At 46.2% G+C, this 72,089-nt stretch overlaps 1 protein-coding gene across 3 annotated transcripts; it reads right to left on the bottom strand.

The window, feature by feature from the left end:
- Nucleotides 1-19,744: 19,744 nt before the first annotated feature.
- On the bottom strand, nt 19,745-38,884 carry LOC127578182 (histone H2B 1/2-like). Of its 3 annotated transcripts, none has more exons than XM_052029836.1 (2): nt 38,814-38,884; nt 19,745-20,150 (listed from the first exon to the last, which is right to left on the bottom strand). In XM_052029836.1, the coding sequence occupies exon 2, from the start codon at nt 20,105-20,107 to the stop codon at nt 19,745-19,747; it is 363 nt and encodes a 120-aa protein (XP_051885796.1). In that variant the 5' UTR covers nt 20,108-20,150; nt 38,814-38,884. The 3 variants fall into 3 exon arrangements, with proteins under 3 accessions (XP_051885796.1, XP_051885795.1, XP_051885797.1); XM_052029835.1 differs by lacking the exon at nt 38,814-38,884 and adding an exon at nt 36,755-36,821 and having other exon boundaries at nt 19,745-20,154; XM_052029837.1 differs by lacking the exon at nt 38,814-38,884 and adding an exon at nt 27,927-28,004 and having other exon boundaries at nt 19,745-20,154.
- Between the last annotated feature and the right edge of the window lie 33,205 nt (nt 38,885-72,089).

The following is a 72,089-nucleotide window of genomic DNA, read 5'->3' as shown; positions in this document are numbered from 1 at the left end:
CTGTGTGATTTAGACTCATTAATATTATTAAGCAAGTAATAAATCACCATTTTTTAAAATTTCTTGACAGGCTTGATGAAAACTGCAAATATTTACTTAGGGAAGATATGTATAGTATTAGTCGTTCTTCTGCAGACATCTTGGACAAAGAGTGTGTATTTTAAAGAGACCTAATCACATTAGGGCAGAGCATTGGCAGATGGAACTTAATCCCAACAAGTGTGAGGTGAAGCGCTTTGGAAAGTCATACAGGGGTAGGACATGTACAGTAAATATTTGGGCACTAAGGAATGTTGATGAACAAAGAGACCTAGGGTTCCAAGTCCATAGTATCCTGAAAGTGGCAGAGTGGACAGAATATTTTTGGGTAAAGTCTGAGCTAGTCTCCAATTGAGATTTTGATTTAGTAAGATAAGATATTTATTTATTAGTCACATGTACATCAAAACACACAGTAAAATGCATCTTTTTGTGGTACCGAGAATGTGCTGGGGGCAGCCCGCAAGTGTCGCCACTCTTCTGGCGCCAACATAGCATGCCCACAACTTCCTAACCCGTACGTCTTTGGAATGTGGGAGGAAACCAGAGCACCCGGAGGAAACCCACGCAGACACAGGGAGAACGTACAAACTCCTTACAGACAGTGGCGGGAATTGAACCCTGGTCACTGTCGCTGTAATTGCATTACACTAACCGCTACACTACCATGCCTCCCCTTTGTGCTTTATAGAGATAGACAACTGATGTTATTTTTTAAATAACTGAAATAAGTGATTTTGTTGAATGCTTCCATAAATCCACAACGCTCCGTCCCCTCCACTGACTTGAACCGAAAAAGCCGTGAAGGTTCAAGCCTCATTTGTGTGGGGCAGTGTTGACCACATTTAGCAATTGATCTTGCATTCCCATTCAACTACTGGTCAAACGCCTAAAACAGAGGCTCCCAACCTGCAGTGCACAACACCGGGATGGAGCTGTTGGTGACAGGGGGAGCAAGAGGCTTCAATAATATTGAGGTAATTTAATTAGAAAGTTAAGAAAATAAGTAAAAATAAATGTACACTGTGGGTGAGCAGCTTTGGGCAATGGGATTCCAATAGGATCCAGGAATCCCTGAGGCAGTTCCAGCTCCTCAAAAGGAACTCTGTGATGTTATCAGGTGTTTTATGTTGGTGAGGGGTTATTTTACTGAGTATTATTAAGGGGCTTTCATTCAAGAAGGTAGGAACCAGCCTAGACTTTCTTAGTTTTACCTCTGGAGGTCGCCAGAGCTCACTACAGCCCCTGAACCCACAAGAGCTCCAGACCCTTGGAATGTCACAACCTTGGGTGTTTGTCCGATACAGCACCTCGTGATAATGTGAATGGCGTTAAAAAGTAGATTGCAACCAATATCAGATCCTCCCAGTGAAGAGGTTTCTATCTTAACCCAGTAAGAACAGTTCACCCCGAGGACGTGCTCTCTCTTCCCCCCTCCCTCTGTCTTCTCTCTCCCTCCCGTTTTCACCCCTCTCTCACTTCCCTCCCTCTCTGTCTCTGACTCCCTCACTCTGATTCTCCCTCTCCCATCCCCATTCTCTCTCTCCCCCTCTCGCTCCCTCCCTCCCACCCCCAGTCTCCTTTCCTCTCTCTCCCTCCCTCACTCTGATTCCATAGAACCATAGAACACGACAGCACAGAAAACAGGCCACTCAGCCCTTCTAGTCTGTGCCAAAACTTTATTCCGCTAGTCCCATTGACCTGCACCCAGTCCACAACCTTCCAGACCTCTCCCGTCCATGTATCCATCCAATTTATTCTTAAAACTTAAGAGTGAGCCCGCATTTACCACATCAGATGGCAGCTCGTTCCACCACTCTCTGTGAAGTTCCCCCTAATGTTCCCCCTAAACCTTTCCCCTTTCACCCCCATTCTCCCTCCCTCTCTCCCTCCCTCACCCCAATTCTCCCCCCTTCTCTCTCTCTCCACCTTCTCTGTCTGTATATCTCCCTCTCACTCTCTATTTGCATTCATCTGCCCTCTATATTTCTCACCCAGAACAGGAAACAAATTGTAAGTGAAACGTGGAAAGCTTTTCCATCAGGATCATTTTAACCACTCTGGTTCCCCCACTCCAGACACCTCAAGTGCAAGATCTCGGGTGATTCTCCAGTACAACACCGGAGAATACTACAGTGGAAACGTTGGAAAGGGTTCAGAGGAGATTTACCAGGATGCTGCCTGGTTTGGAGAGTATGCATTATGAGGAGAGACTAAGGGAGCTCGGGCTTTACTCTTTGGAGAGAAGGAGGATGAGAGGAGACATGATAGAGGTGTACAAAATATTAAGAGGAATAGATAGAGTGGACAGCCAGCGCCTCTTTCCCAGGGCACCAATGCTCAATACAAGAGGGCATGGCTTTAAAGTAATGGGTGGGAAGTTCGAGGGAGATATCAGAGGAAGGTTTTTTACCCAGAGAGTGGTTGGGGCATGGAATGCGCTGCCTGGGGCGGTGGTGGAGGCAGGTACATTGGTCAAAGTCGAGAGATTGCTAGGTAAGCATATGGAGGAATTTAAAATAGAGGGATATGTGGGAGGAAGGGGTTAGATAGTCTTAGACGAGGTTTAAAAGTCGGCACAACATTGTGGGCTGAAGGGCCTGTATTATGCTGTACTGTTCTATGATTAACACTGAGGGAGCACTGACAGAGTCACAGGGCCACAGAGTAATATTCTATGTTCTACTTGTAAATGGGATTAGTGCAGTTAGGTACAGTGTGGAGATAGGGCCTGTTTCTGTGCTAGAGAAATAAAGGACTGCAGATGCTGGAATCTAGATGAAAAACACGATGATGCTGGAGGTAAACAGCAGGCCAGGCAGCATCTGTGGAGAAATCAGGCAGTAAACGTTTCGGGTCAGGACCCTTTTTCAGGAAGGGTCCTGAAGAAGGGTCCTGACCCGAAACGTTGACCACTTGTTTTTCTCCACGGATGCTGCCTGGCCTGCTGAGTTCCTCCAGCATCGTCGTGTTTTTCATCCTGTTACTGTGCTGTATGACTCCAGGGCCGTGACGTTTTCAAAGAGTGGCAGGAGTGTTCTGCCGGGTGTTCGGTGGTTATTGCTTAACCAGCATTGCCAAATATGAGTCTTTCTTTTTGCGATCAGTTGCACACACTTGTCGGTGTTTAGGAACAAATTGGGTAAGCTGTCCCTCAGTAAAACATCTGCAAACCTTGCAGAGCAGTGGAGTGGAGGGCCACTCTTACTGCACCCACCTCACCTCACAGAGACCAGCAAAGTTGCTTGGGTGACACAGTGGCGCAGCGGGTGGAGCTGCTGCCTTGCAGAGCCAGAGACCCGGGTTCAATCCTGACCTGCGGTGCTGTCTGTGTGGAGTCTGCACGTTCCCCCGGCTGCTCTGCTTTCCTCCTACATCCCAAAGACGTGGGTTGGTAGGGTAACTGGCTGCTGTAAATTGCCCCTAGCGTGTGGGTGAGGGGTAGAACCTGGGGTGAGTTGATGGAAGTGTGGGGAGAATAAAACAAAATGGGATTAAGGAAAGATTGGTGTAAATGTGGGGTTGATGGTCATCACAGACTCAATGGGCCGAAGGGCCTGTTTCCGTGCTGTACCTCTCCATGACTCTATAACACCTCTCATTTATAAAAGAGATCTGCTTGTCCAAGAGGTGACAACAGCAAGAAAAGCTCAATTATATACTGTCGCTCCTTTAAAGAGATCATAAAATTTGTCGCCGAACCACATAGAGCATAGAACATAGAACATTACAGCACAGTACAGGCCCTTTGGCCCACAATGTTGTGCCGACATTTTACCTTGCTCTAAGATCTATCTAACCCTTCCCTCCCACATAGCCCCCAATTTTTCTATCATTCATGTGTCTATCTAAGAGTCTCATAAATGTCCCTAATGTATCTGCCCCCACAACCTCTGCCAGCAGTGCGTTCCACACACCCACCACTCTCTGTGTAAAAAACTTACCCCTGACATCCCCCTTATATCTTCCTCCAATCACCTTAAAATTATGTCCCCTCGTGTTAGTCATTGTCGCCCTGGGAAAAAGTCTCTGACTGTCCACTCGATCTATGCCTCTTATCATCTTGTACACCTCTATCAAGTCACCTCTCATCCCCCTTCTCTCCAAAGAGAGAAGCCGTAGCTCACTCAACCTATCCTCATCAGACAAGCCTCATAAGAAGATATTACAATTGTTGAAGAGCAGTTTGGTGAAAGAGAAAGATTTTAAGGCAGCATCTTAAAAAGAAGAAAGAGAGGCAGAGAGGTTTGGAAAGGGAAATTCAGACTGCAAGACCTTGGCAATGAGGGATGATTAAATTCAGGGATGAGAAAGAGGCTGGAATTGAAGGAATGCAGTGCTGGAGGAGGTTACAGTGATGGGGAGTGGAGAGACCTTGGAAAGAAACGAGGATAATCATTTCAAAATCGAGGCTTTGGGTAACTGGAAGATGGTGTAAATCAGCAAGTACAGGATTTGGTGGGTGTTACCACACAGGCAGCAGGGATTTGTTTGACAGACTTGCAGAGAGTACAATGAGTAGGGTGGAGACCCAAGAGGTTTTGCAGATGCTGGAACCTGGAGCAAAATGTTGGAGGAACTCAGCAGGTCGGGCAGCATCTATGGACGGAAATAAACAGTCGACGTTTCGGGTCGAGACCCTTCATCAGGACCGGTGAGTCGGCTGACCAGGTGTGTGGTAGAATCATGAAGAGAAGAGCTAACAGTGACGTGAGTGAAGGTCTCAGCTACAGATGATCTGAGGTGGGACTGTACTTGGGTGATAATTCAGATAGCTGAGACATCGGAACTTACAGAGGTGTGTAAAATCATGAGAGGCATAGATAGGGTGAATGCACACAGTCTTTTTCCCAGGGAAAGGGAACCAAAACTAGAGAGCATAGGTTTATGGTGAGAGGGAAAGATTTAAAAGGGACCTGAGGGGGAACTTCTTCATGTCCGTGTATGGAACGAGCTGCCGGCGGAAGTGGTTGAGGCAAGTACAATAACAATATTTAAAAGACATTTGGACAGGTACACGGATAGGAAAGGATTAGAGGGATATGGGCCAAATGCAGGCAAATGGGACTAGCTTAAATGGGCACCTCGGTCAGCATGGATGAGTTGGGCTGAAGGGCCTGCTTCCGTGCTGTATGACTCTGTGTGATGAAAAATTCAACCCTGAGTCAATATGACAGTGTGCATGTGAGCAGTCCAATGTTGTTACAGGAAGTTAAAAGGAGAGGGATGGAGAGATGATTGGGGAACAGAGTTTCGGAATGCCCTATTCTGAGGCAAAATCCTACCCAGTGTCCTGGCCAATACTGATCTTATTAAGATCTCTTGACCACAGATGACGGGGTCAGCCTTATTGACTTCGAGATCTAGTTACCAGCAGCAAGATAACAGCAGTTTAGAAAATGACTCTAATGACCCCCACCTCCGTAAGTCAACACTGGCTTCTCCAGGTCATAAAAGTGTTAATAAGAACTGTGTTGGATGTTGCTCTGCAACTAATTACTGGTGAGTGACTCATTTAATCCATTGGAAAGAGCTACAAAACAGTGCCATTCAGTGTTTCCACAGGCATCAGGTGTGATCGGTGAAGTGAACTCTCGTGGAGTCACAGGTTCTGGGTTTATGTACTGCTCCAGAAATGACGGCGCAATCAAGGCTGACAAAGGTGCTGAGGTCGAGAGGGTTGAGAGCTTCAAGTTCCTTGGAGTGAACATCACCAATAGCCTGGCCTGGTCCAACCATGTAGACGCCATGGCCAAGAAAGTTCTCCAGCACCTCTACTTCCTCAGGAAGCTAAAGAGACTTGGCATGTCCCCTTTGACACTCACCAACTTTTACTCATGCACCATAAAAAGCGTCCTATCTGGATGCATCACGCCTTGGTATGGTAACTGCTCTGCCCGGGACCGCAAGGAACTGCAGGGGGTTGTGGGCACAGCCCAGCACATCATGGAAACCAGCCTCCCCTCCATGGACTCTGTTTATACCTCTCGCTGCCTCGGTGAAGCAGCTAGCATAATGAAAAACCCCAACTACCCAGGTCATTCTCTCTTCTCTCCTCTCCCATCAGGCAGAAGATACAGGAGCCTGGGGGCACATACCACCAGGCTCAAGTACAGCTTCTATCCCACTGTGATAAGACTATTGAACTGTTCCCTTATATGATGATGTGGACTCTTGACCTTGCACCTTATTGTCTACCTGCAATGCACTTCCCTGTAGCTGTGACACTTTACTCTGTATTCTGTTATTGTTTTTACCCTGTACTACCTCAATGCACTGTGTAATGAATTGATCTGTACGATCGATATGCAAGGCAAGTTTTTCACTGTACCCCGGTACAAGTGACAATAATAAACCAATTCCAATACCAATACCAATGCCATTCACAGTCCATCTCCAAGAGAATGTTGTCCAGTAGGAGTTTTCCTTTGAATGAGGCATTAAAACAAGAACTCCTCTTCCCTCTCAGATGGCCATCCAAGGAACATAGAACAGTACGGCACAGGAAGAGGCCCTTTCGCCCACCATGTCTGTGCGGGAAATGATGCCAATTTTAATTAATCCCATTTGCCTGTGCATGGTCTATATCCTCCATTCCCTGCCTGTTCATGTGTCTGCCTAAATACCTCTTCAGCATTCTTAATGGAGTAATACATGGAAACAGGCCCTTCGGCCCAACTCACCCATGCCGACAGTGATGTCCGCCAAGGTAGTCTCATTTACCTGCGTTTAGCCCACATTCCTCTAGACCTTTCCAATCCATGTGCTTATCCCAATGTCTCTTAAATGTCTCTGATTGTATCTGCTTCAACCAGTTTCCCTGGCAGCCTGTTCCAGGTACCAAACACTCTCAGTGTAAAAAAACTTGCCTCATAAATCTTCAAACTTTCCCCCTCTGACCTTAAAGCTACACCCTCTAGTATTTGACATTTCTGCCCTGGGAACGAGACTCTGACTCCGATTCCTGTCGTGATTTCGAAGGAGTCTTGGCCAATGCTGAACACTCAACCAACAACACTCCAAACAGATTATGGGCAGTCCCTGGGTTACGACAGGGCTCTGTTCCTGAGAACTGTCCATAACCCGAACTGTTCGTAAGTCGGAAGTGAACAATGATAGTGTGCAGGAGATCGTCACAGGAACAGCCGTGCTGGGAGGGGGAGAATGCGCGGGAAGAGCGGCCGCCAGCCGGCCTCATCGCGAGTCCGCTCAGCGCTCTCGGCTCTGCTCGGCTCCACCCAGCCCCTGATTGCCGTGGATCAGGTGGGGTGTGGGGGTGTGGGGAGAGAAGGCACACAGAAATGCCCCGTTCCCACCCGGCGGAGGATCCCTGCAGCCCCACAGCAGCTGGCAAATCCACCCCCATCCATCCCGCCGGTCTCCCAAACACTCGCTTGGATGTCCGGAATCTCCATAAGTTGGGTGTTCATCACCCGGGGACGACTGCACTTGGTCTTTATCATACTGTCACTTTGCCTTGCCTAAAGTGGCTGCTATGTTACTATAGGAACTATTACAAAAAAGTACTTTACTGGTTGAATACTACTTTAGGAAGCCTTGCTGTGGTGAAAGGAAAGACCTTTTTCTTGGAGAGTTATCCTTACTGACGGCACACAGACACACATCAGCACAGGTGGTGGTCATGGAAACATTTACAGGCCAAAGGTTCTCATTGTTCTGGCCCCAAAGGGGACAAGTAAACCTGAGCAGACCCTCACTCAGAACTCCCGCACATTACAGAGATCATCAGGCATTCATGTGTATTTTTAGTTTGGTCTGGGAAGGAATGCTCCTTTAAATAGCCAGCAAATGTTAAATTCTTTGCATATAAAGCCAAACAGTGTCAAATCATGTGCCCCAAACTGGAATCCTTGAACTATATATTTTGTAAGGGTGAAGTGACATTAGACTTTCACTAATTGTGAATCCCATTCACCTGCACATAATTTGGCAATGATAAGATTTCTTTATTAGTCACATGTACATCGAAACACTCAGTGAAATGCATCTTTTGCATAGAGTGTTCTGGGGGCAGCCCACAAGTGTCGCCATGCTTCCGGCGCCAACATAGCACGCCCACAACTTCCTAACCTGTACGTCTTAGGAATGTGGGAGGAAACCGGAGCACCCGGAGGAAACCCACGCAGACATGGGGATAACATAGAAACTCCTTACAGACAGCGATCGGAATTGAACCCGGGTCACTGGCACTGCAAAGTGTTACACTAACCGCTACACCACTGTGCCTGCCCACAGTGGTTCATTGTGAGTGTCATGGTAAATGTACCAACTTTGTTGGTTGCATCTTAAGATGGGAATTTTATTGTAACTTGCGACTCTCCTGATTCTGACATTCAGGCACACTAATAGAGAAATTGACAACATGGGGAAAGGCCTATTGGCCCAATTTTTCCACAGTGGGGTTTAAGCTCCACACAAATCTCTTCATCCTGTGAGTAAACCCTTTTTTCTTTAGCTCCTCTATCTCCTCTTTAAGAGTTGACACATGACTTCAGGAAAGTGGGTGGTGTACATACACCTGTCTACATCAATGGTGCTGAGGGCGAGAGGGTTGAGAGCTTCAAGTTCCTAGGAGTGAACGTCACCAATAGCCTAGCCTGGTCCAACCACGTGGACGCCACGGCCAAGAAATCTCACCAGCGCCTCTTCTTCCTCAGGAGGCTAAAGAAATTTGGCATGTCCCCTTTGACACTCACCAATTTTTATTGATGCACCATAGAAAACATCCTATCTGGATGCATCACGGCTTGGTATGGCAACTGCTCTGCCTGGGACCGCAAGAAACTGCAGAGAGTTGTGGACACAGCCCAGCGCATCACGGACACCAGCCTCCCCTCCTTGGACTCTGTCTACACTTCTTGCTGCCTTGGTGAAGCAGCCAGCATAATCAAAGACCCCACTCATTGGGACATTCTCTCTTCTCTCCTCTCCCATCATGCAGAAGATACAGGAGCCTGAGGGTACACACCACCAGGCTCAAGGACAGCTTCTATCCCACTGTGGTAAGACTATTGAACAGTTCCCTTACATGATGAGATGGACTCTTGACCTTACAACCTACCTTGTTATGACCTTCCACCTTATTATCTACCTGCAATGCACTCCCCTGTAGCTGTGACACTTTACTCTGTATTCTGTTATTGTTTATACCCGTACTACCTCAATGCACTGTGTAATGAATTGACCTGTACGATCGGTATGCAAGACAAGTTTTTCACTGTACCTTGGTACAAGTGACAATAATAAACCAATACCAATACCAATACATGCTAAGAGTGGAACTGACAAAATTACACATGACCGTCACTAACTAATGCTGCCCCAGAGGTGGCAACTGAAGTCATCAGATGGCATCAAAGTGTTAAGGAACTTGGTTTGTTGTCTAAATGCCCCTTAACTGGAATAACCTTTCTTGCAGGTTCTGATGATTCTTCATTATTTGACTAATGGCTACTAATGACACCGTAAAGGAAAGCAGCTGGGTCAAACATAGCTGCACAGAGTAAGTGAGACCCACGTGAAGTACTTGGGGTTAATTGTTGGCCGTCTGACCTGAGTTAATTTGGTCCCTTCGTGTTGCAGACGCAATAATCTCTGCAGCTGAACTCTCCTGACGATACCTATCTGGATGGATTCCTCATAAATGGCAAACATCAACAAAATCATACAGCGTTTAACAGATGACCATTTTTTTTTACACCCAAGAGACTGTAGATGCTGGAATCTGGAGCAACGAATTATCTGCCTGAGAGACTCAACGGGTCGAGCAGCATCTGTGGAGGGAAAGGAATTGTTGATGTTTTGGGTTGAAACTCTGCATCAGGACTGAATGTGGAGAGGCGAGATGGACTTTATATAGGGGGGGCGGAGGGGGTTGGTCTGACAGGGGCCAGAGGTGATTGGTGGACTGTTGAGGGGTGGAAGATGACGGGCAGGTTGTGCCAGGTAGGGGAGGGGAGCGAGGGTGGAGTTGACAGACAAAGATGGAGGCAGACAAAGAGAAAAATAGAGAGAGCCAGATGGAGCGAGTTGGGAGGAGGGAAGCGCGAAGGGTGGGGACGGTTGCTGGAGGGAGATAAACCAGAACACAAAGGGCTACCTGTGCTGGTGTGTAAAAGGAGGTGCGAATGTGAACCATTAGGGGAGAGGTGTATGGCAGGTGGAACCAGAACCAGATGGGGCAGGGGGGAGAGCCTGCAGGTGAAATGTGTCTGTCATTGGTGGATGGAACGGGTGGGGGGGAGGGATGAAGATGGGTGATGGATGGCTGTGGGTGGGAGGTGTTGAAGGTAAGGGGTCAGCAATGGGAGGAGCGGAAGGAAAGACAACATTTCTTTGTGAGTGAACCATAGAACCATAGACCCATACAGCACAAAACAGGCCCTTCGGCCCACCATGCTGTGCAGTCCATCAGACCACCCTCACACTACCTAACCCCTTCCTCCCACATATCCCTCTATCTCACGTTCCTCCATGTGCCTATCCAACAAGCTCTTGAACCTGTTCAATGTATCTGCCTCCACCACCACCCCAGGCAGTGCATTCCATGCACCAACCACTCTCTGGGTGAAAAACCTCCCTCTGACATCTCCCCTGAACCTTCCACCCATAACCTTAAAGCCATGACCTCTCGTCTTGAGCATTGGTGCCCTGGGAAGGAGGCGCTGACTGTCTACTCTATCTATTCCTCTCAATATTTTATATACCTCTATCATGTCTCCTCTCATCCTCCTCCTTTCCAGTGAATAAAGCCCTAGCACCTTAAGCCTCTCCTCATATTCAATACTCTCCAATCCAGGCAGCATCCTGGTAAATCTCCTCTGCACCCTCTCCAACGCCTCCACATCCTTTCTATAATGAGGCGACCAGAACTGAACACAGTACTCTAAGTGTGGCCTAACTAGAGTTTTGTAAAGCTGCATCATCACCTTGCGGCTCTTAAACTCAATCCCGCGACTTATGAAAGCCAACATCCCATTGGCCTTCTTAACTGCTCTTTCCACCTGCGAGGCAACTTTCAATGAACTGTGAATATGAACCCCCAGATCTCTCTGCTCCTCCACACTGCCAAGTACCTTGCCATTCACCCAGTACTCTGCCCTGGAGTTTGTCCTTCCAAAGTGTACCACCTCACACTTCTCTGCATTGAACTCCATCTGCCACTTGTCAGCCCAGCTCTGCATCCTATCAATATCCCTCTGTAAGCTCCGACAGCCCTCCACACTATCCACAACACCGCCTATCTTAGTGTCGTCCGCAAACTTACTAACCCAGCCCTCCACCCCCTTATCTAAGTCATCTATAAATATCACAAATTGTATAGGTCCCAGAACCGATCCCTGTGGGACACCACTAGTCACTGCCTTCCAATCCGAGGGCACTCCTTCCACCACAATCCTCTGCTTTCTACATGCAAGCCAATTCCTAATCCACACAGCCAAGCTTCCTTGGATCCCTTGGCCTCTGACCTTCTGAAGAAGCCTACCATGAGGAACCTTATCAAATGCCTTACTAAAATCCATGTAAACCACATCCACCGCACTGCCCTCATCAATCTTCCTGGTCACCTCTTCAAAGAACTCTATCAGGCTTGTGAGGCAAGATCTTCCCTTCACAAAGCCATGCTGGCTGTCCCTAATCAGTCCACGATTCTCAAGGTGCTCATAAATCCTATCCCTTAGAATCCTTTCTAACAGCTTACCCACCACAGACGTAAGGCTCACCGGTCTATAATTCCCTGGCCTATCCCTATTACCTTTTTTAAACAAGGGGACAACATTTGAAACCCTCCAATCCTCCGGCACCACCCCCGTAGACAACAAGGACTCAAAGATCCTTACCAGCGGTTCAGCAATCTCCTCCCTCGCCTCTCGAAGCAGCCTGGGGAAAATACCGTCAGGCCCCGGAGATTTATCTGTCTTAATATTATTTAACAACTTCAACACATCCTCCCTCTTGATATCAACAACCTCGAGAACATTACCCCTACCAGCACTCCCCTCCGCATCATCAAGACCCCTCTCCCTGGTGAATACCGAAGAGAAGTATTCATTGAGAACTTCTCCCACTTCCGCCGCCTCCGGCAAATTCTCCCACCTTTGTCCTTAATCGGACCTACCTTCACCCTAGCCATCCTCCTACCCTTCACGTACTTGAAAAAGGCCTTGGGATTTTCCTTAACCCTACTAGCCAAAGCCTTTTCATGTCCCCTTCTAGCTCTCCTCAGCCCTTTCTTAAGTTCCTTCCTTGCTACCCTATATTCCTCATGGGCCCTGTCTGAACCTTGCTGCTTATACCTCACGTATGCTACCTTCTTCTCCCTAACAAGTCGTTCCACCTCTCTCGTCACCCACGGTTCCTTCACCCTGCCATTCCTTCTCTGCCTCACCGGGACATATTTATCCCTAACATCCTGCATAAGATCCCTGAACATCGACCACATCTCCATGGTACATTTTCCTTCAAAAAGGACATCCCAATTTACACTCCCAAGTTCTCTCCTTATAGCCTCGTAGTTAGCCCTTCCCCAATTGAAAAACCTCTTGTCCTCTCTGCACCTGTCCCTGTCCATGACAATTTTAAAAGTTATGGAGCAATGGTCACTGTCCCCCAAATGCTCACCCACCAATAGATCCTTCACCTGTCCCGGTTCATTTCCGAAAACTAGATCTAACATGGCATTCCCCTGTCAACATACTGCGTCAGGAATCCCTCCTGGACACATTTAACAAATTCCGTCCCATCTAAACCTTTGGCACTAAGCAGGTTCCAGTCTATATTTGGGAAGTTGAAGTCTCCCATTATAACAACCCTGTTATTTCTGCTTCTCTCCAAACACTAACTGCCAATCTGCTCCTCTATATCTTTACTGCTACCGGGGGGCCTATAGAATACTCCTAGTAGAGTAACTGCTCCTTTCTTGTTCCTTAATTCCACCCATATGGACTCTAGAGATGATCCTTCTGCAACATCCATCTTTTCCACAGCTGTAACAGTGTCCCTGACCAGTATCGCCACCCTTCCTCCTCTTCTCCCCCCTTCCCTATCCCTCTTAAAACACCGAAAACCAGGAATATTCAATATCCACTCCTGCCCTGATGTCAGCCACGTCTCAGTAATAGCCACGATATCATAGTCCCCCATACTTATCCAAGCCCTCAGTTCATCCCCCTTATTCCTGACACTTCTTGCATTTAAGTAAACACACTTCAGTCCATCTACCTGACTACTTTTATAGCCTGTATTCTGCTTCTCCTTCCCCAAAGCCTCTCTACCTGTTTGATCTAACTTTTCCCCATCCCCTTCTTCCTCTGACCTACTCCTCCGGTTCCCTTCCCCCTCACAAACTAGTTTAAACCCTCCCGAACCGCCCTAGCAAATCTCGCCGCAAGGATATTGGCCCCCTTCTGGTTGGGGTGTAACCCGTCCTCTCTGTACAGGTCCCACCTTCCCGAGAAGAGATCCCAATGATCCAGAAATCTAAAACCCTCCGTCCTGCACCGGCTTCTCAGCCACGCATTTATCTGCCACCTCCTCCTATTCCTACCTTCACTATCATGTGGCACTGGCAGCAATCCCGAGATCGCTACCCTTGAGGTCCTGTTCCTCAATTTTCTGCCTAGCTCCCTGAACTCACTCTTCAGGACCTCATCCCCCTTCCTACCTATGTCATTGGTGCCAATATGGACCACAACTTCTGGCTGCTCTCCCTCCCACTCAAGAATTCTGTGGACCCAATCAGTGACATCCCGGACCCTGGAACCTGGGAGGCAACATACCATCCGGGATTCATGCTCACTGCCACAGAACCTCCTGCCTGTTTCCCTGACTATCGAGTCCCCTATCACTACCGCACGTCTCTTTCCCACCCTTCCCTTCTGAGCAGCAGTACCAGTCCCAGTGCCAGAGACCTGATAACTGCAGCTAGGCCCCTGCAGGTCATCCCCCTCAACAGCTTCCAAGGCAGAAAACTTGTTACTGAGGGGAACAGCCTCCGGGGTTCTCTGTCCTGTCTGCCTGCCTGACTTCTTCTTCCTCTTCCCTCCCCTGACAGTCACCATTCTATCTGCCTCCTGAACCTCAGATGTACCTACCCTAAGGGGGGTGACTGTCACCTGATGCACCGTGTCTACATAACTCTCTCCCTCCCTTATGCTGCGCAGTGTTTGTAGCTGCGACTCCAGCTCATCAACTCTGAGCTGAAGTTCGTCCGGCCTCAAGCACTTACTGCAGATGTGGCCATCATGGACCGCAGCAAGGTCCACGAGTTCCCACATCAAACAGCTGCAGCACACCACCACGTCCTCCATCTGACTACCTTTCTTTTTTCCCTAGTTAGTCCCACCTACAAATCTATAATGAACAAAAGGTAAACCTTGCCTTTACCTACTTACCAGCTACTTACCCTCCTAGCCCCTTCACGCCGAAGCCCCTTGAGCCAAAGCCCAGAACACTCTGCTGCCACTCACTCTGCTGCCCGCTCCGACGCTGCCCGCTCTATAGGCTGTTTCCTTTTTAAGCTGCCCGCTCTGCGCCTGCGCAGTCCAGCCCCCACTCGACTACTTAGAAAAAACTTATTAAAAAAAAGTTTTTTTAAGAGTCAGACTGTGTGTGAGAGCATGCCTTCACCTTCACGCTAAGGCATGGTAGTGAGGCAGGCACAATAGTGTAGCGGTTAGCATAATGTTATTACAGCGCCAGCTTCCCGGGTTCAATTCTGGCCGCTGTCTGTAAGGAGTTTGTACGTTCTTCCCCGTGACTGCGTGGGTTTCCTCCAGGTGATCCGGTTTCCTCCCACATTCCAAAGATGTACGGGTTAGGAAGTTGCGGGCATGCTATGTTGGCGCCGGAAGCGTGGTGACACTTGCGGGCTGCCCCCAGAACACTCTACGCAAAAGATGCATTTCACTATGTGTTTTGATGTACACGTGACTAATAAAGAGATCTTATCTTAAATAAATAGCGCAAAAGAGTAATAACGAGGTAGTGTTCATGGGTTCGTGGACCATTCAGAAATCTGATGGCGGAGGGGAAGAAGCTGTTCCTGAAATGTTGAGTGTGGGTCTTCAGGCTCCTGTACCTCCTCCCTGATGGTAGTAACGAGCAGAGGGCATGTCCTGGTTGGTGAGGGTCCTTAATGATGGATGTCGCCTTCTTGAGGCACTGCCTCTTGAAGATGTAGTAGAGATTGTGGGTTTGGCTCCAAAGGAAAGAGGTTTGAATTTTCAAAGGATGTTCTTTGCATGCACAGAGCCCTTTGATTTGCAGTGACCTTGACTCTCTTCTGAAGCCATTGATTTTGCACTTAACTAGATTAGACTAAATGAGATTAGATTAAAGTTTAGGATAAATAATTTAGATTAAATGAGATTAGATTAAAGTTTAGGATAAATAATTTAGACTAAATGAGATTAGATTAAACCTTAGGATAAATACCACTAAAAAACTCAAAAAGGCAATAATTGAAAATAATGGAAACCTGAAATAAATACAGAAGATATTCTATCAGGTGTCAATTCCCTTGTGAGAGTCTCCATAGCGACAGCCAAGAAGGAAGTAGATTTCTGTCTTGAAATGGAGATCCTCAGCAGGTCAAGCAGCGTATGTGCAGGGAGAAACAGAATTAACATTTCAGGTTTTGGACTGTTTGTGATATATTTGAGAGAGAGAAGCAAGTTTGCTTTCAGTAGCTGAGAAGATAAGGAGGGAATGGATTGGAAGTGGGAATATCTCTGATAGGGTGAGACCCTTTAACTAGGGCTCTCTGCTCCCTCAGGGACATGTAAAAGATCTTCTGTCACTAGTCTGAAGAAAAGAAGCAGAGCTATTCCTGGTACTCCACCCGGTAACTTATCCCTCTAACAACACGTCTAGAAGAGGCCGTTTGGTCATTATCACATGGTGGACTGTGGGAGCTTGCTGTGCACATATTGACGGCGACATTTCCTGCATTACCGCAGTAGATACATAATCAGAAGTACTCCAGAGATCTTTGAGTCACCTTGAATATGTGAAAGATATCATAGAAATGTATAATGAAACCAGAAAACGTTGGAAACACACAGCCAGCATCTGCAGAGAGAGGGAGAAACTGAATTCAAAATGTTAACTCTATTCCTCTTTCCACAGTTTCTGGCATTTCTGTTTGTATTTTTGATCTCCATTATCTAGAGCTTTTTTGGTTTTCACTAGAAGAGTCATAGAGTCATAAAGCAATACAGCACAGATACAGGCCCTTCGGCCAAACCAGTCCATGCCAACCATGGTGCCCACCCAGCTAGTCCCAATTACCTGAGTTCGGCCCATATCCCTCCAGGCCCCACCCCTCCATGTACCCATCCAAGTGCTTCTTAAAGGATACTATTGTACCTGTGGGGGCAGATACATTTGGGACATTTAAGAGACTCTTAGATAACCACATGAATGATAGAGAAATGGAGGGCTATGTAGGAGGGAAGGGTTAGACAGATCTTAGAACAGGATAAAATGTTGGCACAACATTGTGGACTGAAGGGCCTGTACTGTGCTGTAATGTTCTATGTCCTACGTACCTGCCTCAACCACTTCCTCTGGCAGGCCAGGCAGATGCTGCCTGACCTGCTGAGTTCCTCCACCATTTTGTGTGTGTTGCTCCGGATTCCAGAACTTGCAGAATCCCTTGTCTCTCCACTTCCTCTGGCAGCTCGCTCCATATACTCACCACCCTTTGGGTGAAAAAGTTGCCCCTCAGGTCCATTTTAAATCTTTCCCCTCTCACCCTAAACCTATGCCCCCTAGTTTTGGACTCCCCTACCCTGGGGTAAAGACTGTTACAGTCCACCTTATCTATGCCTCTCATAATTTTAAACACTTCTTTAAGGTCGCCCCCTCATTCTCCTACGTTCCAATGAATAAAGACCTATCCTGGCCAACCTCTCCCTATAACTCAGGCCCTCTAGTCCTGGCAACATCCTTGTAAATCTTCTCTGCAATCTTTCCAGTTTAACCACATCTTTCCTATAACAGGGTGACCAAAACTTTACACAGTACTCCAAATGTGGCCTCACCAGAGATTTATACAACATAACTCTTGACGAGAGTAACTAGAGTTAATCTTTCTCTTGCTTCTTGTGACCCCAGAGATCCAGCCGAAGAGACAAAACACTTACCATCCTGAACAAAGTGTGTTGAAAGACCATTGAAGTAACTTCAGCTGGTTAAGCATGTGGTTGAAAGAAAGAATGCAATAACAGTATTAGGCGATCAATGGCGATTCTCTAACACAGACATCCATAATTAGAAGGTTCTTTGGGTTTGATCTTGAACCACAGGTGGTTGTAGGAATTTTGCTAAAACAGAATTGACTAGAACAGTCAGGCAAATCCCTTTATTTTGTGACCCTTCAAGATTTGTTTATACGATAGTGTTTCTGGTTTGTTCATGTTGACATTTTTCAGATCCTGAGTTCAGGCATTTAAATGAACACAGCTGTCTCTTTTTATATTCCCAAATTGATAGCGCCTGAGAACAGAGAGGCAGAGGGCAAGATGCTGCAAACACACACTAACCCCAGGGACCAGCGCTCTGGAGCAAAGACAAGCCTCTCCTCCGAGGTTTAATAAGTGAAATTCTCGCATTGATGTCTGCAGTACCAATTCTACACAAGTAAAAGTGAGTTGCACATCAATGGGTTCTGAGAGCAAAAAACAAACTGCTGGAGGAACTTAGTGGGTCAGTCTCTCGTGTCTCCAACAGACTCCCAGAATAGGGATGACTATTCATCGCCCAGACCTGATGGCTCTTGCTAAGGTCCCAGCCAGGCTTCCTCCTGAACCATTGCAGGCTGTATTGTGAATGTACTCCTACCGGGCTGTTGGGGAAAGACTGAGAACAGAAGGGAAAGTCTATTCTGTCCTTCTGTTCCCTCTTTCAACAGGATTGTGGCACGGTAGTGTAGCGGTTAGCATAACACTATTACAGCGCCTGCGACCCGGGTTCAATTCCGGTCACTGTCTGTAAGGAGTTTGTATGTTCTCCCCGTGTCTGCGTGGGTTTCCTCCGGGTGCTCTGGTTTCCTCCCACATTCCAAAGATGTACGGATTAGGAAGTTGTGGGCATGATATGTTGGCACCGGAGGCGTGGCGACACTTGTGGGCTGCCCCCAGAACACTCTACGCAAAAGATGCATTTCACTGTGTGTTTCGATGTACATGTGGCTAATGAAGATATCTTATCTTACTTATCTTATCTAGCATGTACCACCAGACTCAAGGACATCTTCTATACCACTGTTATCAGACTCTTGAATGGACCTCTAATACACTAAGGCTGAACTTGGATCTCCCAATCTCCCTCACTGTGGCCCTTGCACTTTATTTGTCTGCCTGCACTGCACTTTCTCTGTAACTGTAACATGATATTCTGCATTCTGTTTTTCCTTTTTACAACCTTGATGTACTTATGTATAGACTGATCTGCCTGGATAGCATGCAAACTGAAGTTTTTCACTGTACCTTGGTACAAGTGACAATAATAAATCAATACCAATACCAATTTTGCCCTGCTAGTGATAGACCATAAGATATAGGAGCAGTATTAGGCCATTCAGCCCATCGAGTCTGCTCTGTCTTTCAATTATGGCTGATTCTTTTCAACCCCATTCTCCTGCCTTCTCCCCGTAACCCTTAACCCCTTTAGTAATCAAGAACCTGTCAATCTCTACCTTAACTACACCCAATGACTTGGCCTCCACAGCCCTCTGTGGCAGCAAATTCCACAGATTCACCGCCCTCTGGCTGAAGGTAGGCGAGAGGATTGGGATTTTCTTAGAAACCAGCAAATGAAATTATAAAGCAACTATACGATAAGATATCTTTATTAGTCACATGTACATCAAAACACAGTGAGATGTATCTTTTGCGTAGAGTTTTCTGGGGGCAGCCTGCAAGTGTCGCCACGCTTCCGGCGCCAACATAGCATGCCCACAACTTCCTAACCTGTACGTCTTTGGAATGTGGGAGGAAACCGGAGCACTCAGAGGAAACCCACGCAGACCCGGGGAGAACATACAAACTCCTTACAGACAGCGGCCGGAATTGAACCCGGGTCACCGGAGCTGTATTAAAATGATAAATTGTAAAAAAATGTCAAGAGGGAGAAAATTGAGCATGAAAACAAAGTAAGAAAGAACATCAAAATAGACAGAAGGGGCTTTAGCAGACGTATACAAAGGAAGGGAGTAACCGAAGTAAATGTTGGTCCCTTGGAAGATGAGGGTGGGGAATTATATGAGACCTGGTACAAAACTCATGGTCCTCTGGGCAAGAGTGACCCCTTCCTCCTACATCCTTCTGACACCTGACCGACCTAGGTGGCAGTGGAAAAATACTACCAGCGCAGTCTCTGCAACATTCTCCAAATTCACTGGACAGATAAGTGAACTGACCTCACCGTCGTCTCCCAGGCGAACATTCCCAGCACTGAAGCCCTTGTTACTCTCAGTCACATACACTGGGCAGGCTGTATCACTTGCCTGCCTGACACCAGACACCCGAAACAGACACTATATTCTGAACTAGATAGAGATTACAGGATGAACAGAGTAAAAACAATCTGTTTTCTTTTTACCAACTCAGGTCAAGTCGAGTTTATTGTCATGTGTACAGGTACAAGTTTTCAGATTGGTTTGTCTGCACTCTGTGGAGCTTCACTTGGAGCTGGTGTATTTGGTCACCACCTTGGTCCCGTCCGACACGGTGTGCTTGGCCAGCTCCCCAGGCGACAGCAGGCGCACTGCAGTCTGGGTCTCCCGAGAGCTGATGGTCAACTGCTTGTTGTAATAGGCCAGGCGGGAAGCCTCGCCCACGATGTGCTTGAAAATATCGCTCACAAAGGAGTTCATGATGCTCATGGCCTTGGAGGAGATGCCGCTGTCGGGGTGAGCCTGCTTCATCACTTTGTGGATGTAGGTGGAATAACTCTCCTTCCTCACCTTCCTGCCTGCTTTGCCTGCTGATTTAGGCAAGGCTTTCTTGGCACCCTTCTTGGAAGCTTTCACCGGATCAAGCATTTCTTCAGTTGACTTCACACCCAGGTACAGGTACAACGAAAAACTTGCTTGAAGCAGCATCACAGACACGTGGGTACAGGCATCACATCGGGACAGAGCAGAACAGAACACACACCTTAATGTAATTATGTATGGCATGATCTGTCTGGATGGCACACAAAACTAAATGATTTTCATAGTGCTTATGACAATAACAAACCAATACCAAGATTCAAGGATGTGCTCAAAGTTTCTTGGCAACATCCCTACTGACTCCTGGGAACCTCTGGTCCATGACCAATCAAATTCAGCATAGAATGCCTAGGTTATACATCAGGAGCATACAAAAGTCCTGTGTAAGTGGCAGAGGGGGGCAGACCACTTCACGAACCACCCACCCCATCAGGGACCTCCTGCCCCATCCACAGAATTAGTATGTGGTCCTCACATTGGACTCATCAGCTACCACAGAACTTACAAAACCAGGTCTGCACAAGAGAAAGAACAGAGATTCTAAATAATTATTATCAAACGGTCTTCATGGAGACACTAAAAGCATTCCAATAATATTTGATAGTCAAGGCTATAGAGAGGAAGGAACTCAAAACAAATCTCTATTGCTGGAGATAAAATACAAGGCAAACTAATGGGCTAAAGGCCAGCAAGTGCTTTGGATCTGATGTTCTTCATCACGGGGTTTTAAGGGAACCGGATGCGGAGATTGGTTATCATCTACCAAAATTCTCTGGATTCTGGAGAGGTCCCAGAGGATAGGGAAACCACAAATGCAATGCTTCTTTCAAGAAAGGAAGGAGACAGAAAGTAGGAAAGCTTTAAGATGAAATTGGAGAGGAATTTCTTCTCTCGGAGGGTTGCAAATCTTTGGAATGCTGGAGAGATGCGGAACTGGAATCAAACCAGGAAATTACACACTATTGAACAGCAGAGGAGTGGTGGGGTGTGGAGGGAGCACTGGAAAGTGGTGTTAAGGTCTGAACTGGATCAGCCATGATCTTACTGAATGGCAGAGCAGGTTCGAGGGTTTGAGTGGCCTACCTCTGCTCCTGTTCCTTGTGTCCCCACACTCTCTGTACTGAATATAAGCAACAGCTAAGATTCATCGCCTTCCAAATGAAGAAGTTTCTTTTCGTCTCAATCCAAGCTGGTTGACCCCTTATTCTCCGACCATACAGCCTACTTCTAACCTCTTTTTCCACATTTTTTGTTCCTTTTCTCCATCTCACCCTCCTCGATTTCTTTCCTTCTGTCCTTCGCTTTACCTCTGTTCCCTTTACTTTTCCTCTGTCTGCCTCTATTCCTTCCTGGATCTCTTCCTGGGAAGACAAACAACATTAAAGAACTGGGCCCCTAATAAATAATGGAAGAAGTTGATGGATAGTGAGAAAGATTGATAGGGATGGAGAGATATTACGAAACTCAGTGATACTCGTGTACTCTGCTATTAGGAACCTCTGTGATGTGAGAATTAAAAGACCTTAATTCTGGTTCACAGCTTCAATGGGTCCAAAATGATGTCTCTGCTTCATGGGTCCTTGGAATTTAGAAGATTCCTTGGAGTTTAGAAGAACAAAGAGGGACCTTATTCAAATATATAAGATCCTAAGGGGAGCTGACAGGGTAGACGTTGGGATGTTTCCATTAACGTCACACAAGGGCAGAGTCAGAAAATTTTTTATCTCGCATCCAGTCACCACTGTGTCATCACTGATGTTTGTGGGAGCTTGTTATGCACACCAATTCCTCTACTTCCTCAGAAGACTGAGGAAATTTGGCATGTACCTGATGACCTTCACCGATATTTATAGATGCACCATAGAAAGCATCCTATCTGGATGCATCACGGTTTGGTATAGCAACTGCTCTGCCCAAGTCTGCAAGAAATTGCAGAGAGTCTTGGACACAGCCCAGTCCATCACACAAACCAGCCTCCCCTCCATGGACTCCAGCTACACTTTCCGTTGCCTCGGAAAAGCAACATAATCAAGGACACCCCTCCACCCACCCTGGACATTCTCTCTTCTTCCCCCTCCCATCAGGCAAAAGGTACAAAAGCTTGAGAACACATACCACCAGGCTCAAGGACAGCTTCTATCCCACTTTATAAGACTCTTAAATGGACATCTTATATGCTAAAGATGAACTCTTGATCTCTCAATGGCCTTGCACCTTATTGTCTACCTGCACTGCACTTTCTCAGTAACCATTACACTACATTTTGCATTCTGTTTTTTTCCCCTTTTATGAGCGGTTAGCGTAACGCTATTACAGCACCAGCGACCCGGGTTCAATTCCGGCTGCTGTCTGTAAGGAGTTTATACTTTCTCCTCGTGTCTGCGTGGGTTTCCTCCGGGTGCTCCTGTTTCGTCCCACATTCCAAAGACGTACAGGTTAGGAAGTTGTGGGCATGCTATGCTGGCACCGGAAGTGTGGTGACACTTGCGGGCTGCCCACAGAACACTCTACGCAAAAGATGTATTTCATTGTGTGTTTCGATGTACATGTGACTAATAAAGATGTCTTATCTTATGTATGGAATGATCTGTCTGAATAGCATGCAAACAAAAGTTTTTCACTGTATCACCGTACATGTGACAATAGTAAACCAATTGTTAATTACCAATTAGTGGGAGAGTATAGAACAAAGGGACATAACTACAAGATAAGGGGCTGGTCATTTGCAACTGAGGTGCGTAGAAATATATTTTCACAGATGGTGGTGAATCTCTGGAATTCCCTGTCCCGATGGGTGGAGGTAGTTGGATCATTAAGACTATTGTAATAAGACAATTGAATGGTTCCCTTATACGAAGAGATGGACTCTGACCTCACGATCCACCTTGTTGTGACCTTGCACCTTATTGCACTGCACTTGCTCTGTAGCTGGGACACTGTACTGTTATTGTTTTTAACCTGTAGTACATCAATGCACTCTGTACTAACCCAATGTAACTGCACTGTGTAATGAATTGACCTGTACAATCGGTATGCAAGACAAGTTTTTCACTGCACCTCGGTACAAGTGACAATAATAAACCAATACCAATAAACCAATACCATTATATGTATTTAAAGTGGAGGTGGATAAATATTTCAAAGATTGAGGAGTAGAGGGGAACGGGGAACTGGCACAGAAGGGGAGTTGAGGTCAGCAGAGATGGTCCATATTGAATGGCAGGGCAGGCTTGAGGGGTCGAGTTTCCTTCTCTTGCTCCTATTTTATGTTTTTTTTGCGTGTGGAGGAGCTTTGTCTGGCTGGAGGAGGAGAAGGTAGACAAGGAGAATGATGAGCCTCTCCCACAGGAACATGTCTGATAGGCAGGACAGCAGATCTGGCGTATTGAATTCCATGCCAAGCCCACATTCCAAGCCTTGCATTCCCGCAGGGAAACAGCTGCCTCTGGAGCTCGCTCCACAGTTCCACTGCCATGTCCATTTTGGAGGAACTTGAGTCGGAACACTGCTAAGAAGCAGGTTTATTTTAAAGAATGGGACAAAGCTGGGGCACTTGTAATGTGGATGGAATCCAGAGATCCTTTAACCGACTGCTAAGGATCTACTTAAGTATTGAGTAGCTGCGATAAGGTCTCTGCTATGCTTTATCAGCCCCAGACTGCTTCTTCATTTCTCCCAAGAGATTATGTATAGAGTTATTTAGTAACAACCATCAAATTAATATTTAGCAATTTTAATAGTCAATATAATTTTTGTTCTTGAGTTGATGATCAGAGGCTTTCAAAATAGACGTAGAGACCTGTCGGGGTTATGTAAACCCTTAGAAAACAATAGATTGGCTTGCACTGGAGGATCGACACAACACTTTAACAGTGATGTTCTGGAGAGGGTACAGAATTTGAATGGTCGGGGATGGGGGGTTTAAGTTATTATAGACAGAATGGAAAAGCGGTGATTATTTTCCATAGTTGAGGGGATTTAAAAAAAGAACAGCACCTCAAATTCCACCTGGGGAGTCTACAACCCAATGGCATGAACATTGAATTCTTCACTTTCAAGTAACCTGCTCCCTGTTCGTTCCTGATCTACCCAGACCCTTTTATGCACACCCTTCTATCCAAACCAACACCACCCCCCCAGCCCATTTCCCAGTTTCTTTTCCATCCACACCATCTCTATCTTCACCCACACACTATCCCCCCCACCCACTGTTCCCATCTGCGCTCCCCACCTCTCTTAATTGGTTCCGTGCTCCGGCTTTTGCTCTTATCAGATTCCACCAACTGTAGCCCTTTGTCACCTCCACCTTCACCTCCCAGCCTCCGTCGCTGTCTCCACCCCTCCCTCCCTCACCTGACTCCATCTGCCAATCAACCCCATCTCATCTGAATCCACCTATCATTTACCATCGTTTGCCCCACCCCTTCCCCCTCACCTCGTTATACCGGCTATCTCCCCTCTACTCTTTCAGTCCAGATGAAAGGTCTCCATCCAAAACGTCGACTGTGCATTTCCCTCCACAGATGCTGCCTGACCTGCTGAGTTCCTACAGCAGATCATTTTTATTTTGCATCTGAAGTCTCTCGTGTCTCCACGAGGATAGGCTTTTTAACTCAAAGAGGGTTTTGGATTTGGAATGAGCTGCTTGATGGATTGGTAGAGACATTGGACCAAAGGTTGAAGGAGAAGGGAAGCCAGGTTGATATAGCGCAGACACAGGGCATGGGAACAACTGGATTACCTCTTTGAAAAGACACAAGAGACTGCGGATGCTGGAACCTGGAGCAAAGCACAAAATGCTGGACAGTCCAGATGAAGGGTCTCGACCCGAAATGTCGGCTGTCCGTCTCCCTCCGCAGGTGCTGCCTGACCCACTGAGTTCCTCCAGCCGTTGGTTTGTTGCTACCTCATTGATAGAGCTGGCACAGAGACCATGGGCTGAATGGTCCCCTTCTGTGCTGTACGATTCTATGATTCAATGACAGGTGAGGCAACCACAGTATCAAGAATCACTGGGCAATCAGACAGACTGCTGCTCTAGTGGTTTCACCTATGCAGAGGTTTCAGCTCAGGCTTCACGAAAGCTTTTGAAGTTTTCCACTGCTGACTCAGGAGTTTTTGTGGAACAGTGGGGAGTGTTGTCTGTAAAACCTGTCTGGCATGTATCGAGTGCCTTTCACAACCAGAATATGATTCAGTGAAGTGCTGTCCATATTGGCACGTAAGAAAGGTAGTGCACAGAAAGATCCCACTAACTGCAATGGAGTGGGGCAGGCACAGTAGTGTAGCGGTTAGCGTAATGCTATTACAGCACCAGCAACCTGGGTTCAATTCCAGCCGCTGTCTGTAAGGAGTTTGTACGTTCTCCCCATGTGTCTGCGTGGGTTTCCTCCGGGTGCTCTGGTTTCCTCCCACATTGCAAAGACGTACGGGTTAGGAAGTTGTGGGCGTGCTATGTTGGCGTCGGAAGCGTGGCGACACTTGCGGGCTGCCCCCAGAACATTCTACCCAAAAAAGATACATTTCGCTGTGTGTTTCGATGTACATGTGACTAATAAAGAAATCTTATTTTAAATGATCAGAAAGTTTCTTCCAGGTGTTTGGTGGAGGGATAAATGGAGGAGAACACCTCAGCTCTCCTCCAAAGCTGTACCACTTCATCTTTTACATGCACCTTAGGAAGGCTCGGTTTGTGGGGTTAATCCTTATTTCCAAAAGACAGGGAGAATTTTGGAGCTGGAGACACAAAAGATGCTGGAATCTGGACCCCAAAACAAATGGCTGGAGGGACTCAGCGGGTCAGGCAGCGTCTGTGGAGACGTACGAATGGTCCACGTTTCGGGTCGAGATTTGCATCAGGATTTGGACACAGGGTCTCCACCCCAAACGTTGATCATCCCTCCGCCTTCACCGATGCTGCCTGACCTGCAGAGTTCCTCGGTCTCTGTCACAGAGTCACAGAGTCATACAGCACGGAAACAGGCCCTTCGGCCCAACTCGTCTATGCCGACCAAGTTGTCTACCTGAGCTGGTCCCATTTGCCTGCATTTGGCCCATATCCCTCTAAACCTTTCCTATCCATGTACCTGTCCAAATATCTTTTAAACATCATAATTGTACCCACCACTACTACTTCTGTTCCATATCCCCACCACCCACTGTGTGAAGAAGTTGCCCTTCAGGTCCCTTTTTAAATCTTTCCCCTCTCACCCTAAACCTATGCCCTCTAGTTTTAGACTCCCCTACCCTGGGGGAAAAAGACTGACTATCCACCTTATCCATGCCCCTCATGCTTTTATGTACACCTATAAGGTTATCCCTCAGCCTCCTACACACCAGGGAAAACAGTCTCTCCTTACAACTCAGAATGAGATCAGTAGTGGGGAAGTTGACTGATGACTGCACAGTTTTCAGTTCTGTTTTGCAATCCCTCAGATAATGAGGCAATCCGTGGATGAAATCGGCAAGACCTGGAAAACATATCGGCACTCGCGCCTCCAAGTCTTGACATTCAACAGCGCTACCATTGTCCCTCACTGTCAGCATCCTTGCGGGTCATCATTGTCAAAACATGTCACTGGACTAACCAGATAAACACTTGGGTGCAGCAGTTGGTCAGGTGTTCAATATCCTGTGGTAAATGACTCATCTCCTGGCTCCACAAAGCCTTCCCATCACCAACAAGGCAAAAATACTCTCAAGATGCTCGACACCATCCAGGACAAAGCGGGCTGCTTGAGTGGAACCCCGCTAACCATGGCAGGCACGGTAGTGTAGTGGTTAGTATAACGCTATTATAGCGCCAGCAACCCGGGTTCAATTCCGGCTGCTATCTGTAAGGAGTTTGTACGTTCTCCCCATGTGTCTGTGTGGGTTTCCTCCGGGTGCTCTGGTTTCCTCCCACATTACAAAGATGTACGGGTTAGGAAGTTGTGGGCATGCTATGTTGGCGCCGGAAGCGTGGCGACACTTGTGGGCTGCCTCCAGAACACAAAAGCTGCATTTCACTGTGTGTTTTGATGTACATGTGACTAATACAGATATCTTATCTTATCCTAAACCTTCACTCCCTCCGCCACCAGTGCACAGTGGCTGCCCCATCTGCGGAATGCACTGCAGTTATTTGCCCAGACTACTCTGGTGGCACCTCCTAAACCTGCAACCTCTACCACCAACGAGGACAAGGACGGCAGGGTGCAGGGGAACCCCACCTCCAAGTCACAACATATCCTGACTTGGAAATATATCATTGTTCCTTCATCACCCCTGAGTCTAGATCCTGAAACATAGAACATAGAACATAGAAATCCTACAGCACAATTCAGGCCCTTCGGCCCACAAAGCTGCACCGAACATGTCCCTACCTTAGAAATTACTAGGCTTACCCATAGCCCTCTATTTTTCTAAGCTCCATGTACCTATCCAAAAGTCTTTTAAAAGACCCTATCGTATCCGCCTCCACCACCGTTGCCGGCAGCCCATTCCACACACTCACCACTCTCTGAGTAAAAAACTTACCACTGACATCTTCTCTATATCTACTCCCCAGCACCTTAAACCTGTGTCCTCTTGTGGCAATCATTTCAACCCTGGGAAAAAGCCTCTGGCTATCCACATGGTCAATGCCTCTCATCATCTTATATACCTCTATCAGGTCCCCCCTCGTCCTCCGTTGCTCCAAGGAGAAAAGGCCGAGTTCCCTCAACCTGCTTTCATAAGGCATGCTCCCCAATCCAGGCAGCATCCTTGTAAATCTCCTCTGCACCCTTTCTATGACTTCCACATCCTTCTTGTAGTGAGGTGACCAGAACTGAGCACAGTACTCCAAGTGGGGTCTGACCAGGGTCCTATATAACTGCAACATTACCTCTCGGCTCCTAAACACCCTCCTCAACAGCACTGTGGGATCACCTTCACCAGAAGTGCAGCAGTGGTTCAAAAAGTTGTCTCACCACCATCTTCTCAAGGGCAATGAATTGGAATTGGTTTATTATTGTCACTTGTACCGAGGTACGGTGAAAAACTTGTCTTGCATACTGGTCATACAGATCAATTCATTCCACAGTGCATTGAGGTAGTACAGGGTAAAACAATAACAGAATACAGAGTAACGTGTCACAGCTTCAGAGAAAGTGCAGTGCAAACAGACAATAAGGTGCAAGGTCACAACGAGGTAGATTGTGAGGTCAAGGGTCCATCTTATCATTCAATTCTGACTTTTTCTCGTTGGTCCATACCCAAACCTGTCAAAGAATAATAGGAAGACTTGGAGGATTGCTTTCTCTGCCCAGGAATCCTGGTTCCTTTCCACAATCACTGAATCCTGGTCCTGTGTTTGATGGAGGCACCTAAGTAAAGAGTCTGAGGGTCAGCTGGAGGAACAACAACCAGCCGCTCCATATACCTGGTCTCTGATGTGGTGGGCAAGCTTCCTTCACGGGTCTGCTGGAGGGTCATCAGGACACCTGGCCCAGAGAGGCAAGCTTGGGTGGTCGGCCACCAGCTCACCTTGATCCTGTTGTGGGGCAGGGACGGGGGTAGCTGTGAGGTTGCAGATCTACAAGCTACACCACTGGGCCACCCACTGTTTCTGAACCCACCACCTTCTACCTCAGAGAGTGTTGTCAATTGAGCCACAACTGGCAAACCAACTAGTGCAGTGTGTTGTTTAACTCATAGGGTCATACAGCTATACAGCATGGAAACAAGCCCTTCAGCCTAACTGGTCTGTGCTGACCAAGTTGCCCACCTGAGCCAGTCCCATTTGCCTGCATTTGGCCCATATTTCTCTAAACCTTTCCCATCCATGTACCTTTTTTCATTAGATGAGATTTTTAGATGAGATTTCTTTATTAGTCACATGTACATTGAAACACACAGTGAAATGCATCTTTTGCGTAAAGTGTTCTAGGGGCAGCCTGCAAGTGTTGTCACACTTCCAGCGCCAGCATAGCATGCCCACAACTTCCTAACCAGTACGTCTTTGTAATGTGGGAGGAAACCGGAGCACCCAGAGGAAACCCATGCAGACACAGGGAGAACGTACAAACTCCTTACAGACAGCAGCTGGAATTGAACCCGGGTCGCTGGCGCTGTAATAGCATTACGCTAACCGCTACATTACCGTGCCTGCCCTTTTAAATGTTGTAATTGTACCCACCTCTACCACTTCCTCTGGCAGCTCGTTCCATATACCCACCACCTCCTGTGTGGAAAAAGTTGACCCTCAGGTCCTCTTTTAAATCTTTCCCCTCACACCTTAAACCTAAGCCCTCTAGGTTTAGCCTCCCCTACTCTGGGAAAAAAACTGTGACCATTCACCTCATCTATGTCCTTCATGATTTTATAAACCTCTATAAAGGTCACTCCTCAATCTCCTGCACTCCAGGGGAAAAAGTCCCAGCCTATCCAGTGTCTCCTCAGAACCCAAGCCCTTCAGTCCTGGTAACATTCTTGTAAATCTTTTTTGCTCTTTCTCCAGTTTAATGACATTCTTCCTGGAGCAGGGTGACCAGAACTTTACGCAGTACTCCAGATGTGGCCTTACCAACATCTTGTTTAGCTGTGGCAACAGATGGTGTAACCATGAGTTGTGAATGTGCCTTCAGTTCCACACTGCTGGGTTAATGACGTAAACTGCAGTCTTGGAACAATCCATTAAGGCTTTATCAGTTTATTCTGGAGCTAAATAAGATATTGTTCCCATTTAAAATGACTCAAAGTACCATGAAGTTCATCTGTTTTCACATGAAGAAGGCAGAACAGTGCACAAGTATTTATGTGGGTTCTGTAATTAATTAAAATGGTTTCAGGCTTTAAAACCAACATCGAGGTACACCCTTGATGACAAGTGAACATATGTTAATCTGTGGTCATTGGAACCTGCATCTGAATAAACAATAATTCTTTTTCACAAGATCTTGACAACTGCCCTGTGTACCTCATGTAGTGAGCTAACTGTCCAAGGTTCAATTCCAGAATCTGGTATGTTATGACAATGTGGAATTTGAACAGACTAACACCAAGGCAAGATGCCAAGGTCACTGATAATCAGAACTAAAAACAGAGCCTTTTTCCCTTCTATTAACTGACTTACTGTCACTTTAGAATTTATTTTTGCACTACTTCAGATTGCACTACAATCTTTGCACTGTTCTGCTGTTTTGTGCTTGCCGCTCTATTTATTGCTGTATTTATTATTACCATGTACACTGTTTACTCTGTGAACACCAAGCAAGGGATTTCGTTGCACCCTGGTGTATGTGATCTGAATCAGAATCTGAGTCTGCTGGCGATACTCAGCAGGTCAGGCAGGATCCATGGAGAGAGAAGCAGGGTCAACGTTCCACGGGGACTGGACAATGTTAGAGATGTAACAGCTTTTACAGGAGCCAGGACGGGGTGGGGAGGGAGGGGAGGAGACCACAAGGAGATTGGAACTGCACCCTGTCCTCCAAGTGTCATCTCACCAAAACCCTACTGAGGAGGAAGCTTTCTGCTTTTACTCTCCAATGAAGGTCAAAAATAAAATTCCATTAATGCGGCACTCTTGGGATTTAGCTGGTGCTGGACGGGTAGATTTTCTGGATTATCGAATGTTATTCTTCGTTCACTAACTTGACATGAGACCCAGCATTATAATAACTTTCCCAGCTTAAAGGGAGCATGGGAAGCAGGACCTTGGCCAGTTTAAAGACAATGTGGGAACCGGGGTCAGTGCAATTGGAGCACAGCAGACATTACCAGGTGAGACAGATCCAGAACCATTGGGATTTCTAAATAGCCAGGTAGCAGATTATTGGAGTTAGGAGACTAAAGAAATTCGGCATGGCCCCTTGGACACTCACCAACTTTTATCAATGCACCATAGAAAGCATCCTATCTGTTTGCATCACGGCTTGGTACGGCAACTGCTCTGCCCCGGACCGCGAGAAAATGCAGAGAGTTGAGAACACAGCCCAGCACATCACGGAAACCAGCCTCCCCTCCATGGACTCTGTCTACACTTCTTGCTGCCTTGGTGAAGCAGCCAGCGTAATCAAAGACCCCACCCACCCGGGTCATTCTCTCTCCTCCCATCTCCTATCAGGCAGAAGATACAAAAGCCTGAAAGCATGTCCCACCAGGCTCAAGGACAGCTTCTATTCCCTCTGTTATAAGACTATCGAACTGTCCCCTAGCACGATAAGATGGACTCTTGACCTTGCAAGCTACCTCATTATGACCTTGCACCTTATTGTCTGCCTGTACTGCACTTTCTCTGTAGCTGTGACATTTTATTCTACATTCTGTATTGTTTTTACCCTGTACTACCTCAATGCACTGTGTAACGAATTGACCTGTACGATCAGTATGCAAGACAAGTTTTTCACTGTACCTCGGTACAAGTGACAATAATAAACCAATTCCAATACCAAGTTTTACTGTATTGTCTTTCCTAGCTCATGATGTACTCACAGGCCAATGGTCTGTACTTTATGTGCAATGCACCCAGGTCACTGTACGCTGGTGTTCATTGATCTCACATCATTTAGATAATGTTCTGCTTCCTTTATCTTCCAGTCTAAATGGACAACCACACATTTCCCCTTCTTAACTGGTCTACATCCGTTTGCAACGTTTTAAGTGCACACAACTTCCATTTGTTTGCAAACCTGGACGTTATACACGTGATCTCTTTACCTGAGTCGGGGATTTGGAAAGGGGGGTGGGGGGGTGGGGGGGTGGTGCGAGTCTAAAGTTTGGAACAGAACCTCACAGTGGTGAAGTTAGGAAATGCTTTTACATACGGAGGATGCCGGACATCTGGAATTTTCTTCTGGAAATGGCATTTGACGCTGGACCAACATTCATTTAATGTTTGTTAATCAAAGGTATTAGTGGAATATAAATGGAGTTGGGTTAAAGGTCAACCATGATCTCATCGAACGGTGAAACAAACACAAGGAGTGCAAGGGCCAAGTCCTGGTTCAAAAGAAATAGAGACAGGAATAGGCCACTTGGCCCCTCAAGTCTGTCCCAGTAAGGTCCTGGCTGACCCTAAGCTTCATCTGCCTTCCAGACAGGTCCTCGATCCCCATATCTTTAACGCCCAAATATTTGTCAATTTCAGCCTCGGGTATACCGAGTGACTGAACCATCACAACCTTACAGACCAGAGAACTCTGAAGGTTTTGCGACTCTCAGTGAAGATGTTTCTTCTCATGGTATGTGCTAAATGGCCGGCTCCTTTTCCTGGGAAGGTTCCCTGGATTCCAGGCTCCTCGATATCTATCCTGTCAATGGGGTTTTTGTTGGGTCTCAGAGAGATCACCTCTCACTCTTGTAGGCTCTAGATGATCTCATGCAACCTCTCCCTGTGGCAGAAGTTGAAGGAATTAATCTAGTGAGTGCCCAGTTCATTGCCCAAGGTTTTTCAACACCATCAGGCTCTTGAACCGACCTGCACAACCCTAACCCTACCTCAGCAGCAGAACACCACAGATCAGCTCTTGCACTACCATGGACTTGTCTCCGATTGCATCGTTTTTTACGCTAATGTCTTGTTTTTGCCCAGTCTTTTTTTTCTCTCTCTCCTCTGCCTTGCATAATTCATGCATAATTTAGATTCTGTGTGTTGTCTGTACCTACGTGCTTGTGATGCTGCTGCAAGCAAGTTTTTCATTGTACCTGTACCTCGAACTTGCGCACATGACGATAAAGTCGACTTGACTTCAGACACTGAATCCTGAAGTGCATACAGTGCTCCAGATCAGGTCCCATCAAAGCCCTGTGCAGTCTGAGCAAGCCTGCTTTACTTTTGTACTCCAATCCCTTTCCAATAAAAGGTGACACCATGACACAGCTAGTAGAGTCACTGCCTCACAGCTTCAGCGTCCTGGTTTCAATCCCGGCCTCCGGTGCTGTCCGTGTGGAGTTTGCTCGTTCTCCCTGTGAGCATTCCTCCGGGTTCTCTGGTCTCCTCCCACATCCCAAAGACGTGCGGGTTGGTAGGTTAATTGGCCGCTGTAAATTCCTCTAATGTACACGTGAATGGTGGAATCTGGGGGGAGTTGATGGGAATGTGGTGAGAATAACAGTGGGATTAATGCAAATGGGTGCTTGTTGGTTGGCACAGACTCAATGGGCTGAAGGGCCTATTTCTGTGCTGTGTGACTCCAACTCGATTCACTTTCTTAGTTATTTGTTCCTCTGCATGTTTATACGTTTACCTACGGTGCCTTGGGGAACCAGCAGTGCAAGGAAGTTTCAAAGGGGAGAAATAAAAAGACAGGACTATGGCGGAAGAGCTAGCATGACCCAAGGGGCTGATTGGCCTTCCAAATTCCATGATTCATACTCTGTTATGAAATTGAAACAGTATAAGTTGCTGAAATTGACTCAAAACAATCCCTTCCCGGAAGAGATGGTGTTGTTTTCTCCGGGGGTTGAAACGTATTCTCACTGATTCACTAATCTGTTGGCAATGAATCGGGTTTGTTCACGGGAAGACAAGTAAGTGGGGGAACTAGTTCTTAACATGAGCTGTCAAGAAGACCAGGATTAAACGAAGAAATACCATGATGTGCTTCCAGCAATGTAAATATTGAATCTGAAAACATTCCCTGCCATAAACAGTTTGAAGTTGAAACTCTGTAAATATTTGTCAGAAGTTCTCTCGTACATGAGTCCCTGAGCCATTGTTATACTGGCTAAAACATGTCCAGCTGTAAAAGACATGAGAATTTGGGAATGAATTGTTATTGTTATGGCTGGGTTGGCTTAAAAATTAACAAGGAGTATTATAGCTACTGATGCTGGGTGTTTGCCTGACTGCTTTACAAAAATAAACCTTCACACTTTGTTTAAACAACGTGCATCTGAGGTCACTGACGTTAGTCCAGAGCTCGGGAGGACATTACAATGTGCAGGGTAAACAGTGACCCAGCTACATACCATGATAAGAAATGCAGAAGGTGGAAATTGTCAAACAAAACTCTTACTTTATGCTGAAATATTGCCGAAATTCCTTGCTTCTTATCAGACCAATGTTTAGAATTTGTTCTATGTGCCTTTTTAATATGCCAGGCCTAATTTCAGAGCCCTTGGTCCACTTATAGAGCACCGCACTTAATTTTAGACACTCGTGGCCTGCTTCTGGAGACCCTGGCTAGTCTGTGCGTTGGGCCCATTTTTGGTAACCCAGAAGAGTTTTTGGAGCACTTTGAGTTGTTTGCGGAGCCCTCAGCTTGTTTTCAAGGCTCTTGCTCTGTTTTTGGAGTCCCACGCCCATATTCAGAATGCGGACCCCGATTTTGGAGACCGATGCTCTGGTTTCGGAGGTCTGGACTGTTCACAGATGGGAGGCCTCAATCATTGATCATGGCAAAGTGCAGGTGCCTTCTGGAGGGATGCTGGTTGTCATGGAACCACAGTGGAATAGGTGTTAAGAGCAACCTCCCACAATCCTGAGGTTGGAGGAAGTGGAAGATAATGAGTGACTGTGCATGAAGGAGTTCTGTGGTCTCCAGAGCCTCGCTGGCTCCTGATGTATTAAAAAAATTGCTATCTCCAGACTCAGTGACCCAGGTTTGGTCCTGACCTTCGGCGTTTCTATGTGAGGAGTTTGTACGTTCTCCCTCTGAAACTGTGTGGGTTTCCCCCGGGTGCTCCAGTTTCCTCCTGCATCTCAAGGCTGTGCTGGTAGGTTAACGTACCCACTGTAAATTGACCCTCAGTGCAGGCGGGAGGGTGGGAGCAGGAGAATCAGTGAAAGGGTGTAAAACAAATCGGTTGCAGGGTAAAAGTGGGGAGAGGCCTTGATGGGATAGCAGGCATAGAACTGATGGGCCAAATGGTCCCCTTCAGCCACTAATTCAAGAACAATAGTTTGAACAATAATAACAAATTCAAAACCGTTTAACTGATGTAAACTAATTAAAGCCATTAATATTAATCAAAATAAAGAAAAACAATCTTATCTGTTAAAGGGGATTTGAGGGACAAGTTTTTTCATACAGAGGGTGGTGAGTGTATGGAACGAGCTGCCAGAGGAGGTGATAGAGGCGGGTACAACGATAACATTTTAAAGACATTTGGACAGGTTCATGGATAGGAAAGGTTTAGAGGGATATGGGCCAAATGCTGGCACTTTATTTGTCTACCTGCACTGCACTTTCTCTGTAACTGTAACACTAAATTCTGCATTCTGCATTTTTTTTTCCTTTTGTACTACCTCGATGTACTTATGTATAGAATGACCTGTCCGGAGGGCACGCAAGACAAAACTCTGTGTCTTGCTGCAGGGTCTCAACCTGAAACGTCAACAACTCCTTTCCCCCCACAGACACTGCTCGATCTGCTTAGTTCCTCCAGCAGATTGTGTGTTGCTCCAGATTCCAGCATCTGCAGTCTCTTGTGTCTCCTTGTTTAGTCTCTTTCCCAGTTCTGACAACAACGTGAAACATTCAATCTGTTTCTCTCTCCACAGATGCTGCCTGGCCAGTATGCTTCACTTACTGTGGCTGCATAAACCACACACACTGAACTCTAATGTGTCAATAAGTATTTGTTGCTGCAGAAAGCAAGGGGAGGGGTGTGAATATTCGTGGCAATTTTTCTCATTCAATAGACTTTCTCTATGGAATGGCTGCATTCCATGGATGAGAGCTGTCACTTCCTTGCAGCTGGAAGCCCCATAGGGAGCAGAGGAAGGAAAATGCCTCTGTTTAATCACTGGAAACTAAAGTACAGAGTCTGTTCAAACACAGTCACCATACGGCGGAAGGAATGGCTGATCTGGCGCAGAGCCATTGTGTCTGACCTTGTTCCTAACCCAGACCCTCGAACAAAAGCTTCCAACTCTGATCCTTCACATCAGGAATTCAGGAATGGATGGACTGACCCGGGGAAGGATACACATTTACCAGCCCTCCTCACACAGGGATACACATAAACATTCTCTCTCTCACATACACACCCACACACACACACACACACAGACACACACACACAGACACACACACACAGACAGACAGACAGACACACACACACACGCGGACACACGGACACACAGACACAGGCACAGACACACAGACACACAGACACAGACACACACACACACACACACACACACACACACACACAAACACACACACCACTAACACACACAAACACACATGCAGACATTTACACACACAGGCACACACACAGACACACACCACTAACACACACACACATGCAGGCACACACACAGGTACACATACAGACACAGACACACACACAAACACACATGCAGACATTCGCACACACACACAGACACACAGACTAACACACCACTAACACACATACACATGCAGACATAGACACATACAGGCACACACACAGACACACACACACCACTAACACACAAACACACATGCAGACATTCACACACAGGCACACAGACAGACACACAGACAGACGCGCGCACACACACACACACACACACACACACACACACACACACACACACACACACACACACACACACACACACACGTGTCACAGACATACAGGCCCATGCCAGAGCTGAGCCTGTATCTGGAGTGAATCATCAGTGGATAGCAGACAACAGACTGAGTCACAATCGTCAGAATTAGGTTTGTGACATCCAAAGCTGCCGTTATTCCACCTTGTACTGAAACCCACTCAGCCATCAACCCCTTGCTCACTGACCTGTACTGGCTCCTTGTCCTACACTTCATTGACAATGAGTTCCATTCAACAAAAGGGCAAGTAGCGATGTAAATTTTAAACCCTTCAAGCAGAAGCATCTTTGATAAGCGGCACAGCATGAGACAGGAAGCATAAACTAACATTGTTAATCCAACGGTAACACGTGCTGAGAATGAAAATGGAATTGAAAAACAGAGACACTAGAGAGAATACAGATGCTGGAATCTGAAGCAACATACACAAAATGCTGGAGGAACTCAGCAGGTCAGACAGCATCTATGGAAGGAAATGAACAGTTGATGTTTCGGGTCGAGACCCTTCAGACAGAAATGGGAAATCTTTTTCTCCATTTCTTTAAAAAATCTAACAATAATTAAATTCTGAAGAAATGAAACTCCACATTTGTAAAAGTTAATTTTAGTTTTCTTCAAAGGTCATCGAACTAAAATGATAATCCCTTTCTCTCTCCACGGGTCGAAAACCAAATCTGAAATAAAAACAGAAAATGATGGACATACTCAGCAGGTCAGGCAGCACCCATGGAGACAGAAGCAGTCAATGGCCTCACATCAGAACTGTGGAGAAAAACATTGAGCTGAAACATTAAGCAGTTTCTCTCTCCACAGATGCTGCCTGACTTTCTGAGTATCTCCAGCACTTCCCATTTTCATTTTAAATTGTTAATCCTACCGTGATTTTTTGAAGAAGTGTAGTCGAGGTCTCCCAGGTTCTTATTCCTCTATTGACATCACAAGAACTGATCACATGGGCGTTATTAACTAGTTGTTGTGGGAGCTTGCTGTGCACAAATTTGCTCCATCAAAACTACTTCTTCACACTGAAAAGTGTGAAGTGGTACACTTTGGAAGATCGAATTTGAAGGCAAAATACAAGGCTAATGGCAGGACTCTTAGCAGTGTGGAGGAACAGAAAGATCTCGGGGTCTACGTCCATAGATCCTTCAAGGTTGCCTCACAGGTCAATGGGGTCATTAAGAAGGCGTATGGAGTGTTGGCCTTCATTAGTCGGGGGATTGAGTTCAAGAACCACAAGGTAATGTTGCAGATCTACAGAACTCTGGTTAGACCACACTTGGAGTATTGTATTCAGTTCTGGTCACCTCATTATAGGAAGGATGTGGAAGCTTTAGAGAGGGTGCAGAGGAGATTTACCAGGATGCTGCCTGGATTGGAGAGCATGTTTTATGAGGATAGGTTGAGTGAGCTGGGGCTTTTCTCTTTGGAGAGAAGGAGGATGAGAGGTGACTTGATAGAGGTGTACGTTGATAAGAGGCATAGATCGAGTTGACAGTCAGAGACTCTTTCCCAGGGCAAAAATGGCTCACACGAGCATAATTTTAAGGTGATTGGAGAAAGGTATAAGGGGGATGTCAGGGGTAAGTTTTTTACACAGAGAGTGGTGGGTGCGTGGAACGCACTGCCGGCAGAGGTTGTGGGGGCAGATACATTAGGGAAATTTAAGAGACTCTTAGATAGACACATGAATGATAGAGAAATGGAGGGCTATGTGGGAGGGAAGGGTTAGATGGATATTAGAGCGGAATTAAATGTCGGCACAACATTGTGGGCTGAAGGGCCCGTACTGTGCTGTAGTGTTCTATATTCTATGAAACTATTTTATTTGTTCAAGAGCCTTTGGCTTTAGAAATTCTAAAAGGCATAACAGAAATGCAGATTTTCTTTTCAGAAGAATGAGTGATTTTGTTTGCAGGAGAATGTAAAGAGTTTAACTTTGTGTACTTCATATTCATTCAATCAGCTCCCAAGATTTTAAGAGGCATTTAGACAGACAAATAATCAGGCAGGGAATTGAGGGATATGGACCATGTGCAGGCGATTGGGTTTAGTTTCGATTGGCATCGTGGTCGGCACAGACATCGTGGGCCGAAGGGCCTGTTCCTGCGCTGTGCTGTTCTATGTTCTTTGAGAAGCTGCAGTGCTGGGCACTACCTCAAGGGGGCGAATTGACGAAACTAGATTGGTAAATCAGATTAAAAGGTTCCCCAGAATATAAACAATTCAAACATTTAAAGAAATACCTGAGACACAAAAAATTCTGCAGATGCTGGAATCTGGAGCCTGGACATCGGTGAGACCCGACACAGATTGGGTGACTGCTTCGTCGAGCACCTTTGCTCTGTCTGCTGCAACAGCCAGGACCTCCTGGTGGCCACCCACTTCAATTCCACATCCCACTCCCGTACTGACATGTCTATCCACTGCCTCCTCTACTGCCACGTTGAGGCCAGGTGCAGGTTGGAGGAACAGCACCTCACATTCCGCCTTGGGAGTCTCCAACCTGACGGTCTCAACATCGATTTCTCCAACTTCCAGTAACCCCACCCCTTCTATTCCTTCCCCCCACCCCACCCCCTGACTGCTTTGTCTTCCCTTATTCCTGTGGCTCCCTTCCCCCTGCCTTGATGACCTGCCCCTCTCCTCTCCTCCCCTCCCCCATCCTTTATTCCATGGTCCACTGCCCTCTCCTACCGGATTCCTTCTTCTTCAACACTTTGCCTCTTCTACCTATCACCTCTCAGCTTCTTACATCTTCTCCCCCCTCTCCCCACCTTCTTATTCTGGCTTCTGCCCTCTTCCTTTCCAGTCCTGATGAAGGGTCTCGGCCAGAAACGTCGACTGTTTATTTCCCTCCACGGATGCTGCCTGACCCGCTGAGTTCCTCCAGCTGTTTGTGTGTATTGCTAAAGAAATACCTTATTATCCTCAACAAATATTCCTCATGAAAGGCTCATTCAGAAAGTCAGGAGACATGGGATCCAGGGAAACTTGGCTGTATGGATTCAGAATTGGCTCACCCATAGAAGACAGAGGTTGGTGGTAGACGGAGCGTATTCTGCCTGGAGGTCGGTGACCAGTGGTGTTCCACAGGGATCTGTTCTGGGACCCCTGCTCTTTGTGATTTTTATAAATGACTTGGATGAGGATGTGGGAGGGTGGGTTGGTAAGTTTGCTGATGATACAAAGGTTGGTGGTGTTGTGGATAGTGTAGAAGGTTGCTGTAGGTTACAATAGGATATTGATAGAATGCAGACCTGGGCTGAGAAGTGGCAGATGGAGTTCAACCCGGATAAGTGTGAAATGATACACTTTGAGAGATTGAATTTGAAGGCAGAATACAAGGTTAATGCCAGGACTCTTGGCAGTGTGGAGGAACGGAGGGATCTTGGGGTCCATGTCCATAGATCCTTCAAGGTTGCCGCGCAGGTCGATAGGATTGTTAAGAAGGCGTATGGTGTGTTGGCCTTCATTAGTCGGGGGATTGAGTTCAAGAGCCGAGGGATAACATTGCAGATCTGTAGAACTCTGGTCAGACCACACTTGGAGTATTGTGTTCAGTTCTGGTCGCCTCATTATAGGAAGGATGTGGAAGCTTTAGAGAGGGTACAGAGGAGATTTACCAGGATGTTGTCTGGATTGGAGAGCATGTCTTATGAGCATAGGTTGAGTGAACTAGGGCTTTTCTCTTTGGAGAGAAGGAGGATGAGAGGTGACTTGATAGAGGTGTACAAGATGATGAGAGGCATAGATCGAGTGGACAGTCAGAGAATTTTTCCCCGGGTGAAAATGGCTAACACGAGGGGACATAATTTTAGGGTGATTGGAGGAAGGTATAAGGGGGATGTCAGAGGTTCGTTTTTTTACACAGAGAGTGGTGGGTACGTGGAACACACTGCCGACAGAGGTTATGGGGGCAGATACATTAGGGACAATTGAGAGACTCTTAGATAGCCACATGATTGATAGAGAAATGGAGGGCTATGTGCGAGGGAAGGGTTAGCTAGATCTTAGAGCAGGATAAAATGTTGGCACAACATTGTGGGCCGAAGGGCCTGTACTGTGCTGTAATGTTCTATGTTCCAAAACAGAAAATGCTGGAAACACTCAGCAGGTCAGACAGCATCTGTGGGGAAAGAAACAGAGTCCAATGAAGGGGCTCCGACCCGAAATTTTAAGTCTGTTTCTCTTTCCACAGATAATGCAAGCCCTGCTGAGTGTTTCCAGCATTTTTTGTATCCGTGATATCCTCTTAACTTTCCCTGCCACAGGGAAACCAACTCCATCCCCTTTCTGTCTCTCCACATGATTGATGCCCCTCCTCTCTGGTTCTGTTCTAAAGACTCTCCGCCTCTGCAAACTCTCCAAGGACTTGACAATCTTCTCAGAACAACACAATGCAATCAATGATTCATAAAACGTTGCTTTCGAATTCTATGTCTTTGTTTATATACCCAAGGTTCCTGTGTTTCGTTAAACATCTTTAGAAACTTTTTCTGCTTCCTTTGAAGGATGCAGATAAACTTGCTCCATTGACTGGGGGTTCTTTTGATGTTCATCTACTGATTTACTAACATAAATCGTGGTATTCCAGTTACCAGACTGGGCTGTGAGAAAACTGTCATCTCCAAGGGTGGTGGTGGATAGAATAAAGTCTGAGTTGGAAACACAGTCTGAAACAATGGACTTATTCATGAACCAATGCAAGGCTCCCTGGGTGAAAAACACAACAATGCTGGAGGAACTGAGCAGGCCAGGCAGCATCCATGGAGAAAAGCAGGCAGTCAACATTTCGGGTCGGGACCCTTATTCAGGACTGAAGATAGGAAAAGGGGAAGCCCAATATATAGGAGGGGAAAGCAGAGCAGTGATAGGTGGACAAAAGAGGGGAGGCGGGGTGGGCACAAGGTGGTGACAGGTAGATGCAGGTAAGAGATAGTGATGGGCGGGTGTGGGGGAGGAGGGGAGAGCAGATCCACCCGGGGATGGGTCAAAGGTAAGGAGAGAGAAAGAAAAAAGGGCATAGAAAAAAAAGAGAGATAGGCTTGGAAAGGGAAGAAGAGAAGCATGGTGGGGGGGGGGGGGGGGGGGGGGAGTTGTGGGGAAGAGGGGTGGGGATTACCTAAAGTGGGAGAATTCACTGTTCATGTCATTAGGTTGCAAAGTTCCTGAATGGAAAATGAGGTGCTGTTCCTCCAGTCTGCGCTTGGAATTCTCCTGGCAGTGGAGGAGGCCGAGGACTGACATATCAGTGATAGTGTGGGAGGGGCAGTTGAAGTGACTGGCAACGGGGAGATGCAGATCGCGGTTACGGACGGAGCGCAGGTGTTCTGCAAAAAAGGTCACCTAGTCTGCGTTTGGTCTCACCAATGTAGAGGAGGTCACACTTCGAGCACCGAATGCAGTAGATGATATGAATAGAAGTGCAGGTGAATCCCTGTCTCACCTGAAAGGATGGTTTGGGTCCCTGGATGGAGGTGGTGTAGGGGTAGGTGTTGCACCTATGGCGGGGGCAGTGGAAAGTTCCCAGGGTGGGAGCGGGATGGGTGGGGGGGGGGGGGGTGGGAGGAGTGAATGAGGGAGTCGCAGAGAGAGCGGTCCCTGCAAAAGGTAGAAAGGGGTGGGGAGGGGAAGATATGCTTGGCGGTGGGGTCCCGTTGGAGATGGCGGAAGTGGCGGAGAATGATGTGTTGGATACGTAGGCTGGTGGGATGAAATGTGAGGACAAGGGGGACCCTATCCCTGTTGGGTCTGGGAAGGGTGGGGGTGAGAGCAGAGGTGCGGGAAATGGCAGAGATACGGGTGCGAGCTGTCCCGACCATATTCAGGGGGAAGCCACGGTTAGAAAAGAAGTTGGACATCTCAGATGTCCTGGAGTGGAAAGCCTCATCACGGGAGCAGATGTGGCGGAGAAATACACGATGACGCTGGGGGAACTCAGCAGGCCAGGCAGCATCTGTGGAGAAAAGCAGGCGGTCAATGTATCAGGTCAGGACCGACCTGTATGTTACTGGAAATGAACATGATCCTGTGGGGTGGATGTAGGCAGCTGGAGGAGGCCACTCGGCCCCTCAGGCCTGGCCTACCATTCAACATGGCTGATCTGCCCCAGGCCTTGGCTCCAGGAATGGACGTTTCCTCTCATGGGAGATTCGAGAACGAGAGTCAACATTTGAAACTTTGAGGGGAGTCACTGAGTTAAGACGGAGATGAGGTGAAACCTTTTCTTTCATGAGTCATAGAACATTGAACAGTACAGCACAGGAACAGGCCCTTCAGCCCACGATGTTGTGCTGAACTAATTAAACCAATGACATTTAATCCCTTCTGCCTGCACATGGTCCACATCCCTCCATTCTCTGAACATTCATGCGCCTGTCTAAGAGCTTCAAATGCCTCGATTGTACCTGCCTCCACCACCGCCCCTGGCAGCACATTCCAGGCACCCACCACTCTCTGTGTAAAAAAAACTTGCCCTGCACATCTCCTTTGAACTTTCCCCCCTCACCTTAAATGCATGCCCTCAAGTATTAGACATTTCAACCCTGGGAAAAAGATACCGGCTGTCTACCCTATCTATGCCTCTCATAATTTTATAAACTTCTATCAGGTCTCCCCTCAGCCTCCGACGCTCCAGAGAAAACAATCCAAGCTTGTCCAACCTCTCCTTATAGCACATGCCCTCTAATCCAGGCAGCATCCTGGTGAACCTCTTCTGCACCCTCTCCAAAGCCTCCTCATCCTTCCTGTAATGGGGTGACCAGAACTGAATGCAATTCTCTGGCTGCAATCTAACCAGAGTTTTATAAAGCTGCAACATGACTCTTGAACTCAATGCCTCGGCAAATGAAGGCAAGCATGTCGTATGCCTTCTTTACCTATCGACTTGTGCGGCTATTTTCAGTCTTTGGATATCTCTTCCTCAAAGGGCAGTGGAAGCAACGCCTTTGAATATTTTTATGGAAGAGGTTGATGGATCCTTGATAAGTAAGGGGGTGAAAGGTTATCACAGCTGAAGGGGAATTCTGAGTTGAGAATACAGTCAGATTGGCCATGTCGTTATTAGACAGTGGGACAGGATTGAGGGGCGGAGTGGCCTCCTTGTGCTCCTATTCATCTGTGGTTTGTCTGTCGTGGATGATGCTAAACAGGTTTGGGACTGGAAATGGACAATGTTGTCACTTATCCAAATAAAGGCAAATCGGACTCGGTTCTGCTTATGACTGTGGAAAACCCAGAGCGGAACACAGACATATCATCACTTCTTGTCCTCAATACAAATTCTGTGGAGATATCTTTGAGATGAATTCTCTTATTTGAAAGGCCATAATAGTGGTTTAGAATCACAGAATCGTACTGCACAGAAATGGGCCCTTTCAGCGCACCTTGTCCACGCCAACCGCGGTGACGATTTGCACTAATCTGCCTACAATCTGCCTATCGGTGAAACAGGTCTACAGCGGATGCCATCTGCCTGGCCCTACACTCAGCTCTGGAGCATCTGGACAGAAAAGGCACATACGTTAGACTCTTGTTTATTGACTACAGCTCTGCCTTCAATACAATAATCCCAAGCAAACTTGTCACCAAACTCCGAGACCTAGGACTCAATACCTCCCTCTGTAACTGGATCCTTGACTTTCTATAAAACAGACCGCAATCAGTGAGGATAGGCAGCAATACCTCCGGCACGAATATCCTCAACACTGGTGCCCCACAGGGCTGTGTCCTCAGCCCTCTACTCTACTCCCTATACACTCATGACTGTGTGGCCAGATTCTGCTCTAACTCCATCTACAAGTTTGCAGATAATACCACTGTTGTAGGCCCATATCTCAAACATCGAGGAGTCAGAGTACAGGAAGGAGATAGGGAGCTTAGTGGAATGGTGTCATGACAACAATCTTTCCCTCAATATCAACAAAACTAAAGAGCTGGTCATTGACTTCAGGAAAGGGGGCGGTGTACAGGCACCTGTCTACATTAATGGTGCTGAGGTCGAGAGGGTTGAGAGCTTCAAATTCCTGGGAATAAACATTACCAACAGCCTGTCCTGGTCAAATCACATAGATGCCATGGCCAAGAAAGCTCACCAGCGCCTCTACTTCCTCAGGAGGCTAAAGAAATTCAGTTTGTCCCCTTTGACTCTCACTAACTTTTACCGATGCACCATAGAAAGCGTAGAGTGTTCTGAGGGCAGCCCGCAAGTGTCGCTTCCAGCACCAAAATAGCATGCCCACAACTTCCTAACCCGTACGTCTTTGGAAAGTGTGAGGAAACGGGAGCACCCGGAGGAAACCCAAGCAGACGCGGAAAGAACGTACAAACTCCTTACAGACAGCGGCCAGAATTGAACCCGGGTCGCTGGCATTGTAATAGCATTACGCTAACCGCACACTACCGTGCCTGCCCTGGTATAGTCTGGCCAGCTGGGCATGTCTCACAACTATGTTATTAGCAATGTATAACAGAGAGCATGAGAAATTAGGGGGCATAGGTTTAGGGTGAACATAGGACATAGAACATTACAGCACAGTACAGGCCCTTCGGCCTACGATGTTGTGCCGACATTTTATCCTGCTCTAAGATCTATCTAACCCTTCCCTCCCACATAGCTCCCCATTTCTCTATCATTCATGTGTCTATCTAAGAGTCTCTTAAATGTCCCTAATGTATCTGCCCCCACAACCTCTGCCGGCAGTGCGTTCCACGCACCCACCACTCTCTGTGTAAAAAAATTATCTTTGACATCCCCCTTATACCTTCCTCCAATCACCTTAATATTATGCCCCCTCGTGTTAGCCATTGTCACCCTGGGAAAAAGTCTCTGACTGTCCACTCGATCTATGCCTCTTATTATCTTGTACACCTCTATCAAGTCACCTCTCAACCTCCTTCTCTCCAACCTTTTCACCCAGAGGGTGGTCAGTATATGGAACGAGCTTTCAGAGGAAGTGGTTGAGGCAGGTACTATAACAACATTTAAAAGACTGTTAGACAGGTATATGGATAGGAAAGGTTTAGAGGGATATCGGCAGGCACGGTAGTGTAACACACACGGTTAGCATAACACTATTACAGCGCCAGCGGCCCGGGTTCAATTCCGGCTGCTGTCTGTAAGGAGTTTGTACATTCTCCCCGTGGGTTTCCTCCGGGTGCTCCCGTTTCCTCCTACATTTCAAAGATGTACGGGTTAGGAAGTTGTGGGCATGCTATGTTGGCGCCAGAAGTGTGGCGACACTAGCGGGCTGCCCCCCAGAACACTCAACGCAAAAGATGCATTTCACTGTGTGTTTTGACATACATGTGACTAATAAAGATATCTTATCTTAAATGCAGGCTAGTGGGACTAGCTTGGACAGGTATCTTTGTCAGCATGGACGAGTTGGGCCAAAAGGCCTATTTCCGCGCTGTATGACTCTATGAACTCGAATGCAAAGGAGCATAATTTGATCTTAACCACTCCATTATCATCTGGTCTCACCCTATCAGAGACATTTCCTTTGTTCTACCCACTCCTCCCCCATTTCTCTGCTAGTGGAAAGTAAGTTGTCTTCTCTCTTTCTCAGTTCTGCTAATGGGTCTCAGAACTGAAACATTCACTTCCATTTTTCTCTCCACAGATGCTGCCTGACCTGCTGAATGTTTCCAGCACTTCTTGTGTTTAGTTTGCATATTGTATAAGAAGATGATTTCATGGCATAGTTTAAGACAAGATAAGATATTTATTTATTAGTCACATGTACATGCACCTGGCCCAGAGAGGCAAGCTTGGGTGGTCGGCCACCAGCTCACCTTGATCCTGTTGTGGGGCAGGGACGGGGGTAGCTGTGAGGTTGCAGATCTACAAGCTACACCACTGGGCCACCCACTGTTTCTGAACCCACCACCTTCTACCTCAGAGAGTGTTGTCAATTGAGCCACAACTGGCAAACCAACTAGTGCAGTGTGTTGTTTATCTCATAGGGTCATAGAGCTATACAGCACGGAAACAAGCCCTTCGGCCCAACTGGTCTGTGTTGACCAAGTTGCCTACCTGAGCTAGTCCCATTTGCCTGCATTTGGCCCATATCTCTCTAAACCTTTCCTATCCATGTACCTTTTTTTTATTAGATGAGATTTTTAGATGAGATTTCTTTATTAGTCACGTGTACATTTTTGCATTTCTGAGAGTGTTCTGGGGGCAGCCCGCATGTGTCACCACACTTCCGGCACCAACACAGCATGCCCACAACTTCCTAACCCATACGTCTTTGTAATGTGGGAGGAAACTGGAGCACCCGGAGGAAACCCACGTAAACATGAGGAGAACGTACAAACTCCTTACAGACAGCGGCTGGAATTGAACCTGGGCCGCTGGCAATGTAATAGCGTTAGGCTAACCGCTACCCTACCGTGACACAGGAACAAACAAACACAGGCACTCGTTTTTTGACAGATCTCTGAAAGCGGCAGTCCCAAACTGAGAAGCTTACTGTGAGATCCTTGACTTTATAACAAGAATACAAAAACAAGGTTGCTCTGCTAAGTGTTTGTAAAACACTGGATAGATTGCAGATGGAGTAGTGTGTTTAATTCAGGGCAATACACTTCAGGAAGGATATCAAGACCATGAAGAGGGCATGGAACAAACTAACTGGCATAGCTTCAGGCTTAAGTTAGTGGAGACACTGGAGAAGAGCGACAGAGTCACACATGACGGGAAAAGACCCTTCAGCCCACCAAGTCCACACTTACCATCAACCGCCCATTTACACTAATCCTACATCCTTCTCCTCACCTTCCATTCAACCCTTCCCTCACCCCAGATTCTACCCCTCACCGGGGGCAACTTATGGAGGCCAATTAACGTCCCAACCAGCACGTCTTAGAGCTGTGGGGGGAAACCGGAGCACCCAGAGGGAACCTCACGCGGTCACAGGGAGAACGTCTAAACTCAACGCAGTCAGTGCTGGAGGTCGGGATTGAACCCGGGTCACTGGAGCTGTGAGGCAGTGGCTCTACCAGCTGCGCCACTGTGGCTGGGGTTGTCCTCAGAACAAATGAGATGTTTGAAACCTTGAGCACATTTGATAGGATAAAGAGGGAACTGTTTGCAATTCCAGAAAGGCTGATAACCAGAAGACACAGATGAATGTATTTAATGAGTTTCTGTGCCTGTAAAGGGAATGATGACAGATTTGATGGTGACTTGAATAAACTCATAGAGAGGTGCTGCACAGAAACAGGCCCTTCGGCCCACTGAGTCCATGCCGACCATCAACCACCCATTGACACTAATCCCACGTTAATCCCATTTTTTAATTCTCCCCACATTCCCATCAACTCCCCCAGATTTCACCACTCACCTGCACAATCCTACCAATACCGCGAGTCTTTGGGCTGTGGCAAGTAACCGGAGCACCTGGAAGAAACCCATGTGGTCACAGGGAGAATGTGCAAACACCACGCAGACAGTGCCCAAGGTCAGGATTGAACCCGGGTCTCTGGCGCCGCGAGGCAGCTGCTCTTACCTGCTGCGCCACTGCGCCGCCCACAATCTGGGTAAACTGGAATAGAATACATTGAGGGAAAACATTTCCAAGGCTATAGGACGAAGTGAGGGAGAAGAGACTAGTTGAATACTGCACCCACAATGGCCATATCTGCGCTGTGTCAATCTGTGATTTAGATTTAGTGTGCTTCCTGTTTTAACCTTTGTTTGGGTGTTCAAATACTGAGGCATCGAATAAGGAAAAGTGAGATAAACAAGGCTTGACGCAACATCGTCGAACTAAAACGTCAGCCATCCCAATGCCTCCACAGATGCTGCCTGACCCGTATAATTCCCCCAGCAGTTTGTTTTTTTTTCTCCAGATTCCAGCATCCGGCGTCAATATAAGATGGACCCTTGACCTTACAATTACCATAAAATGGACACTTGACCTCTCAATCTACCTCCTCATGGCCCTTGCACCTTATTGTCTACCCGCACTGCACTTTCTTTGTAACTGTAACACTTTATTCTGCATTCTATTATTGTTTTCCCTTGTAGGACCTCGATGCACAGATGTGATGAAGTGATCTGTATGGACGGCATGCAAAACAAAGTTGTTCACTGTATCTCGGTACCTGCGACACTGATAAACGAATTTGCCAATTTATCATCTGTAGTCTCTTATGTCTCCGAGTTGCTTCAGCAGTTTTCTTGTTGCTCTGAATTCCAGCATCCAAAGCCTCGTATGGGTCCCAGACCGCCAATTCGGTTGATCTGTGGTTTGATTTGCATATTCACTGCTGGAGGTGAGTATTTTTCCAAAGCAAATTTTATCAGCTTCTATCCTATGAATGAATCCTTGTTATTGGGATCTCATGTGACTTTGATGCAAATCAGCTGCTCTGTTTCGAATTTTCACTTGCTTTGCATATGACACCAGGAGCTCGGCAACTCTCACAGCACGGAGCTCGGATGAAGGTAACAAGTGCGTTCACAAAGCTGATTCCTGGGATGAAGAGGTTGTTTTCTGAGGAATAACTGCAGGTTAGGCAAGTGAGGTTTAGGAGAATGAGAAGTTACCTTATTGAAAGGTATAAAATTCTGAGGGGCCTTGACGATGTCCTGATAGGTTGTATCTCTTCATGGAATCCTGGAATCCTGAATCATGGAATTGTGTTCAGTTCTGGTCGCCTCATTATGGGAAGGATGTGGAAGCTTTAGAGAGGGTGCAGAGGAGATTTACCAGGATGCTGCCTGGATTGGAGAGCATGTCTTATGAGGATAGGTTGAGTGAGCTAGGGCTTTTCTCTTTGGAGAGAAGGAGGATGAGAGGTGACTTGATAGAGGTGTACAAGATGATAAGAGGCATAGATCGAGTGGACAGTCAGAGATTTTTTCCTAGGGTGAAAATGGCTCACACGAATGGGCATATTTTTAAGGTGATTGGAGGAAGGTATAAGGGGGATGTCAGGGATAAGTTTTTTTACACAGAGAGTGGTGGGTTTGTGGAACGCACTGCCGGCAGAGGTTGTGGGGGCAGATACATTAGGGACATGTAAGAGACTCTTAGATAGACACATGAATGATACAGAAATGGAGGGCTATGTGGGAGGGAAGGGTTAGATAGATCTTAGAGCAGGATAAAATGTCGGCATAACATCATGGGCCAAAGGGCCTGTACTGTGCTGGAACTTTTTAAAAATTTTTTAAAAATTAAAAAAATTTTTTTAAAAATTTTACTTACAGTGTGGTAACAGGCCCTTCCGGCCCAACGAGTCCGTGCCGCCCATTTTAAACCCAAATTAACCTACCCGTACGTCTTTGCAATGTGGGAGGAAACCGGAGCACCCGGAGGAAATCCACGCAGACATGGGAGAACGTACAACCTCCTTACAGACAGCGACGGGAATTGAACCCCGATCGCTGACGCTGTAATAGCGTCGTGCTAACCGCTACGCTACTGTACCATGGCCCAGATGGTGGGGATCTTTGATGATGGATGTTGCCTTCTTGATGCAGCACCTCCTGTAGATACTACCGATGGTGGGGAGGGATGTGCCCGTGTTGTATTGGGCAGAGTCCACAACTCTCTGCAGCTTCTTTCTGAACAGAATGTTCTATGTTCTTTGACCGTAGGTTTAATAAGGCTTTGCCTTTTTAAGATGGAGTTGATGAGGGAATTTCTTCTCGCAGAGGATTGTTGTTCTTTGGAATTCAACAAGGCAGAAGGTGAACTGGATCGACCTTGATCATGTTTATCATCTGGTAGTTCCTCGGCTAGAATTGGAAGTCAATGGAATAGAATTTAGGAAGTGCAGTCAGTGTACATTCATCTCTACAGCCTGCACATGTTGGCCCCAGGTTACAGCAGGGTTCCGTTCCCGTGAACTGTTTGTAACCCGGACAGTTCGCAAGTTGGAAATGCAGTCACAGACTGAGCTCCCATACAACAGAAGATGCCTGCATCCCCTCCGCAGCCAGCAAATCCATCCCTCCAGTCTCCCAAATGCTCATTCGAATGTATGGGCTGAGCACAAGTCGGGCGTTCATAAGCTGGGGAGGACCTGTATAGTGTGTACAAAAGCGATCCAATTTCTAACCACTCTCCCAACCACTTACCTAGTGCAAGAGGAATGGAAGACTTGCCATTTCTATGGCACATTTTACAACTCAACACGTCTAAAATATCTTTAAATTATAGCCAGCTTTCACCTGCTCAATTGAACAGAAAGTTGGGACTGCCAAGCACATGCCAGCCTTCCATTCCAGCTCAGTGGAAGTAGCTCTCCCAGGATATCCACAAGACAGTGGTGGCTCTTTATGTTGTATAATGGAGCCAGGTTCAAGTCAAGTTGAGTTTATTGTCAAATGCACGAGTCCATGTGTGCACAGGTGCAATGAAAAACTTACTTGCAGCAGCATCACAGACACATAGCATCAGAGAAGCAGCATTCACAAGAAAAACATAAATTAAACATAAATTATACACAATTTTTACAAGAAAGGACACAATTAGAACAAAAAAATGTCCATTTTAAGTGCAAAGTGATCAAAGTGGTCATAGTAGTGCTAAACTATAGGCTTTTGCCGGTTGGTTCAAGAACCGAATGGTTGAAGGGAAGTAGCTGTTCTAAAACCCGGTGGTGTGGGACTTCAGACTTCTGTACCTCCTGCCCAATGGTAGCTGTGAGAAGATGGCATGGCCCGGATGGTGGGGATCTTTGATGATGGATGTTGCCTTCTTGAGGCAGTGCCTCCTGTAGATACTACTGATGGTGGGGAGGGATGTGCCCATGTTGTATTGGGCAGAGTGCACGACCCTCTGCAGCTTCTTACGTTCCTGTGCATTTGACTTGCTGTACCAGACCATAATGCAACCAGTCAGGACACTTTCAGCATCACAGACTTCCTCAGATTTCCCATCACTTAGGCTGGGGGACCTACCCAAACCAGATACAAGTTTTGTTTTCATTTGCGGTTGGCAGGCCAGCAGTTAATGCTCAGCCCTAATTACCCTTGAGTGAGCTACTTCCTTGAAAGGTTGCAGTCCTTGAGGGTCCCCCTCCAGTGCTGTTGGGTAGGGAATTCCAGGAGGCGATGGGCCCATTAAAATTAATGGGAATGAATGGTAAGTCTCCTGCACAGTGGTGCAGCAGCTGATGTTGTTGCTTCACAGCTAATGGAGTCCTAGGTTCGATCCTGACCTTGGGCGTTGTTTGTGTGAAGTTTGCACGTTCTCCCTGTGACTGCATAGGTTTTCCCTGGATGCTCCGGTTTCCTCCCTCATGCCAAAGTCTCGCCCATCGTGAAACTGGACCACTTGTGAAAGGTTCTGAACCTTGCCAATGCAATGCAGGAAACAAAGCAACCATTCTGCACACAGCAATCTCCGGCAAACAGCAGAGTGTTGGTGATTAGACCACGTTTCTCTCTCATAAATCCGTCTCGTCCTCAGTTCCCCAGTTTAATGCCCATGAAGACAGGGGGAGATTCTCTGCAGTGATCACCACCAAGCATGTGTGGCAAGCAGAGTTTCTTCGATTGTTGTGGTCACACTCACATTCTGTAGGACCGATACACTGTCTGTACATCAGATGATGGATTGGATGCCTGTTCAAACTTGATTTACGGTCACAACCAGGAGGCTTCATTGTTGGGTGGGAGATTATTGGACTATCTGTCATTGGGGTAATGATTTAGTGACATGTAATGTCCAGGAAAAGTGGGGGGGGGGAAGGTGGGGGGAATCCCCCTTCTCCTCTGAGAAGTAGAAGCTGAATATTGTTTGAGAGGGCAGACATCTGGTTAACATCATCACCTGAAATGTGGCACCTCCAACTGTGCAGCATCCCCTAACGTATCACTGAGAGTAGCGATGAGATAATTTGTTGTTGGAAAATGAATGGTCAGGGCACAGGGAAGGACTCACTCAATCTTTCTCCAAACTCAAGACCCCTGTTCAGTGCTTGAGTCCTCCCTTGCTGAACTCTGAAATCTTCGCAGTCTGCAAACTTACTGCTTTCTTTGAGTAGCATTCTATACCTTTTCCTTCAATCTAATACTGTCTTTAACTTCTAGAACAAGAACATAGAACACAGCATGGGAATTGGAATTGGAAGTGTAATTGGTGGGGAAGACTGGGTAAGCGACAGGTTGATCCAGGTGAGGTGGGGTTGATATTTCTGGATCAGCCCTATTGTTAAAATCAATATCATTGATTGGTGGTAAATCAGTAAGTTACCCAAGGCCCATCACAACCCTGAGTGTTCCAAAGCTTTCCTTAGCTGATGAGGTGCAGTCACAGTCATAATGAAGGGAAACAACACCCAATTTCTGGGGAGTGAGGGATACCAGAGTACAGGAGAACTGGTGCGATCTTTACAATCTATGCCAATTTTCTTGCCTTGAATTCATATGAAAGATGTGCTAATGCTGGCAGATTTCACTGTACATCTCCCTGAAAGTTTCCTGCAAAACTTGAGAAAATTTTCATGCTGCCCTCCATGATTTTCTACCCTTTATAATTCCAGCATTGTTTCCTGACCCCAACTGCCCTTGAAAAGGTGTGGTGAGCCACCTTCCTGAACTGCTGCAGTCCTTCTGGTGAAGGTGCTCCCACAGTGCTGTCAGGGAGGGAGTTCCCGGATTTAGGGCTACAGGTGCATTATCTACATCTGCCCGATTAGGTCATTGTCAGATGCACAAGTACGTATGTGCACAGATACAATGAAAAACTTGCAGCAGCCTCACAGGCACATAGCATTAGAGACACAACATTCACAAGATAAACATTATACATAAATTATACAAGAAAGAGCACAATTAGAATTAAAAAACAAGGTTCAATGTAGTGCAAAGTGGTCATAGTGTTACTATATTCAGTTAGTGATTAGAGTTGTGCTGGTTGGTTCAAGAACTGAATGGTTGAAGGGAAGTAACTGTTCCTGAACCTGGTGGTGTGGGACTTCAGGCTTCTGTACCTCCTGCCCAATGGCAGCTGCGAGAAGATGGCATGGCCCGGATGGTGGGGATCTGTGATGATGGATGTTGCCTTCTTGAGGCAGCACCTCCTGTAGATACTACCGATGGTGGGGAGGGATGTGCCCGTGATGTATTCGGCTGAGTCCACTACTCTCTGCAGCTTCTGACATTCCTGTGCATTTGAATTGCCGTACCAGACCATGATGCAACCAGTCGGGATACTTTCAACAGTACATCTGCAGAAGTTTGAGTGTTCGGTGACAAGCCGAACCTCCTTAACCTTCTGAGAAAGTAGAGACATCACATCCTGCAGTTGGGTAGTTTGCTGGGGTTACCAGGAACACTGATCCGTCACCACACAGAATAAAAAGCTTCACCTGGCAAACCTCCAATCAGTTATGAATCAATGATCCAAGTTATTTTTAAAGATGTGGCCACGTCACCTCTATGTGATATAAATGCCAATTGTGATGCATAGCACTCCCTGCTTTAATCTGACACAGATCTTGTCTTTATTACCATCCACACACACATCCCACACCCCCTCATCCTTGGCCCAACCTCCACCATTGAAATGGGAAGGTGGGGGTTGGTTACTCTTGCCCCGTGTGAGTAAAGTCCACATGTTGAAATCTACTTATGAAATTAGATTCCATTAAAATCCAAGGAACTGGAGACAGTGCAGAGGAGGTTCACCAGGATGTTGCCTGGATTGGAGGACTTTAGTTCCGGGGAGAGATTGGACGGGCTGGGACTGTGTTCCCTGGGCTGAGTGGTGACCTGATAGAGGTATATAAAATTACCAGAGATTTGTAAAGGTTCAGCACAACTTTCCTGCTTTGGCACTCAATACCTCTGTTTACAAAGCCCACGTTCCCATACGGCTTGCTGACTAGTTGAGGTATTGGAATTGGTTTATTATTGTCACTTGTACTGAGGTACAGTGAAAAACTTGTCTTGCATACCGATCGTACAGGTCAATTCATTACACAGTGCAGTTACATTGAGTTAGTACAGAGTGCATTGAGATAGTACAGGTAAAAACAATAACAGTACGGAGTAAAGTGTCACAGCTACAGAGAAAGTGCAGTGCGATAAGGTGCAAGGTCACAACAAGGTAGATCGTGAGGTCAGAGTCCATCTCGTCGTATAAGGGTACATAAGATTATGAGAGGTTTAGATAGAGAAGATTGTCAGAATTTTTTTCCCAGGGTTGGGGTATCAGAACCAAAAGGGCATGGGTTGAAGGCGAGAGGAAGGAGTTTTAAAGGGGATCTGAGGGGTGAGGTTTTTTGGACAGTGAGTAGTGGATATCTGGAATGTGCTGCCACAGGAGATGGTGGAGTCAGATACAATCACTACATTTCAGAGACATTTATACAGCAGTTAAACAGACAAGGCTGGAAGGATATGGACAATGTGGGCAAATAGGATTATTGTAGATGGTAATAAAAGTCAGCATGGAGGTAATGAGCCAAAGAGACTGTTTTTGTGCTGTACAACTCTAAATGGATTGCAGATGCTAATATTACTGCCTTGCATGTTTAACATTTAATACATAAGGTGCATTTCATAGCCTTTATGCTGGTTGTTGGTTGTTGCTACATGTGTCTGGGGCTTCCTTGAATCCAACAGGGGAACGGGTGGAGGGCACAGAGTGAGAACTGCAGACTGCATACAACTCCCATGAAGTTCCAATTTTCCGTCACGCGTCACTGCAGCTGAATTGCCTGGTAGGTAAAAACGTGGTGCTAGGTGATCCTATTTCTACACACTAGTGTTTTAACTTATGCTTTACCGGATTATTATCCGAGCAACCTAACAATTCATACAACTGGGCCCCGTATCTAAGGAAGGATGTGCTGGCCCTGGAGAGCGTCCAGAGGAGGTTCACAAGAATGATCCCAGCAATGAAAACATATGCAGAGCCTTTGATATCTCTGGGCCCGTACTCAATGGAGTTCAGAAGGATGAGGGGGGATCTCATTGAAACCTACCAGATACTGAGAGGCCTGGATAGAGAGAAAGTGGAGAGGATGTTTCCATCAGTAGGATCTGAGGGCACAGCCTCAGAATAAAGGGATGTCCCTTTAAAACTGAAATGAGGAGGAATTTCTTCAGCCAGAGGCTGGTGAGTCTGTGGAATTCGTTGCAACGGAGGGCTGTGGAGGCCAAGTCACTGGGTGTATTTAAGGCGGTGAATGATGGGTTCTTGATTGGAAAAGTGGTTAAAGGTTAAGGGGAGAAGGCAGGAGAATGGGGTTGAAAAATAACCAGCCATGATTGAATGGCGGAGCAGACACAATGGGCCGAATGGCCTAATTCTGCTCCTATATCTTATGGTCTTATGGTCTAATTCCCCAGCTCTCTCTTCCATTTCAAGATTATTCAGCGAATCAAGAGACATGGGGATAGTGCAGGAAAATGGTTCAGAGCAAAGGTTATCCATGATTTTGATGAACGGCAGGCAGACTGGATGGTCACTTGGCTGACTCCCGCTCCTATTTTTTTATGCTGTGTGGAAAACCCATCGCTTTCACCAGGATACCACCCTCTGAACCTTGGCCTGGAACTTGCTCCTTCAATATTTTCATAGAATCTTGCAGCACAGAAGGAAGCCATTCCCACCTCTTTGCCTCTTCGAAAGAACTCTCTGACTGCTCTCACTGCTCCTTTTTTCCCTCTGCAGTCCTCAAATGTCTTTCCCCTTTCAAGTATTCATTCACTTCCTATTCTGCAGGTTATTATTCTGTTGGGCATTTCAATACGGATCACGTTAACAGTCCAGTGTGACAAAAAGAATTCTCCTCATCTTTCTATTGTTTGAGCAGAGATCTTAAACTTAAGTCCTTTGGCTACCAATCCTTCCAACAGCAGAAGCAGTTTCTGATTATAAGCATTGGTTTATTGATTTTTTATTATTGTTGTCACATGTACTGAGGTACAGTGAAAAACTGTGTTTTGCATGCCATCCATACAGATCATTTCATCACATCAGTTGATTGAGATAGTACAATGGAAGAGCAATAACAGAATGCAGAATAAAGTGTTACAAAAGCACCAAACCCTTCATGAGTTTCAATGGCTCTAGTGAATCTCCTCTTAACTTTTCCTCATATGAGAACTATCCCAGTTAGAACATAGAACATAGAACATTACAGCACAGTACAGGCCATTCAGCCCACAATGTCGTGCTGATATTTTATCCTGCTCTAAGATCTATCTAACCCTTCCCTTCCCCTCCCCTTAGCCCTCCAGTTCTCTATCATTCATATGCCTATCTAAGATTCTCTTAAATGTCCCTAATGTATCTGCCCCCACAACCTCTGCCGGCCGTGCGTTCCACGCACCCACCGCTCCCTGTGTTAAAAAACTTACCTCTGACATCCCCCCTATATCTTCCTCCAATCACCTTAAAATTATGCGCCCTTGTGTTAACCATTGTCACCCTGGGAAAAAGTCTCTGACTGTCCACTCGAACTATGCCTCTCATCATCTTGTGCACCTCTATCAAGTCACCTCTCATCCTCCTTCTCTCCAAAGAGAAAAGCCCTAGCTCACTCAACCTATCCTCATAAGACATGCTCTCCAATCCAGGCAGCATCCTGGTAAATCTCCCCTGCACCCTCTCTAAAGCTTCCACATCTTTCCTATAATGAGGTGACCAGAACTGAACACAATACTCCAAGTGTGGTCTAACCAGAGTTCTATAGATCTGCAACATCACCTCGCGGCTCTTGAACTCAATACCCCAACTAATGAAGGCCAACACACCATACGCCTTCCTAACAACCCTATCGACCTGCGTGGCAACCTTGAGGGATCTCCCTCTGTTCCTCCACTCTGCTAAGAGTCCTGCCATTAACCTTGTATTCTGCCTTCAAGTTTGATCTTCCATATAACTAGTCCTGTCTATTTTAGTTAATTTCTCCTGCACTGTCTCCAAAGCCTGATGCCCCTCCAGAAGCTCCAGTGCTCAAAGATATTTCCAAGATTAAAAATGCATCAAGATCACGCCAACTGGACCATTGATCCAGAGACAAGAGTTCAAGTCCCACAATGGCAACTGTTGACTTTAAATTAAAACAATCAAATAAATCTGGAATTTATGATGGTGTCTGCAGCAATAAATTACATCTACTGGATTATTGCAAAATCTTAATTGGTTCACAAAAGCCCTTCAACAAAGGAAATCTCCCATCCTTATCTGGCCTGGTCTATATGTGGTATTGGTATTGGTTTATTATTGTCACATGTACAGAGATACAATGAAAAAATTCTGTTTTATGTGCCACCCAGACAGATCATTCCATACATAATTACCCTGAGGTAGTAAAAATAAAACAGAATGCAGAATATAGGGATAGACAATAAATAAAGGCATTATGAGTGATGTCGACATGCAACCAATAAATCTAATGGGCTGTGTGGAATTTGTATTCCTGGCAGGGGCTTGGGGAATGGTGACGTCGTGAACACGTGACCCATCCAGAAGAGATGAAACAAGTTGCACCTGCAGCACAGAGACTGAGACATAAGCTTATTCTTTCAAATATCTGAGGTAGAAAAGGGAAACTAAAACCAAAAAATGCTGAAAAATGCAGCAAGTCAGACAGCATTTGTGGAAGAGAGAAAAACAAGAGTCAATGTTTCGGGTCGAAGACCTTTCATGAGAACTGGGAAAGAGAGAAAACAAGTCGGAAGTCATGAAATAATAAACTGCATAATAGGAAATGAATAAATACTTGAAGGGAAAAAGATATTGGAGGGAATAAACTGGGGCAGTGGGAGCTGTTGGGGAGTTTTCAAAGAGTTGAAGAGATGTGAATGGCTTCCTTCTGTAAGATTCTATAAATATTAAAGTATTCTAAAAATATTAAAGAAGTTGCAGAGTATCGATGTAATATATAGCCCCAGTGCAATAATCACTGACTAAGCCTTTGAGTGCAGGGGGATATTGGATTTAGGAGAGAGATGCAGGAGAGTGATAGAGGTGCAGGCTAACACCGATGCTGAAGTCTGATGAACTGTGAATTTAAACTCAAGATGTCAATGTGGGCAATGTGCAAAATGAGCACATTTGTTGGAGGTTTTGTCTGCTGAGTAAGAGGTTGAACCAATACCAGCCAGGCTCTGCAATGGTGTGATTCCAGTCTGGTATGCTCACTCTATCATTTGGGGAATGTGCTCAAACTGAACATTGACTGCAAATAGTACATGAATCACACACCCAAGTAACTGAGAGCCAAGGAGTGCTGAGAGAGTTTGACCAGCATTAGGAATGCTGCCACGAGTTCAATGCTGTCTTTATTACAATTCCAGTGCAGATTTGGAGGTGATTTGCAAATAAAAATAAATAATGTGTCATGTAATCAAGCTGTACGATGGGTTTAGATGAAATTCAACAAGTAGCCTTTATGCACAACACTTAACATACCTTAATATTCACAGTGGTTTTAATAAATTTTGACACTTTACCACACAAGATATTAGTATGGGCGATCAAAGCTTTTGTCAGAGAAGCAGGGCTTGAGGGGTATCTTACGTGGCGGGAGAGGTGGGAACAGCGGGGAGGCTCAGAGGTAGAATTCAGGGGCTGGGAGCTGGCATCTGAAGACACAGCTGGCAAAGTTCGAGTGGTTATGTGAACAGCTGGAATTGGAGCAGTGCAGGACCACTGGACTGGAGATAGGGAGGGTCAAGGCCGTGGAGAGGTTTACCGATGAGGATGGAGATTTCTTAATCGAGCTGATAGGGGTCAGTGACTAGAGGGACGAAGGGTGAGCGGAGCGAAGTGTAGAATGGACAGCAGTCATCAGAGGTTTGGGTGATCGTCATGAAGAGATTTAGTACAGACATGAGCGTGTAGCCCACCAACTCCGTGCTGACCAACAAGCACCCACTTACACTAATCTAACACTAATCCCACTTTCTTCTCTCCACATTCAACCACATACCTACATGTAAGAGGGGAAGCCTGAGGCCACATACCACCAGACTTAAGGACAGCTTCTACCCTACGGTGATAAGACTAGTGAACGATTCCCTTATACAATGAGGTGGACTATGACCTCATGATCTACCTTGTTGTGACCTTGCAGCTTATTGCACTGCACTTTCTCTGTAGCTGTGACACTTTACTCTGTACTGTTATTGTTTTTACCTATACTACCTCAATGGACTCTGTACTAACTCAATGTAACTGCACTGTGTAATGAATTGACCTGTACGATCGGTATGCAAGACAAGTTTTTCACTGTACCTCAGTAGAAGTGACAATAATAAACCAATACAGATACCAAAAGGGAGATAACTTCTTTACACAGAGGGTAGTGAGTACCTGGAATGAGTTGCCAGAGGAAGTGGTCAAGATGGGTACAACTGCAACGTTGGAGGGGCATTTGGATAGGTACATGGAGGGGAGAGGCTTGGATGGTTATGTGCCAAATGCGTGCAACTGGGACTAGCTGGGAGGTTGGTATGGTCGGCATGGACCAGTTGGGCCGGAGGGCCTGTTTCCGTGCTGTATTACTCTATGACTCTATGACATAAGAGGCAATTTACAGTGGCCAATTAACCTATTCACCTGCACGTCTTTGGGATGTGGGAGGAAATCGGAGCACCCGGAGGAAACGCACGCGGTCACGGGGACAACGTGCAAACTCCACACAGACAGCGGCCGAGGTCAGGATTGAACCCAGGTCTCTGGAGCTGTGAAGTAAGCAGCTCTACTACCTGCATCACTGTGCCACTGTCTGAAAGTTACAGTCACTGTAAGTTCAGAGGTTGGCAAGGAGAGCAGCAGAATAGATCTAAAGTAGAGAAGGAAAAGGCGTAAGACTCAGCTGTTCCTTACTGACACTTCTATGGGACATATTTAACTTTAAAGGGGTGAAATTGGTTATAGTGGATGGGGCATTCATTATACACACCATTTTCCCATTTACAGTTAGCCATTCACGTAGGAAGGACGTGGAAGCATTGGAAAGGGTACAAAGGAGATTTGTCAGGATGCTGCCTGGTTTAGAGAGTATGCATTATGAGGAGAGACTAAGGGAGCTAGGGCTTTACTCTTTGGAGAGGAGGAGGATGAGAGGAGACATGATAGAGGTGTACAAAATATTAAGAGGAATAAATAGAGTGGACAGCCAGCGCCTCTTTCCCAGGGCACCAGTGCTCAACACAAGAGGGCATGGCTTTAAAGTAATGGGTGGGAAGTTCAAGGGAGATATCAGAGGAAGGTTTTTTTACCCAGAGAGTGGAAGGTTTTTTTACCCATGGAATGCGCTGCCTGGGGTGGTGGTGGAGGCAGGTACATTGGTCAAATTCAAGAGATTACTAGATAAGCATATGGAGGAATTTAAAATAGAGGGATATGTGGGAGGAAGGGGTTAGATAGTCTTAGGTGAGGTTTAAAGATCGGCACAACATTTTGGGCTGAAGGGCCTGTATTGTGCTGTACTGTTCTATGATTCTATGATTCTATGATTCAGCCTACAGTACCCACTCCAGGTCTCCAAGACGTATCCAGTTATGTTCTGTGATGGATGAGTTGAATCGAAGGCCTGTTTCCCTGCTGTATCACACTATGAGTCTAATTACTCTGCCATCTCACTCTCCCCTGTAGCTGTGTACTTTCTCTTCTTAAACCAAGCATTGAATTTCTCTTTTGAAGTTTATTTTTCAGTCTGCTTTCACTGCCTCTTCAGACCACAAAAACTCACTGCACATAAATACTTCACCCTGATATTAATGGAGGGGAATAGGGGGGAAGGAGGTACAATGAAGGACTGATGTGCTTTTGGAATCCCAATGAGAGCTCTGTGAAATGCCTGTCGCTTCAGGAGTTGATTACAGTGGTTGGGTTACTGGACTGGTATCTATGGGCTGGACTATTGCCCTGAGTTCATGAGTTCAAATTCTACCATGGTTAACGGGGGGATTTCGATTCATATAACTAAATTATATTGGTAAATTGCTTTATTATTGTCACATGTACAGTGAAAAACTTGTCTTGCATACCATTCATATAGATCAATTCATTACAACAGTGCATTGAGGTAGTACAGGGTAAAACAATAACAGAGTGCAGAATAAAGTGTTACAGTTACAGAGAAAGTGCAGTGCAGGCAGACAATAAGGTGCAAAGTCACAACGAGGTAGATGGTGAGATCAAGAGTCCACCTTATCGTACTAGGGGAACATTCAATAGTCTTATAACAGCGGGATAGAAACTGTCCTTGAGCCTGGTGGTAGGTGCTTTCAGGCTTTTGTATCTTCTGCCCGATGGGAGAGGGGAGAAGAGAGAATGTCCGGGGTGGGAGGGGTCTTTTGATTATTTTGGCTGCTTCACCGAGGCAGCAAGAAGTGTGGACAGAGTCCATGGAGGGGAGGCTGGTTTCTGTGATGTTTTCTTGTTTACATGCAATGTTTTTTTTTAAAGAAAAGCTGGTCTCAGTAACAGTCTGCTGCAACAGCCAGGACCTCCCGGTGGCCACCCACTTCAATTCCACATCTCACTCCCATACTGACATGTCTATCCACGGCCTCCTCTACTGCCACGTTGAGGCCAGGCGCAGGTTGGAGGAACAACACCTCATATTCCGCCTTGGGAGTCTCCAACCTGACGGCCTCAACATTGATTCTCTAACTTCCAGTAACCCCACCCCTTCTTTTTCTTACCCACCCCCCCCCACTCCTTTGTCTCCCTTATTCCTGTGACTCCCTTCCCCTGCCTTGATGACCTGCCCTCTCCTTCCGTCCTCCATCCTTTATCCCATGGTCCACTGTCCTCTCCTACCGGATTCCTTCTCCTTCAGCCCTTTGCCTCTTCTACCTATCACCTCTCACTTATTACACATACTCACCCCCCCTTCCCCACCCGCTTACCTTCCCCCTCTCGCCTGGACTCACCTGTCCCCTGCCTGCGTGTGTTCCTCCCCCTCCCCCCACCTTCTTATTGTGGCTTCTGCCCTCTTCCTTTCCAGTCCTGATGAAGGGTCTCGGCCCGAAACGTCGACTGTTTATTTCCCTCCATGGATGCTGCCTGACCTGCTGAGTTCCTCCAGCGCTTTTTGTGTAATGCTCCAGATTCCAGCATCTACAGAATTTCTTGTCCAACGGTGAACATCAAACCCAGTCATTTTTGAATAATCTTTGGTTCACCAATATACTTCAGTATTTGATGTACGTACTTGCTTGATACTCAATTCCACTCTGAAACAGTGGAGCAAGGAGAAGAAACGTTACTGCTCCTTCATTGTTGCTGGATTTAAACCCTCACTATTCAACATCACTGTGGGAGTGTTTTCACCAAATGGACCACAATGTTCAAAAAGGTGGCTCTCCTTTCCAGATCATGCCAACTTGCTGCACAAAAGAAATTCTCTTCACGTCCCTCATGGTCCTATTGCAATTACATTAAATCTGCTTCCTCTGGTTCCTGACCTCCAGGGACTCTATGGAAACCTGTCAGGGAGAAACTTGTCCTTGTTTACTGGTGTGAAATAACTGGTAGGTTATGTTGGCTGCCAATGTACCCACTTCCTGATGTCCTGTTTACTTCAGTGGAACTGCCTGTTGGGAAGTGATTACAAACTAGTGGCCAAGGATGTTGCCGGGACTGGAGGGCTTGATTTATAAGCAGAGACTGGATAGGCTGGGAATGTTTTCTCTGAGGTGAAGGCAGCTGAGGGGTGACCTTATAGAGGTATATAAAAATCATGAAGGGCATAGATAAGGTGGATGGTCACAGTCCCTTTCTGAGGGAAGGGGAGTCTAGAACTAGAGGACATAGAACATAGAATGTTACAGCACAGTACAGGCCCTTTGGCCCATGATGTTGTGCCCACATTCTATCCTGCTCTAAGATCTATCTAACCCTTCCCTCCCACACAGCCCTCCATTTCTCTATCATTCATGTGGCTATCTAAGAGTCTCTTAAATGTCCCTAATGTATCTGCCCCCATAACTTCTGCCGGCAGTAAGTTCCACGCACCCACCACTCTCTATGTAAAAAAACTTACCCCAGACATGCCCCTTATACTTTCCTCCAACCACCTTAAAATTATGTCCCCTTGTGTTAGCCATTTTCACCCTGGGAAGAAGTCTCTGACTGTCCACTCGATCTATGCCTCTTATCATCTTGTGCACCTCTATCAAGTCACCTCTCAACCTCCTTCTCTCCAAAGAGAAGAGCCCAAGCTCACTCAACCTCAACCTACGTTTAAGGTGAGGAGGGAAAGACTTAAAGGAGACCCGAAGGGCAACTTTTTCACACAGAGGGTGGGGATATGGAACGAGCTGCCAGAGGTGGGTACAAATACAACAGTTAAAAGACATTTGGACAGGTACACGGATAGAAAGAGGTTTAGAGGGATATGGGCCAAATGTAGGCAGTTGGGAATAGCTCAGGAAGGCACCTGAGTCAGCATGGACGAGTTGGGCTGAAGGGCCTACTTTACATGCTGACCAAGGTGACCTAAGCTAATCTTATTATAACTGTATGAGTCTAGCATTCATGTGATGCGCTTAGGTTTTTCTAACCTCTTAATTTTAATCACCTCTGTCAACTTTTCCTCACCTTTGCTGCTTTAAGGAAAGAACATAACTTCCACATCACATCCTGTTGATGCACATTCTAATGCCTCTTACTGCAACTGAGGTGGAGTCACTATTGCAACCTAGGCAGCCGTCTGCGCACAGCAAGATCCTACAAACATTGATGTGAAAATGGACAAATAATTTGCTTTATTAATACTGAGTCAATGGTAAATGTTCCCCAAACAGCCTACCCATTACCCCCGTATAACTGAAGCGCTTGTGAACAGAACTGTTGGGTGACACAGGTGCGTGAGCCAGGTAGCCTTGTACATGGCGAGCATCGGGCAAGTTACAAGTAAAGTGACTGTTAATATTGTGTGGGCAAACAGCAGCACGTTTACAGATCATAAAGTTTAATGGGCTTTTTAAATGTTTAGTGATGTTTTAACACACTTTGAGCACTTTTAACAGAAGATTTTCTGTTCCTAAAAGAACAGGCCCAATATTACGTTTTCCTGTGTAAGTGAGCCCATTGTAAAATGGTAATTCTGTGTCCCCCTCCCCCTGCATGTGACCCAAGATACATTGAGATTCCCACGGAGGAGTTGAACCGGGATTAAGTTACATTGCAGATTTGCGAATGGCCGTGTAATCTGGAGACACACTTTAGCGTGCAGTATGGTGATGACACCTTTTGGCTAAGAGGTTAAACCAATGCTCCATCAGCTCTCTCAGGGAAGTAGGAAATAACCTCATGGAAGTTTTTCAAAGAGTTCTACCCCTGTGTCCTGTCCAATATTTATCCCTCAATTGTTATCGTTATAACGGATAATCTGATCATTAACACACTGAGTGAAAGTAAAACACAGGGGCAGAAATGAGCCACAAGAAGCCTCAGCCTATTCTGAGTCAGAGGGGGCGACCTGATGGAGTCATAGAGTCATACAGCACAGAAACAGGCCCTTCGGCCCAACTTGTCCATGCCGACCCGAGGTGCCCATCTAAGCTAGTCCCATTTTGCCTGCGTTTGCTCCATATCGCTTTAAACCTTTCCTACTCGTATACTTATCCAAACACCTTTTAAATGTTGTCATTTTACCTGACTCAACTACATTCCCTGGCAGCTCGTTCCACACGTGCACCACCTTCTGCATGAAGTTGCCCCTCAGGTTCCTTTTAAATCTTTCCCCTCTCACCTTAAACCTATGCCTTCTAGTTTTTCACTCCCTTTCCCTGGGAAAAAGACTACGTGCATTCACCTTATCTACGCCCCTCATGATTTTATACACCTGTATAAGGTCACCCCTTAGTTTCTTAAGCTCCAAGGAATCAAGTCCTAGCCTGCCCAACCTCTCCCCATAACTCAGGCCCTCGAGTCCTGGCAACATCCTTGTAAATCTTCTTTGCGCTCCTTGCAGCTTACTGACATCTTTCCTATCACAGGGTGACCAAAACTGTACACAATACTGATAGAAGTTTATAAAATTATGAGATGGACAGGCAGGGTAGATAGAATCTTTTTCCCAGGGTGGAAATGTCAAGTAGAACAGGGCATAGCTTTAAGGTGAGAGGTGGAAGAATTAAAGGAGATTTACAGGGCAAGTTCTTCTACACAGAGAGTGGTGGCTGGTGGAACGCACTGTCGGGGGAAGTGGTGGGAGCAGATACAATAGCAACATTTTAGAGGCGTTTGGACAGGCCCATGAACAGGCAGGGAGTGGAGGGAATGGAGGGATATAGACCAGGTGCAGGCAGGTGTGAAGTTTATATTGGCTTCGTGTTCGGTACAGACATGGTGGGCTGAAGGGCCTGTTCCTGTGCTGTACTGTTCTATGTTCTATGTTTGTATCATTCAATAAGATACAGGCTAATCTTATCAATGGGTCTCAACTCTGTCTTTTGGCTCAGCCTTGAAACAAAGACTCAGCCTTGGTATCTGTTTGGGGAACAGACTTCTAAAGACTCATCTCATACTTAAATGGGGACTCTCTGCCTAGAGTCTATGCCCTCTAATTTGATGTGGACTCATAGAACATAGAACATAGAACACTACAGCACAGTGCAGGCCCTTCGGCCCACAATATTGACTCATTAGAGCAAACATTCCCTCAGCAAATGCCCATGTCAAGTCCCATCAGAATCTTATGTTTCAAAAAGATCACTCCTTCTAAATGCCAGATAGCGCAAAGCCAATCTGCTTAATCTTTCCACATAAATTAATCCCTTCATATCTGCACTGGATGCAATCCAAGTATATCCTCCCTTAATTCAGGAGACCAACATTGTACGAACAACTCCGGGTGTGAGCTGGCTTGGTATGGTAACTGCTCGGCCCAAGACTGCAAGAAACTTCAGAGAGTTGTGAACACGACTCAGCACTTCATGGAAACCAGCCTCCCCTCCATAGGCTCTGTCTACACTTCCTGCTGCCTGGGTAAAGCAGCTAACATAATCGAAGACCCCACCCATCCAAGTCATTCTCTCTTCTCCTGCCTCCCATCGGGCAGAAGATACAAATAGCACTGAAAGCACGTACCACCACGCTCAAGGACAGCTTCTATCCCGCTGTTATAGACTATTGAACAGACCTTTTGTATGATAAGACGGACCCTTGACCTCACAATCTACCTCGTTATGGCCTTGCACCTTATTGTCTGCCTGTACTGCACTTTCTCTGTAACCGTAACACTATATTCTGCATTCTGTTATTGTTTTCCCTTGTACTACCTCAATGCACTGATGTGATGAAATGATCTGTATGGATGGCATGCACAACAAAGTTTTTCACTGTACCTCGGTACATGTGACAAGAATAAACCAATTTACCAATTTTCTGCCTGTGATAGTTTCCAACAAATTATCAGTCTGTGGGTAGGAACAGAGCAAAATTCCAGGACAGAGCTGTGGCCTGGAGGAGAACTCCTGGTTTATCTGGGGCCATCTTCAGCCACGTGCAGTGGAAGACATTATAATGGCTTCAGTCTGCTTGACATTAACCCTTGAATTGCCTGACTAAGCCCAGTGGGGTTTGAGTGGACAATTCCAAAACCAGCATCTCCAAAGCTGAATGGTGTGAGGAACAAAACCGCTGATTTTATCTACCTCCTGCCTGATTCAAACCCTTAGGATGATTTAAAGTCCCACCCTCACCCTTTAGAAACTAATGCTTAATGTTTTGGAAAGGGTCACTTATGGCTCTCTGGATAACATTTTCACCTTAGAGTGATGGTCCTGGGTTCAATACTCACCCCCAATATGTGGGAGTGCAGTCTAGGCAGATATGCTCAATGCAGTACAGAGGGGGTGCTGCACTGCCAGAGGTGCTGGCTTTAAGAGGAGATGTGAAACAGAGGGCTATCTGTTCTCCCCATTAGTTCCCAAATAATCGGATGGAAAAATGTTTTTCACTGACAAGTTTTTCACTAAGAAGCAAGACAAGTTTTTCACTGTACCTCGGTACATGTGACAATAATAAACCAATTTATTGATTTACCAAATGTCAAAGAAAATCAGGGGAGTTAAGCTTGGTGTAAAGACCATAAGACATAAGATAACAGGGCAGGCACAGTAGTGTAGCAGTTAGCGTAACACTAATACAGCACAAGCGACATGGGTTCAATTCCCTCCGCTGTCTGTAAGGAGTTTGTACGTTCTCCTCATGTCTGCGGGGGTTTCCTCCGGGTGCTCCGGTTTCCTCCCACATTCCAAAGACATACGGGTTAGGAAGTTGTGGGCATGCTATGTTGGTGCCTGAAGCGTGGCGACACTTGCGGGCTGCCCCCAGAACACTCTACGCAAAAGATGTATTTCACTGCGTGTTTCCATGTACCTGCGACTAATAAAGATACCTAATCTTATATAGGAGCACAATTAAGCCATTCGGCCCATCGAGTCACCTCCACCATTCAGTCCTGACTGATTTTTTTATTTCAACCCCAATCTCCTGCCTTCTCCTCTTAACCCTTAACCCCTTTACCATTCAAGAACCTATCCACCTCTGCCCTAAGTATACCCAATGACTTGGCCTCCACAGCAGTCTGTGGCAACAAATTCCACAGATTCACCACCCTCTGGCTGAAGAAATAAAAACAAAATGCCGGAAACACTCAGCAGGTCAGGCAGAACTGGGTTCTGTTGAAGGATCTTTGACCTGAAATGTTAACCGTTTCTCTCCCCACAGAGGCTGCCTGACCTGCTGCGTATTTCCAGCATCTTTTATTTTTATTTCTAATCTGCAGTTTTTTTTTATCGATTTAGTGTTTTACTTGGTGCCTTGGGCAAAATTTCTTTCCCTGCAGATATTACCAAATGAGGTAAACTGATCATTATCAGATGAAATGAAACCTTGCATTTATGGAGTGGCTTTCACAGACTTTTCAGAATGTCCTAAAGCACTTTATGATCAATGAAGCAATTTTTTGATAATGTAGTGACTGTTGTAGCGTGGGAGGGGTGGAAGGAAAATTGTGTACTACGAGCCCCCACAGAGGCAATAATAAGCAGATCATATGTTTTTAGGGATTTGATTAGAGTGGAAATATTTGCCAGGATATTGCTGTGTGTGGGAGTTTGCTATGTGCCAATTGGCTGATGCACTTCATACATTACATTGATGATTGCTCTTCAGAAGTGTATTGGGATATAGTGAGGTTGGGAAAAGCATTGCATGAATGTGGGTCTTTCATCTGATTTTATTGCACTGTGGTGTCAAATCCATGGCCTGGGGAACAGCTGGTTCCTCACATCTGGTTTTGGGAATTTGGGACCTCTGCCAAACAGAATCAGTAATGTTTCTGTCTCAGAGCTTTTTGAAGGTGGCATTTAGTGCTCTGGCCCTTCACTTTGATTCAGTTGAGTGGGCTGCTCCATTTCAGTGGAAGGGTGGGTTTGTGACCTTGGATTTCCATGTAAACTGCTGCATGTGGGATCTTCTATATAAAGAAGCTGGGGTTGGGTTATTGCTGAGCTAGACTTTACAAGATTCTGTTACCTGTGCCCCTAACCACGCCATCACTCACTGTGCTCATTCACCATCACGAGTGCATCAACGTTTTCATTTATGGGTTCAGGCATGGTAGGCAGGCATGGTAGTGTAGTAGGCAGGCATGGTAGTGCAACGGTTAGCGTAACGCTATTACAGCACCAGCGACCCGGGTTCAATTCCCGCCGCTGTCTATAAGGAGTTTGTACGTTCTCCCCGTGTCTGCGTGGGTTTCCTCCGGGTGCTCCGGTTTCCTCCCACATTCCAAAGACGTACGGGTTAGGAAGTTGTGGGCACGCTACGTTGGTGCTGGGAGCGTGGCGACACTTGCGGGCTGCCCCCAGAACACTCTACGCAAAAGATGCATTTCACTGTGTGTTTCAATGTACATGTGACTAATAAAGATATCTTAATCTCTCCGCAACTGGTGTCTATACCTTCAGATACTAAATTCTGCAAATCCTTTCCCAAACCTCTCTAGCTGGTAAGCTTTCTCCATTTCTGTACAGCCCTCCTTAAAACCTATTTCTTCAATCATACTTTAGGTCACTTACTTTTTTGTTGTACTGTCAAATTCAGGGCTGTTAATACTCCTGTGAGGCACATTAAGTCGTTTTCCTAAGTTAACCGTGCTACAGGAGAGTTGGTGGATTAGGAGAGTTAGTCCATTAGTAGGAGAGTCTGGGATCCAAGCCCTCAGAATAAAGTGTTGTCCCTTAAAAACTGAGATGAGGAGGAATTTCTTCAGCCAGAGGGTGGTGAATCTGTGGAATTTGTTGCCACAGAGGGCTGTGGAGGCCAAGTCATTGGGTGTATTTAAGGCAGAGATTGATTTAAGGCAGGATTACAGGGAGAAAGCAGGAGAATGGGGTTGAAAAATATTCAGCCATGATTGAATGTTGGAGCAGACACCATTTGGCCCAATTGAGAATGTCTCTGGTTAGCCTCTCCCTCACTTAGGGATCTTTAGAGTTTGTCTCACGTTCAATTTTCTCAGCATCCACTCATGTTACATGGTGGCACCCAATTTATAGTGCGTTAAACTGGTAGCATCTCACAGATGGCTTAGTCCGATCCATTTCTCCTTATCAGAGGTGAATAAAACTAGTGGACATAGATTTAGGGTAAGGGGTAAGAGATTCAGAGGATGTCTGAGGGGGACTATTTTCACCCAGAGAACGGAGAGTACATGGAACACACTGCCTGAGAGACTGATGGAAGCTTAGAGCATTTAAGAGATCTCTAGATGAGCACTTGAATCGCCTAGGCATAGAAGGCCACAGGCCAAGTGCTGGAAGATTGTATTAATATGGATGGGTGCCCACTGATCAGAGTGGACGTGTTGTGCTGAATGGCCTGTTTCTATGTTGTATTACCCTATTCTATTACCCTAAATGTGACTCCAGACCTAAAACGACGTGCTTAATTCTGAACGATCCTCAGAAGGTGACTCCGAATTTAATCAGGCATATTAAATTGCTGCCAGTGGTTCAGAAGATGGGTCACCAATGCCTTCCCAGAGATTACCAAAACTGAGTCAGCTGGTTGTAGGTTCAAGTCCTACTCTGGATATTGGATATAAAAATCAAGTCCAATTCTTCAGTGAGTACTGATGGGAGGCTGCACTGTTGGAATTGAAATTGGTTTTGAATGGACCTCTTGTACAAGAAAGATGGACTCTTGATCTCTCAATCATGGCCCTTGCACCTTATTTATCTACCTGGAATTGGAATTGGAATTGGTTTATTATTGTCACTTGTACTGAGGTACAGTGAAAAACTTGTCCTGCATACCGTTCGTACAGATCAATTCATTACACAGTGCATCGAAGTAGCACAAGGTAAAGCAATAACAGAATGCAGAGTAAAGTGTTACAGTACAGAGAAAGTGCAGTGCATGTAGACGATAAGGTGCAAGGTCATAACGAAGTAGATTGTGAGTTCAAGAGTCCATCTATTGTACTAGGGAACCGTTCAATAGTTTTATAACAGCGGGATAGAAACTGTCCTTGAGCCTGGTGGTACGTGCTTTCAGGCTTTTGTATCTTCTGCCCGATGGGAGGGGGGAGAAGAGAGAACGTCTGGAGATGCTGTCCTTTGAATAACACACTAAACTGAGGCCCATTTCACTTTCTCAGGTGAATGTAAAAGACTCCAACCAAGTGTTCTGAAAACCAGGGCCATTCTTGCCAATCTCCTGTCCAAAATGTATCCCTTGCTCTGTCAATGATACCCACAAACTATTGGTTGTGATCATGTTACCATTTGTGAGATCTTACTGAGCAGACTTAGCTGCTGCATTGTGCTTTACAACAGAGACCACACCTGCAAAGTGTGGCTGTAAAGTGCTTTTGGATGTGAAAGGCACTAGATAAATGCAATCCTTTGATCTGCAAGCCCGGAAACTGCTTTTTATGGATATTGGCAGACATCAGTAGTGGCACTGCTTTTAGACTCCATTCCCATGTCTTCTGCTAACACCTGTACTCAATAGGGGTCAGGGGAATGACGTAGAAACACATGGAGCATCCTCCACTAACGGCAGCTCCAGACTCTGACTGTCGATTTGACAAATGCCACTTTCAGACCTACACTTCTTCACTTCTGCTTTGTACCCTGGGACACCCACCTTCACGATATACATATTCATGATACACATTTGGAAGAGGGGACCGAGTGTAGCGTATCTAAGTTTGCTGATGACACTAAATTGAGTGGAAAATTGTGCAGAGGATGTGGAGAGTCTGCAGAGAGATATAGATAGGTTAAGTGAGTGGGTAAGGGTCTGGCAGATGGGGTACAATGTTGGTAAATGCGAGGTCATCCACTTTGGAAGGAAAAATGGAAGATCAGATTATTATTTAAATGGTGAAAGATTGCAGCATGCTGTTGTGCAGAGGGACTTGGCAGTGCTTGTGCATGAATCGCAAAAGCTTGGTTTGCAGGTGTAACAGGTTATCAAGAAGGCAAATGGAACGTTGGCCTTCATTGTTACAGGGATTGAATTTAAGAGCAGGGAGGTTACGCTGCAACTGAACAG

This window comes from Pristis pectinata, chromosome 15 (assembly GCF_009764475.1).
Source record: "Pristis pectinata isolate sPriPec2 chromosome 15, sPriPec2.1.pri, whole genome shotgun sequence".
In the NCBI taxonomy this organism is placed as follows: Eukaryota; Metazoa; Chordata; class Chondrichthyes; order Rhinopristiformes; family Pristidae; genus Pristis; species Pristis pectinata.
Note: the sequence above shows the minus strand (reverse complement) of the source record. Positions and strands in the feature narration are given on the sequence as shown.

What these genes read in the sequence shown, in the direction of transcription:
- LOC127578182 (XM_052029836.1), bottom strand. Translation starts at nt 20,107, where the DNA reads ATGCTTGATCCGGTGAAAGCTTCCAAGAAGGGTGCCAAGAAAGCCTTG.